The sequence below is a fragment of the Schistocerca piceifrons genome, chromosome X (genome assembly GCF_021461385.2).
Source record: "Schistocerca piceifrons isolate TAMUIC-IGC-003096 chromosome X, iqSchPice1.1, whole genome shotgun sequence".
NCBI classification, from domain to species: Eukaryota; Metazoa; Arthropoda; class Insecta; order Orthoptera; family Acrididae; genus Schistocerca; species Schistocerca piceifrons.
Window position 1 is genome coordinate 667,690,363 of NC_060149.1, and position 72,089 is coordinate 667,762,451.

The following is a 72,089-nucleotide window of genomic DNA, read 5'->3' on the forward strand; positions in this document are numbered from 1 at the left end:
AGGTGGTGCTGATTCCGTCATGAACTTTTGACTATTGGATCTGACAGTATACACAAGAACCTTGGAAGCAACAATATCTTTGATGTTCCAAAATAAGTAAGTTTTGTGTATAGTCATGAGACAAAAAGTGGTGGTAAGTTTCTATGGGATCAAACTGCTAAGGTCATCAGTCCCTAGGCTTACACACTACTTAATCTAAATTAAACTAACTTATGCTAAGGACAACACACACACACCCATGCCCAATGGAGGACTCAAACCTCTAACGGGGGGAGCTGCGCAAACCGTGGCAAGTCACCTCAGACTGCATGGCTATCCCGTGTAGCAAGACAAAAAGTAATACAATATTTACAAACATTTTAGTTTATCATATTTTTCTGATGCAGCTGAAGTATGAAAGAGGGGTGGGAGGGTTACTTTACCTATAGGTCCAATTAATGCAGTTGCTGCACCCTGCCCCCCCCCCCACCCCCACCCCCCCCCCCCACCCCTCCCTCCCCAAATGAAGCAACTATTTGGCTGTGTTTTGTATATGTGCACTTCTTTAGCTCATTTATCAGTGAATGAAACGTATGTTTCCTTCACTAACCACCAACTTATGATATTTTTCAATTCAGTTTTCAAAGTGCTGTGTAGTGTTGTTAACAACAATAAAAAAACATCTGCTGTGTATGCTTAAGTGTCATTTTAATCGCAAGAAGGTATAATTATTTCTTTAGTGTGTACTTATATTAAATTCAACTTTAAATTAGGAGACCAAGACAATCCACATGCAACTCTCACATTTGACATAAATTCCAGCTCATGCAATTTGGAGAACCAACAGAACTGGGAAATTAGCTTATTTTGTTTGGTGCCTCCTTTTCTGCGTCAGATAACAAACATAAAGAAATGGACTGTCAAAGAAATGTGGACTATGCAAAAACTGGGGTCCTTCTGCATCTCTTCATACTTGATGTCTCATCATACTTGATAGCATCTTCCAGTAGGATGACAGTCTGTGTCACAGGGCCAGAATCATGTTACAGTGGTTCGAGCAGCTCAGTAGTGAACTGACATTGATGTCTTGGTCACAAAATTCACTAAACTGAATCTGATGTAACATATATGGGCTACCATTTGGTGACAGCTGCATGCCCACAAACTGTCAACCCATAATTTACAGGAAATGCATGAAAATTACATAGAAATATGGTGCCACATACCTTCAGAAAAACCTAGGACTTGTCAGTGTCATGCCATGGAGAATTTCAATTGTATTGCTTTCCAAAAGTGGACTAACATACTATTAAACAGCTGGTCATAATGTTTGAGCATGTCACAGTATGTAATACAATATACTAACACGTGGAAAAGAAATGCTTTTAAAATGGAATACAACCTGATCACCATAATTGGTTCTAACCATTTGGTAGATTCTTTATGCGTTTAACACAAATAAAAATCTATTCAACAGTTCCTATCCATCAACTGAATAATGTCTTTTGGCCACGTTAGTGTTTTATAAAAAATGATATATGAACAATGGTCTTGAAAATATTCACTCCTTCTCTTCTGTATAAGGAAGGAGTGTTCATTGACCTGAAAATCTATGAATTAGTAATTTGCAACAATTTCAGTTACTGATTCAGTGCAATACGAAAGTAATGTAAAGCTGTTACTCAAAATAACTGAGATGTTATAATACCAACAACTACACTATAATGTGACCCTGAATGCACATTTTAGTCACTCCTGTTTGGAATATTTCCTGAAAGTTTCAACATAGTTAGTGATGAACAGGGAAAGAGATTCCACCAGGAAATTGTAGGTATGGAAAGAAGGTATCAGGGTGTAGGGAAGCAGCCTACTCACGCCTCATAAAATTCACATCAGTCTTTCCATTGTGTGCCAGCCAGTCCGCTGTAACTAGCTCTGACGTCATAAATGTTGTGCAATACTTTAAAAATCAAGTAAATACCCTGAAATGTTTCTAGCATGTCAGGAGTAATACTAAATCAATTTGTGTTGAATATCAATTCAATAACTTTAACCATTTTCGAAATTTGGACGTTTTTCTGTAAAAATCATTGGCGCAACAGAAAAGAGCTAGAAACTTACAAATTTATATTTAGATTCCTTTTGCATAATAATTTAGTAGAAACAGTATTCTGGATCTCACAAATTAAAATTTTAGTTGAAATTCATGATTTTCTGGTTTTTATCTTAAACATTAAGGAAGCAAGATAGATTAAGTAGGTGAATAAATAAAGCTAGGATGTTTAAATTTAAGCAGAAGGGAGATCTGCTATAATCATAAAGATGTGAGAAGTTTCAACTGAATAACTATAAAACTATAGTGATAGCGTATCTCCAAAGGGCACGTTCAGAGCTCGTCTACTGCGTGTAGTGTAATTAAATTAATTATCTCGCCCAAAATATTTGACTTAGCCACGTCAGACTTTTATTATGATTACTTACCTGTGTGCTGATTGCACATTTAAATTGAGAGCTTCATCAGCCATCAGCAAAGGAAGCAATGATTTATTCGATAACTTAAAGTGGTGCATTACTAGCCCAGCGGCTAGTCGGGAGAGCAGATTTGATCAGGCGTTCCCTTAGCCGTCCGCACCGTGGCTTTATAAGTAAGAATGCTGCACGAGGAAGTAAGGCCCCAGTTCTCTCCAGATGCTGATTAGTGCACCACCTGTGCTGGGAGTTGTGTCACGTTGGTATCGTTGATATAAACAGCCTTGGATGCCGTAATAAGTTACTCGGGATACGCGTAACCATGAAATCGTTTTCGAGTGAAGTGTTAATTCTGGGAGGACTTCAATGATCTATCTTCAGTTTGCGTATGTCGTATTTTCACATGCCGCTGCAGGACAGACATTTTACCATTATTTAGCGTGGCGTTTGATGAACATTATCATCAAATTAGGGCGAGCATTCACTTAAACATTTAATTTGAACAGTTATAGTTGCATCAGCGCATTAGACTCTGAACTGCTCTGGTAGTTGGATTGTGTGGATTCTTTTTGGTCTGTGACTTTGATAATATAGTGAACATTTTAGAGAGAATCATTTTACAGATAATGGTTTTTGATTATGAATCCCAGACAATCTCCTAATTCCTCAGAGCTATAAGCTGTAGCTATAAATGTATTTCTCAGATGAAGTGGGCACTAGGAATTCTAATTACAGGCTTCACGTTTTGATAATCACTTTCTGGTTGCCAATATTGTAGTTAGAGAGCCAGTGTTGAGAACAACAGCATTAAATAAAGAAATACAAAACATACATTAACAATTATTCCACCCGCCGCCCCACAAGGGTAAATGGAATACATCAATGCCATCTGGCATTTGGTACACAGTGTGGAAGATTCTTACTAAAGAAAGGATTTTAATATGCAGCACCTTTCCAAAAATATAGCTATTTTCACACAGATAGGTCAATATATGCATTTGGGGACATAAAATGAAACAAAATATGCTGCACCTTTTTGTGAGATTACCACATTTTGCACCTTTTCCTTTTTATTCCTCAATCAGACACCTTCCCTTCAACCCCCTCTTTTTTATGTGATTTCTAATATACTGAAAAAATTTTTTTCTCTTCTTGAATGGGTATTAAATATTTGTTTAATCAAAAACCAGCAATGGTCAATAAATATAAAAATATGATTTATGGAATGCACCAGTTGTTCTTCATACTCCCAACAACAATAGCCAACCTCAGCAACAATAATCAACCTGCAGCTGTAAAATCAAATTAAATTTAAACAATATTGCTGCAACAGTCTACCTAAATTCAGTTAGTGTTAGCATGAATTCAATAGTTCCTATCTGTCAACTGCATACTGCCTTGTTGGCCACGTTAGTGTTTTATCAAAATGGATTTTTCACAATGACCAGTAAATTAGAAACAAAATAGGTGAAATAGATGTATTCCTGAGCCCAAACTCATGCCATCATTGTAGCATAGAATAGAAAGTGGTATAAACTAGAAAATAATTATTAATATTCACTCACATCAGCATAGGAAAATTCAAGTCATGCGAGAGACAGAGGCGGAAGCAGGAAGCAAACCAGTTTGTCACAAGTATGTAAGGTTGATGAAAGTGCCTGCCAAGTAAAGATATGCTCCAGCACAGTCTATGAACTAGCCAAAAATGTACTCAAGATGGTGAACTTCAATTGAGGAACTTCATGCTGCTACCACTTACCATCTACTGATGGAAAAACTGACTGTATTCTGCCAACACCACTTCACAGAGTGCTGCCAATACTGGACTGCAACACAGAACCCAGCAACAGGACCTCTTGCAGTCCACGTTCCTGTTTAACATTCAGGTGCCTTCAGGTGCTGACATCTACCAAGGATAGGGAGGTTATCAACTGACCACACAACTATGGACACCAGATACATCCTGGATGAGTCATCAATGACCATCAAAGAATTCAGAGTGGGACTGAGTACACTCCAGCAGCCAGAGTGAGTACCATTTCTTTGGTTATCATTTGGAAGAGTCTAGGCATATTAATGGGCATGCTATGTTCAAAGAATCTTTTGTGAAACCAATGGAACCTGTCAATTTACCAGAATTTAGACGAAATTTTAAAGAGACACAAGTGTAGTGAGTGTCACTGGGTTATGGTCAGGCAGAAGAAGTCGTTGAGGTTAGTTTCATACATTGTAAGTCATATTTTTCTTGTTTGGAACATGTTGCTCTGCTGTATGCATGTATTTTCAGAATAAATATAAATTAGTGGTAAATTACACAAAAATGCTAGGTACAACATGAGCTACTATTAGTGATAGCATAACTGCTCTGACAGAGCAAATGTCACAATTGTCAAAGGAAAATTCTCTACAAAAGTTATACCATGATGAATTGAAGGTTCAATTAAAAGCTTTGTGGGCTGAGCAAGAGTCACAGTCAGGTTTGAGTGAATTTAATTCTCTAGTAGCAATGCCCTACTTTTCAGTAGATTCTTCAGTATCTAATGTAGTTACACTCTTCTCCAGCAAAACAACAGAGGACATAACAGCACTCATTAATGACATATTCGGTGTGGCCGGGATGAGTAATTAATCACATGAATCTACTCAGTGGATGGCCAATTTACATCTTACATGTGAATCCCTGACATAGGTTACGTATCACAAAATGCTGGGTAAGGCAAATACTTTTGAATAGCAAGTGGAAGGTTTATGTCAAAGTTGTCTTAAGCAGGATAGTGCTAGATTTTATAGAGAAAAGTTGAGTGAGCTGGCATAGAAGGTAAATGAGACTGTGGGGACTCTTTCACACAGTCGCTGTAAAGTAAATGTGTAAACATATGAGGTGAAATAGAATCCAGAAGCAGACCAGGTCATACTCAGGGAGTCAGAAAACAAAGCACCCAGTGTGTTTTTATTAGGAATTTCTGCAGAACTTTTGCAAAGAGTTTGAACAGAAAATCCAGAGGATTCAGTTACATCACTCTGTGTTGCTACACATTTGCAGGAAATAGATATTGCTACACAAGTGCACAATGATACATCAATTTTTGCTTCTGAAAAGAATTGTTATTGTTGTGGGCATTTGAAGATGCAATGCAATTGGCCTCAGTGTTACAGATGAGGGCATTTTGGCCACAAGGCAAATGATAGTGGAAATAGGAAGTAGGGTAACAGAAGCAAGCAATGGAAAATGTTAAACATAAACGGGGATGTTTTGCCATCAGAAAACATTCCCAATAATGGTACTGCAGACACTAATGCAGAGACAGATTGTTGTTTGATGGGCTTTGTAAACTGTAAACAATGTAAATTTTTAGTCGATACTGATGTGTGTGTATCTGTGATTAAACTAGACCTCATGGGTTAGAGAACACAAGGGACACCAGGCTATAAATTACACTGAGTAGGAAATTATGATATAGTATCATTGGGGACAACACAGCTCGTTTTCAGGGTTGTAACTGTAGGGTTTTGTGAGCATATAGAAGTGTTGCCAATTGTGGGACAAGGGTATTCTGTGATCCTTGGACTTGGCTTCCTAGATAGGCAACATGAAAAAATTAATCTTTCACAGCACACAGTTGTACTAGGTAGGAACTTGTTTCTGATGAGCCAAATGGCTATAAATATGTAGATGATGCATGGTACACCAATTCATAAGGTGTCACCAACTGAGCTGTGTAAACATACACTATAGATAATTACACATGCTAAAGTACCTGCAGGTACAAGGAAGATGGTTTGGGTATCTGTAGATGCCGATGTGCCAAAACAGAGATTACATGTGGTTGACTCACTGTAGAAGAATGAAGTATTAGATGAAAGAAATTGTTTTATATGAAGAAGTGTTGCACACACATGCAACGTTAGTGTGTAACTGATGATTCCAGTAAGCTTTGATAACTTTGGGACAGATTAGGTGATCTCCTAAAAGAATTAATTATAGCAAGTTTAGAGATGCTGAATAATGAGGATATGTATGGATCACAAGGTGATTGAAGCATCAAACAAACTGTCAATGTGTCTGTACTACATGCCAAAATTCATCATTTCAAGGACAGTGAATTGGAAGCCATGGTAACTTTGTTGTTATGATGTTCAGATTTATTCAACTCAGATGGTCCATTACCAGCTACTCTCATCACACAACACTGCATACCAATAGATGATAATCCACCAGTCTATAGGAAACCATAGAGAATTATGAAACACCTCCAGACATTAGTACACAAATTAATAGATTATCAATTACTTGAGGGTATTATTGAGCATAGTGATAGCCAGTAGTCAGCAAATATCGTTATTGTACCAAAACAGTTAGGTGAAGGTACTCAATAATATTGATTTTGTAATGGCTAGTGTTACCTGAACACTTGAACCACAACAGATGCAAATCCAACCCTGAACATCATGGATACATTAAAAAACCTAGGAAGCTGTAAATATTTTTTGATGATTGATCTTAGCAATGGTTACCACCAACAATGTTTCCATAAGATAAAAACAAAACTGTTTTCATAGCACCAATATCAAACACTGCAGTTTGGATTGAAAAAATGCTCTGACTATATTTTAGTGCCTATTAGATGAGGTGCTTCATGGGTTAAAACAATAATCTGTATGGTATACGTTGATGATGTAATTGTGTATATGAGAACTATAGAAGATAATGACAAATGTCTGGATGAAGTATTTAGTAAACTGATGGCAGCACACCTTATACTTATGAGGGGTACCAAAAAAAGTAATTATTTTTTAAAAGCTAACTAGTTTCATATTGTTTACAAAACAACCTTATCCCCTTCAAAATACTCTCCACTAAAACTAATATATTTGTCCCACTGATGCTTCCACTGCCCAAAACAGTTTTTTGTAGTCATCTTTAGAAATGACTCACAGCTCCTCCTTCATTTTCTTCTTGAACTCTTCAATGTTCTCAAATAGGTGTCCTTTCATGTGTTAAAATAAGAAAAAAATGCACAAAGCCATGTCAGGCGAGTAAGGTGCATGGAGCAGTGGAAACACGCCACTTTTAGCCAACAACTGTCTAAAGGAGATGTCTGTGTGTGCATGTGTGTTGTCATGGTGGAAGAACCAGCCTCTTGTCTACCACAAATCGGTTCTGCAGGATAACCCACTAATCTCCGACAATTGATCAATTGTCTGTTGATGGTCGGTCAGCACAAGTTCTCGAATTTTTTCAATATTTTCACCAATTTGGGCAGCTGATGGATGTCCAGAATGAGGTTTGTCACCAATTGACATGTCACCATTCCTAAATCAAGCATACCACTTGTACACTTGCGTTTTTCCCATAGCATCATCTTGGTAAGCTGTTTTCAATATCAAAACAGTTTTGGCACCATTTTACCAAATACAAAACAAAATTCCACAGCTACACATTGTTCACATAAACTTGCCACATAAAAAAATGAAACAAGGCCAAAACAGTGCTAACAAAAAAAAATCGCAGAAGATGAATAGAACAAGCCAGTCAACAATAGAGGTGGTACTGAACTGGCAATGAGTTGTCCTATACACACCTAACCGCAAAAATGTGTATTACATGAGCTCCACCCAATTCCATGTTGCTCAGACACAAATAAACTATCTTGGGCATATTATCAGTCAAGCTGGAGTGAGGACAAGTCCTCAACTTACTTCTGCCATACATAATTTTCCAACACCACAAATTACTAAATGTTACAGTGTGAAGTCAAGCATCAGCATGCCAGTCGGGAATGAGAGAGCAGAGAGGGCTGTGACAAGATGTCAACCTATTGCACACTGACCAATCCCTTTCCAGGACAACAATGTGACAGCAATAGCCTCTATGCTAAGAGGATATAAGCACATCACCTGACTGGTTGTGGCCTAGTTCTACAGCAGCGTGGAGCCTAGCAAGTAGGACAGAAGCGTCACTCGTTACTTTTGCTTGTACATTCTATGTAGCTCATTCTTGGAATTGTTATACCGAAGAACATTGATTATTTTGCTTGTCACTCTTTGCTTGCAACACATTTATGTAATTCTCAAAGTTAAGTCTTGTCATTTACTTTTCATAATAAAACTCATTAATATGATTTGCTTGATCTGAGAAAGCAGGTTTCCTAGACACCCCGTATTCGATGACTAGGCAGGATTCAGACAAAACATTACAATTATTTATCAGATTATTCAATTATTATAATAAGTTCATTAAGTGATTCGCTGAAATTACCCAGCTGTTAGATAATTTGCTACAAAAAGGTGTTTGTTTACAGTAGACAGCACAGTGTCAAGAAGCAATCAAAAAGATATTAATATCAGGGTCTATATCAACATTCCCTGACTTTGAGCAAGAATTCATACTTAAATGTGATGCCTCCAATAATGCTTTGGGTGGAATTTTAAGTCAGAATGTTGATGAGAAACAAGATCCCATGGCATATGTCTCTAGACAATTAAATAAGACTGAAAATAATTATTTGACATCTGAAAAAGAAATTTTAGCAGTTATTTACTGAATGCCTTATCTTTGCTGCTATTAGTATGGTTATAAATTCAAAGCAGTTATGGACCACACATCTTTAAAATGGTTATTAGTGCTGAAAGATCCATGAAGCCAATTACTGAGATACGCATTAAAAGTAAGCAAGTTCAACTATGAAGTAAATCATAAGCCAGGAGTCAAACACATGAATGCAAATACCCTAAGCAGGTAGACAGCAGTTTTACAAGTGATACATGGAAGCCAAGGAAATTGGATAAATGGACAATCAGCTGACAGTGAGTTTCAACCTCAGTTTGAAATGCAAGAAGGCTTGCTTTGCATATCTACAATGTGCAGACCTTGCACTGTAGTTCTTGCATTGCTGAGAACTAAAGTATTACATCAAGCACATGACCACATCTTATCAGGTCATGGAGGAAAAAGAAGATCTGACAGACATGTATCTGAAAGATTTTGGTGGAAAATGCACCAAAAATAATGTAGAAAAATATGGAAGAAACAGCATCCTGTGTGCACAAAGAGCAGATCTGAGACATCAGAAACATCAGTAACAAAGAGTACCAGAATTGAAACACCATTTTCCATGCTAGGATTGGATGTTTTAGGACCTTTTAATAGAACACAAGTAATAAATATGTTATTACAATGTCAGATCATTATTCATGATATTTAGTTATTGTAGCCATCCCAAATCAGTAGGCAAGTATGTTTACACAGGCCATGGTAATCAACTGGATACTGAAATTTGACATACCAGAATCATTATCACAGACCAGGGTGCTAACGTTGTATCCAAACTAATGAAACAGTTATGTGGCTTACTGAAAATGAAGAAGTTACTTACCATCCCGTTCCATCCTCAAATGAATGGATGTACTTTATCTGAAATGTTAAGCAATTACATAAATTCATGGCACTGAGACTGGGAAATATATTTAAGGTTTGTTGTCAGGGCATGTAATTCAAAAGTTCATACTGGAACTGGTTTCTCACTGTACGAGGTAGTATATGGGTGAAAAATGCCATCACATTTTGATGCAGTTCAACTCAAAATGGGTCCACAGGGCAAACCAGAGAAAATTATGCAAAAAATTGAGACAGATTTGGCAAAGGATAAAACATGCCAACACAAAAGCCTTAAAGACACAAGAATGTATTGGGGAATGGACAAGTAAACTGCCACAATACAGAACCCATATACCCCAAAGAGCCAAATGAAAAAGTTTTCAACAAAATATCATGGACCTCACCAAGTTATTGAAATGATTTCACCAGTCAATACAAAATTACAGTTGCAAACTGGAACTTCTGTAGTCCATGTATATTGAATCAAACTGTTTAGGGGTGAAATTGATGCATTGCCACAGATTCCTTCAACTGTCACAGCAAAAAAGAAATTCCATGGAAAAATGGCCATCAGAGAAATGTAACTTATGCATTTAAGTCACAGAATTAGCGTAAATTTTGTGTAAATGAACATATGGTTTTTTACTTTTATTTCTTTTTTTACACATCTAGTTACATACGACCAAACTGAGGAAAAAATCTCCATGGCCATGGAATTTGTCAGGACATGAAATTATAACAGAACAGTAATAATAGATAAAATAAAATTTTTATGAATTCTCAAAAGATGAAAAGAAATTCAATCAACAATATTACACAGGAATCATTTTAATTTTTCAAGGAACTTCTCGACAGAGTAGAAGGAGTGACCCATGAGGAAACTCTTCAGTTTTGTTGTGAAAGCACGTGGATTACTGCTAAGATTTTTGAATTATTGTGTTAGATTATTGAAAATGGGTGGAGCAGAATACTGCACAGGTTTCTGCACAATGGTCAAGGAGATGCGACCCAAATTTCTGCCACATAATAACTGAGTGAAAGCTACTAGTTCTTGGGAATAAGGTGATATTGTTAACAAGAAGTGACAGTAAAGAATATAAATCAGGCTAATGTCAGAATACCCAGACAAGAGGTTCATGAACTTACACCAAACCACCCATTTCTGAGCCAAAAATACTCTAAAAGAATGGGAAGAGTTACCCCAGTAATATATGTCATAAGTTAATGAAAATAAGCAAAGTACACTACTTTTCATGTCAAAATATCACTTACTTCATGGAGGAGTATTTCAGATATCAGTCTCAGAAAGCCAGTTTTCAAGAGAGTTATATGATTCTCAGTAAAAATAAATATAACAACGAAAATAACCAATTTTTGACAATATAATGTAATTGGATAGATAAAAAATCTAATCACGATGTCGTGGCAGGAGAACACACACATAAAAGAGGTTTCATTTATGCAAGCTTCTGGAGTTGGTGGCCCCTTCTTCCAGCAAAAGGGTTGAAGGGGAAGGAAGAGGGGTGAAGGAAAAGGACTGGAGAGGTTTAGGAAAAGCGATAAAGTTTGAAAAAGTCACGCAGAACACATGGTCAGGGGAGACTTATTGGACAGGATGAGAAGGGAAGGCTTTTCTTTTCATCCTGTCCAGTAAGTCTCCCCTGACCCAGGGTTCTGGGTGACATCCCTGAACTCTATCTCTTTTCTTAAACCTCTTCAGTCCTTTTCCTTCACCCCTCTTCTTTCTCCTACAACACTTCTGCTGGCTCTGAAAGCTTAAACAGGTGATACCTTTATCTATGTGTGTGTTCTCCTGCCACTGCTTGGTGAGTAGATTTATTATCCATCCAGAAGAAGCTAAGTTTTTGTTTAAATCACCAACTATGCTCAGAAAGTGATTGTTAAATACTGTACATATTTATGACTTATCAGCATCAGAAATGTTTATACTATGTACTGCCTTTATATCTTCAACCTTGTGCTACTGACAAGGCACATCCTTCACGGCTGACTGTATGGTTTTAATTTTATACTGTAAGTTAGCTATTTTATTTGCATTCCACATACTGTTTCCCTTCCTAATAACATTTTTAAGTACCTTAGAGTACCGTTTGTAATGGGCTACTAAAGCTCAGTTGTGACCACTTTTAACATTCAGATATAACTCCCACTCTGTTATACATGATATCCTTATCCCACTAGTCAACTACTCAAGTTGCCTTTTACTACTAGTACCCTGTTCTGAATGTTAAATGAAAGCAACTTCCAAAGAGCATGAGAAAATGTCTTAAGAGAAGCATTATTTTCGTTGTCTATGTTATCAAAACTATAAACATCCTGCCATTCTTGTCCCTTAACATGGAAGCTAGGAATAGGGCATCCTGGGATCCACATCTTTTTCAACACTCTAGTGCCTGTGGGTGCTAACAACTTCCAGGGGTAGAGAAGAGATCAGCCAACCACACAACTACGGACACCAGGTACATTGCAGATGGGTCATGAAGAGTCATTGTAGAATTCAGAGTGGGACCAAGTACATCACCAGTAGTCAGCTTGAGAGCCATTTTGTGCTGGGGAGTGCTCACACCTGCTCACCAGCAGTCTGCTGTGGTGGCTGTGTCATTGACATCTTCTCCTGGTTGTGGAAATCCTAGCTGAATCCAACATGCAGCTGAAATAGCAGCTGACACTGGTGTGAAAGAGTGATCACTTTTAAACATTCTGAATAAGTAACTGAACTCTTATAACATTTTACTAGCATTATTGATGCTTCACAGGCTCCCAAGAGCTATCCTGACTTCATGCAGAGGCGTGTCTTCTCAGCCCTCTGTACCATGGTTTTTGTTTAAATGAACACTGGCTCACACCTGCAGAAATTGTTCTGTCTATCACAGAAGGATATGAATCAGCAAAAGTAGACATGGAGGAGTTGCTATTTTTATAAACAAAATCTTTTACACTGAATATGTAACACAAAAAGTTGATCAGTTTTGTAAGGAAAATTGTTGCAGAAATATTTCCTAAACCAGAGTTAATGGTTATCTCCATTTATCACACCCAAACCTCTGATATGAATCAGTTTATTGGCCAAATGGAACTTCTAAATAAATATCTACTGGAAAAATATAGTTATCGCAATGTAAGATACATCAGTAATGTTAATATTGACATCACACATAAAACATCAATTGTCACACATTTTCAAAAGCTTTTAAGATCAGACAGCTTGTATTGTGTGAATGGCAAGCCAACTCGATTTGATGCAGATCTGTATAACATAATCCCCAATTTGATAAAAGATGAATATCAATATTAAGTGACAGATTGAATAATATCTAACAACCACAGCCTACAGATAATGGTCAGTTGTGAAAACTATCCTGTTCGGCAACTGAAACACATTAAGAGACATTCAGAAAACATTACATGACTAAGACAACAATTATCATAACTCAAGTTTGATAGAGTAGGTCTATATAATTGAGACAACAATGATAATGCTTTTAGCTTATTTACTAAGATATTAATGAGCTTCAAAGCTGTTGCCCACAAGTAACTAAAAAGATGAAAATAGATGGTGCACCAAACAGAAAAAGCAGAACAGCTGGTTCACACATGACCTGCATAACCAGAGAAACATTATTGTTGACCTACATAAAATGACTAAAACTGGTAACTTAGAATCAAAACAGAGGTTCAGAAAAGCCAGGAAGAAATACAGGACCAAAATAAAGACAGCAATGCAAAGAGTCAGCGATGCTTTCATTGATAATTCCAGTGACAAATGTAAAGCTGCCTGGAAGGTAATGAACACAACAGCAGTGAAACATAAAAACAGATGTGAAACTCCCATATTGCCACAAATACTAAATGAATTCTTTGTAAATAGCACTTAGTGTGATGCTCCTACTACCTCGACACCAGAGGATGCAACTTCAGGAAGTACTTTCCATAATATACCTGACTCACATAACTTATCTTTTGAATGGAAACAGTTACCTGCCAAACTGCATACAAAGTTCACAAAACTATGTGGCTCTCATAATGAAAATCTCCATGCAATCTCAAAAACAACAAAATTATTAAACAATGGGAACTCGAGGTTGGAATATCAACAACATAAGGAAAAGACAGACTGATACTTATCATCAAAATGACACATTAGGCTGCAGATAGGCACAATTAAATGACACTTATGCACTAGTTTTTGGCAACAGCTTTCACCAGAAAAAGAAAGAGAAACACATACCAATCATTCACACAAGTAAGTACACATCATACACACACATGATTAACAAGTCCAGTAGCTCAGAACAGCTCTTTTATAGATGAGATTAGATTAGATTATTTTTTCATTCCATAGATCCATGCTGAGGAGATCCTTGTGAATGTGGAACATGTCTTTTTTTCCCTTTTCTTTTCTTTTTTTTTTTTAGGTGAAATAACAATACTAATAGTATGAGGACATACAATACATCATTTGTTTCTACTAAAAAATTCGTCAATGGAGTAGAAGGAGTTGGCCACTAGTAAGTCTTTCAGGCTCCTTTTAAACTGATCTTTATTTGTAACTAAATTCTTTATGTTTGCTGGAAAATTATTATAGATGAGTGTTCCTGAGTAGTGGACCCCTTTTTGAACTAAAGTAAGTGCTTTTAAGTCCTTGTGCAGATAACTTTTGTTCCTGATATTGTGTGTATGAACTGAGCTGTTTGTTGGAAAAAGAGATATATTATTTAGGACAAATTTCATTAACGATTAAATATAATGAGAGGCAGTAGTTAGTATGATCAGTTCTTTGAAGAGGTTTCTACAGGACATCCGTGAATTTACTCAACAAATAATATGTATTACATGCTTTTGGACTATGAAAACTTTTGTTTGACTTGAAGAGTTACCCCAAAATATTATACCATATGACATTATAGAATGAAAGTAGGCAAAGTATGCAAGCTTTTTCATTTTTATGTCACCTATGTCTGCTAACACTCGAATTGCAAATACAGATTTGTTAAGACGTTTCTGCAGTTCTGTGGTGTGCTCCTTCCAACTGAATTTATTATCAAGTTGTAATCCCAGGAATTTAATACTGTCAACCTCTTCTATCTGCACTTCTTCATACTTTATGCATATGCTGGGCAGAAACCTCTTACAGGTTCTGAATTGCATATAGTGAGTCTTTTAAAAGTTTAATGTCAGTGAGTTGGCTTTAAACCATTTATTAATATCCATGAAAAAATCATTAGGAGATCTTTCTAGAACTACACTCGACATACTATTTATTGCAATACTTGTGTCATCTGCAAACAAAACAAACTCTGCTTCTGGCAGTGTAACTGATGAGAGATCATTAATGTAAACAAGAAAAAGCAATGGCCCCAAGATGGATCCTTGTGGGACACCACATGTAATTTCTTCCCATTCTAATGATGACTGATGACTTAATTCACTAGTCCTTTGCACTGACACCCTTTGTTTCCTGTTAGCGAGGTATGACTTCAACCATTTTGCAGCACTGCCCATGACAGCACAGAATCCTAATTTATTTAAAATGATGTTGTAGTTGACACAATCAAATGCCTTTGATAAATCACAGAAAATGCCTGCTGCTTGTAATTTGTTATTTAATGAATTAAGTACATTTTCACTGTAGGTGTAAATAGCCATCTTGAAATCAGAATCCTTCAGATATCCACACTGTGTTCTTGGTAATATGTTATTTGTGACCAGATGGTTGAGATGCTGCCTGTACATTACTTTTACTAAAATTCTTGAGAATGCTGGCAAAAGTGAAATTGGAAACAAGAAGCTGCATGTCATGATCTGATAGTCCATTTATTACAGGTTTTATGATATGATCTTGTTCCTTTGATTTGTCTATAAAAATGTTATCAATGGCTGTCCTTGAGGATTTAGTGATCCTAGTTGGAAAGTTTACAGTGGGAGTTAGGTTGAAAGATAACGTTATTAACTGCTGTAAATGTTTACTGGAAGATTCCATTAGAAAATCTGTATTAAAGTCACCAGCAATCAAAATTTCTTTGTTTCTTCCTTCTATTTCTGATGACGACTGTGACCTCTAGTTAATGTGTAAGTTTCCTTTAATTGCACCTGTTTGCAACTTAACATGTCATCCTTTCAACAACACTACTGTTGCCCTTCTTCCCTTTCTGATCAATAATGCTTTTAAGACTGGAAACTTTTCTGAGGTTCTGAAGGTTACTATTGTTCTCCCAGTTTGTAAGAAAGGTGATAAAAACAGACATGAAAGTTACTGTCCAATAACACTCATACCTATAATATTCAGGGCAACAGAATGCTGTTTTAAAATACAATTTTGCAGCTTTTTGAGGAATAAAATCTAATTTCCGCTTCACTCTTTGGGTTTAGGCCAGGTTTGTCTACAGTAAATGGAGTATAAACTCTTATTACTGATATTCTTGATGGTTTTCAGAAAAATTCATTCAGTTGGGCCTTACTACTAGATATGAGTAAAGCATTTGACAATATATCACATGTAATACTCATAAATAAGCTAGAGTGCTATGGTAATAAAAATAACAAACTTGTGCTAATTAGATCATACTTGACTAACAGAACTCAGATGGTTGTGATACATAACTGTCAGTCCAATTCCCTACCAATTGTTACAGATGCACCACAAAACTCAGGCATTACATCTAAACATCATACACCATCTGTTTTAAGCAGGGTGCTGTGCAATTCAAGCAGAACCATTTTCATCAGAATGACTGCTGACTGGTGTGTAAAGTTGCATTCAGGCTCCAAACAATTGCTTAAGTGTGGTTCTTGATGTTTAGTTTAATAGTTTATCCATTAAATTTTGGGAGTTCAGCCACATAAACTTATATTTTCTGTGGTCTAAAACAATGGAACAAGTACTACAGCCTACTGTAACTTAAGAAAGCCCACTCAGTCGTGTAAAGGCTAACTAGTTAGCAGCAAGTGTTGCTGTTCTTCATTATCTGCCTGCAAAAACATGAAACAATTGTACCAGACACTGTCGTGCCATCTGGAGAATGAAATTCATAGAACATTATGAATTAAACACCTGATTTTCCCCAAAAGAAATGAATTTTTAAATATTTCAGTCTTCCATATGAGAGACTCCGGCATCCACCTGTAACGCTGTGTGTATGTAGGCTAGTTATTCAGACACTTAGAACTGGTACGAGGTGAACTGATCTCCACAGCTGACTCCTAGTCAGCCCACGGTTTGGAGCATAAATTGGCCGGCTCAGCCTAAGTGCTGCAGCTGGGCCAGCTGCTGTGACCACTCCAGGCACACCCAGGTGCAAATGCATCAGTGAAGGGTCAGATATGGGTACATTCCGGTACAGGGTATTTGGATGATGGTCGATCACTTAAGAGGGCCAGCAATGCACCAGCAATGGAGATGTGTCAAATAAGTTGCAAGATGGCTTCGTGTAGCTCTTAGGAATTGAGCAGGAAATCAAAATTACACAATAAAACACATCTGAATACATTTGCAAATTTGAGAAAAATGAGCTGCATCCAAAGACACAACAATATATTCAATATCTTTAAAACTACAGAAGATAATATTTTACAGTAAGTAAATATTTTCACAACTTTTAAATGCTTCAATCAATTTCAGCAAACATTATATCAGATGATAGTATTGCACTATAGCTATGATCCCTGAAAGCTACTTACATGCTTGTATTTCATTTCTTGATTGATTATGATTTTTTTTTTCAGTATGCTAATGTTTGCCACGAGATCATATTCTCCATAATAACATGGCAAATGAATGCAGTACAAATACCTCATATCTTGTCATACTTGTGTATTTCTTTGAATATGTTACTATTTTTGCTAGATGTTTATTTAACTATTGATTACAACTGTTAATACAAAATCATTTATTTAGTGGTCAATTGCATGTGGTAGCTGACACCACTGTTGAAAAGATAACAAAAAGGCACTACTATCAAGCAGACGTAAATAATTGTTTCAGGTGCCGTCATTTAATATGATCACTCTTGCACAAGAATACTAGCTTACTTATTTGTGAAAAGATCTTTCTTTGTAATTATTGTAAATGAACGGAGTGTGTGTGAATGCTTATAGCATTTCTCTATGTAAATGTTGTTGAAATATACAACATTAGTGTGGGAAGTGGTCAATTTGAATTATGTATGTAGAACTTACAAACACGGCATTTTTGGTAAGGATTGCTTTCAAGGAGAAGCAGGCAGTAGCAGACCACAACTGAAGTCAAGTGGATAGAGATTTATTTTGTGTGGTAACTCAAGGAAGTGATTCTAGATACTTTTTTGGTTGTTCTTTTAGAAGACAGACCTGCTGGTGATATAGTGCATTTTTTTGTCAAATGGTTGATTGATTCTGGACAGTGAATGACTGCCACAGTACACTAACTTTTTCTGATTACAGTTTGGAACTGAGAATACATAGGGTATGAGTTTCTACACATTATCTCAAATGTGTTAATTTGTAAATCATCATGTCTTGGATGACTAGTTAGCTTGGGGATCCTGCTACCATTCTCTCAACGCAACTTTACTGCATTTGATAAAGTTATTTTTTGCCTGTATTTTAATTGGCTATTGTAGGACCACTTTCCATTTATTTGAGATGTACTTTGGTGGACAAACATTATTTAATGGAATTCTCTATTGTCTACAACAATTGCAGATGTTAGAACAGAAACATTTTTGTTAAATTAGTCATTTATCTTTTATTTAATATTTCTGTATATTTTATTAATTCACAGTTCTAGACTATCTGACTGCAGGATCACAGCTACAGATTATTATTTGCATTGAGTTAGCTGCTGGACATGAAAGCACATGTGTGTGGCTCAACACCATGACTACACTGAGCTATTCCTTACCATGCATTACCTAAGTACATAATGTGCAAGCAGCAACAGGTAAAGTCACAACTGGTTTGCTCATGTGGGATGCTGTTTAGGCAGCAACTACTCAGCAGTAAATTGTTAGGTAACATTGCAGATATTAAACTGATGTATTTTCCCAGTAGGTTATTCATTTTTAAAGTTTCATAGTCACATGTGTGTTTGTGTTTCCTTTGTTTTTGCTGTTAACTCATATATACTTCTTTACAGTTTTCACATGCAGGTACCAGATACCAAATTATTTTGTGAACTTTTCATGCTTGTTACCTGAGGAGTTCATAAGTTCCTGTGGATGTACTTTAAATTTCATCACACTTCTGCTGGAAATTTGTTGCTGCTTAAAGTACAAACTGATGTTTAAATATTTTCTAGTATGTCTTTATTGCAAAGTACTTGGTTTGATCTTCACAGGCCATAAACAAAATCAACAGTTTCATATGGTATGATAAAGCTAACAAGTAAAGATACGCCATATTCTCTCTGAACCACAGACTCAGTGAAAGGGAAAAGCTTGCATGCAGAAGGGGGGAAATGCTTCTATTATAAAGGAAGGACAAGAAGGATGTTGTAATCAATGATATAGGAATTTAACAGAGTGGGAAAGTTACCGTATCAAGAAACCTGCATCACTTACTGATTGCAGTCACACAGTGTAAGGTGTGGTTCTGGCAGACAGCAATGTAAGTGTATCTAGTACTGCCAAACAAGATAAAATAGCATTTTTATAGTGCTTGAACTGGTGTTATAAAATTAATTTGTAATTTACAAGCATTTAGGCAGCAGCAAGACCACGCCAAAGTTCCTGATTTCTGTTGCAGTGTACTCTGTAATGAAATACAAGAATAAATAACACTTCATAGAGCTTCAAGTCATGCCACAACCATTTCAGTTATCTGAGTAGCATTTAGAAAAAACAACTCTACTCATGGGGAAGAAATTCAGTTGGAGCAAGAAATGCCATGTGCACTCATGTAGCCAGAGGAACTGATAAAATAAATAAATAATTTTTAAAAAAAGTTGCATAAAGACACATTGAGCCATCTAAATTTCCAGTTGTTATTTTATTTGAGCAATCAGTTTCAGCACTACACCATCTTCACCTCCACTGACCAACATCTAGGAAGAATCCCATCTCTGGTACAGTCAAAATAGCAACAACCATTCAGTGACTGGCATCTGTATTTTTTTGACACAGCGATCCCTTCAATCATCACTCGTCAACAAGTGATGATCGAAAGGATCACTGTATCAAAAAACTATGGACACCAGTCATTGAATTTTGATTGTGCTGCAACTGGTTACTCAAATAAAATAACAGGAAATTTAGATGGTTGAAGATGTATTTTTTAATCGACATTTTTTACTGAACAGAAGTTGTCCTAAAAGCCATCTGTATAAAGATGGACTTACAGAAACCTGATAAAGATAGGTATGACAAGAAACATAATGTCATTGAGCAAAATGCATTCACATAAATTTTATTTTTGTAACAACACTTTTCCAGAAATATATAACTATGCCAATAGTCCAGATCAATTAAGCAAGCAATCACAGTATCCCCTATTCACCATTAGTGGTAGGAGATTTCTGTTAATATCCAAAAGCCAAACATCTACTGTTAATCAGTCATAGTGTTGGTGTCCACAGATTACAAGACTTATTGTGGAGTAAACAAGGTCTACTGCAAAAGGTTTTGACTGTAGAGATAAATTAAATGACAACACACAGACATATGATTTTTTAATGTAATCACTGCCCCTGTTCTTAATATTCTTGCCTCACAGTATTACTATGTTCAATACCATTCTGCCATCTTTCATTCTCTTGCTGAGTTAAGGATTCCATAAACTTTTGTAAGTGTGTTATGAAGTTTATCCCCTTTCCTGTCAAGGTTTATGTAAACCTTTGGAAAAAATAAAAGTTACCTGTTTTCACAATGAGGATTGCACTTCTGACAGCTCTTTAACATGAATTTCTTATACACAATCAGTTACCCAACCCAGCTGAAAGGTTATTTTGATACCCATAGAAGGCAGCCATACAGAAAGAGATCTGGTTGGGCAAGGTTACTGAGGATACTTCCCACCAGTTAGGAGATAGCTCAGTCTGTGTGATATGCAATATCTGACACTGTCACATTTTTGAGAGAGAGGGGAAGTGGTGCGGGTTGGTAGGGGGAAGGAAGATTAGGATTTGATGTCCTATTATGTGACTTTGTCATTATAGATGGAGTCAAACCTCAGACAGCAGGACAGAATAGCAAAACTGGCTGTGTCCATTTCAAAATAATTGTGTACACATATGATTAACCAGCTTGGAGAAACCACAGAAAACTTGAATATGGGTGGTCAGTTTGGCATCTGAACCCCACTCAAGATTCTGAGTTCTGTGCCATCTCACTTGATAACAAATGTTAGTTCTGAAGGGTGGGTACATTTACAGGGATTATATGCTTGCATGAAGTTAGTCAAAACAAAAGTGTAGTACTTGTACAGAAAATATCTTGCCTCTACATGTTTCTCAATGTTCAAACATTTTACTAGTGGCTCTCACCTAATTAAAGTAAGTATTATTAATAGGCTGCTTACAGAACAAGCCTATTCCAAATGAAGTGGTCTGACATTGCTCAGTAGGTTGCACCTCCCCAGACTGTGGCTTTAATACATTCAGTGCACTCGGTTCACCTGAAACATGACGAAAAGCAAGATATTCACACCAAAAGTTAAAAAAGGAAAATATCTTGTAACATAAAAATAATATCTTATTCAAAAACATAATTTTTATTATCTCCAGCAGCCTGTGACACAAACAATGTAAATGTTAGTCAAAAATTTTGCTAGTGATATTTACACACTGGAATGTAACATTAAATGGCATGTTAGACAAAAACCCAGCCTACACTGCTACCAATGGTTTCCCCAAATAAGTGTGTCAAGGTAAAAAATGTACTAATTTCACCGGTAGATTGGCAGTTGACTGACAATGATCTAGAAAAAGACAAACAAAAGGAAAAATAACATTTTCTTCCATACAGAGGACTCGCAACTGCTACTTCTAAAACAACTAATACCCAAGACGGAAATCACAAATAAGATCAAAATGAATAAAGATGAAGTTATGGAGTGGTAAAACATTGAAAGAAACTAGGGAGAATTTTTACAGAGACCTCATTTTCAGATATACACTTATCTCCAACAGAGTACCATTATTGTTAGTTATAGAAAACAGAACTATTTTCTGCAATTACCTTTCCAAAACTACGTTTTAATTTCATATTTAATGATTTTGTAATTTCAAATGTAAAAAAAATATATACCCTTGTTAACTATCTGTTGCAGCTGTTTGTGGCAATTAACAAGCCAATGAATGCATAATTTACCAACAATTATCTGTTTACTTTGATAACATTGAATTAATAAGCGGATCACAGTACGGATTTAGGAAAAACCTGTCAACCATTGATGCCATAGACAATGTTGGTAAATACATCCATCAAGTATTTGAAGATAAATGATTTGCTCAAGTGACTTTTTGTGACCTAAGCAAAGCCTTTGACTGTGTAGAACATACACTACTACTCGAGAAAATGGACTTTTATGGTGTTAAAGGTAACAGCCTTAAGCTATTAAGATCATATTTACAAAACTGTAAGCAAGCCATCTGTGTTGGGAAAAAATGTCCAGTATAGAACAAGTTAAGGTAGGTGTTCCGCAGGGATCTGTGCTGGGCCCTTTCCTTTTCCTAATTGATAAATGACCTGCCATCATTTATTAAATCCACAGCAGTACTCTATGCTGATGATACAACGTTTCTGAACAGCAGTAATTATCTTTATAGCCTTAAAACATGTGTTACAGAGACAATTGAGCAAGCTTCACTCTGGTTTAAAGAAAATGGGTTCTTGCTTAATGAAAGCAAAACCCAGCAGATGGTATTTAGTTTAATAGACAAGTTTCCGATGATCCTAGTTGTGTTAAATTTTTGGGGGTGTATTTGGATTGTAAACTTTCCTGGAATCCACATATTAAGTATATTAGTGGTAAAATGTCTACAGTAATCTATTTGTTAAGGTGATTAATGCACTGTGTACCTAAAAATTATGTTAGAGTATCTTACTACTCATTTTTCCAAAGCATCATATCCTATGGTATTATTTTATGGGGAAACTTCACTTGTGTGCATGGTATACTATTGCTAGAAAAGAAAGCTATTAGGATAATTACAGGCTCACTATACAAGGCTCACTGTAAACATTTGTTTACTCAACAAAAAATCATGACAGTAATAAACCTATATATTTATTATGATTTAATCTACAAAAAAGAACTTACCTAAAGTACAATGCAGGGCAAATATACATTGTTACAACACTAGGAAGAACAGCTGTATCTATACACCCTACCACACACTGTCAAAATCAGTTAACTGTTATGAACTTATGGGCCACAAATTATTTAACAAACTTCCACAAGCTATACAAAATTTACCACAGCAACAACACAAACAAACAGTTTATGACTGGTTAGTTGTAAACCCATTCTACAATATAAAGGATTTCATGACCTGTGATATTAAGCTGTAACATTAATAACGATTCTGTTCTTTTATACCATGTACTGTATTGTATTATGTGTATGACTTTGTCTATTGCTGTAATGGCTTAAAGACAATAAAATTATTATTATTATTATTATTATCGATTTGGAAAATATGGACCTTTAGTAGATATGTAGATTCTTACATCACACAGGGTGATTTCACTAAATAGGGACAAACTACAAGAAACAATCTCTCACAGGATAAAGGATTAAAAGCAGGTCATATGCAATAAGACCAGAAATGCATACCAAGTAAGGTACCTCCACTTTGAAAGTGCAGATTAAAGATATTTAACAGTGACCTCGATATCAGCACCAAGCAGTTTCCCACAATCTTGGGGTATGCCAGATAATGGTCTGAAATATTCTCCACAACTGCCACTATCCATATCGCAAAATGTACAAGTCTTTTACCTATGGAATTATCTCTGCGGTAATGGTTTTGTTGCAGGTTCATTGTATAATGCACTACAGTGTTGAGATTACTGTCATCGATCCTATTCACAGGTGAGGATATCTTCATAAGAGAGGCATGATCAGTCTTCACAATAACCACCTGTAGGCTATGGAGAATCTCCATGGTTTGGTGGCAGTGTACCAATAGCTCCAGTTCAGCATCAGTATGCGGACAGGGATTATTGGCAGCTACCTCGTGGGATCAGTCATCCTTCCTGTGAGTGACCCTGTCACCCTTACTGGTAACTGCACCTTTGGTGGTATGAAGGGCAATGTGGCTACTGCATGTTAGTGCTCTATATCACTACTCTTGACCATGAAGCTAAAATACACTCCTGGAAATGGAAAAAAGAACACATTGACACCGGTGTGTCAGACCCACCACACTTGCTCCGGACACTGCGAGAGGGCTGTACAAGCAATGATCACACGCACGGCACAGCGGACACACCAGGAACCGCGGTGTTGGCCGTCGAATGGCGCTAGCTGCGCAGCATTTGTGCACCGCCGCCGTCAGTGTCAGCCAGTTTGCCGTGGCATACGGAGCTCCATCGCAGTCTTTAACACTGGTAGCATACCGCGACAGCGTGGACGTGAACCGTATGTGCAGTTGACGGACTTTGAGCGAGGGCGTATAGTGGGCATGCGGGAGGCTGGGTGGACGTACCGCCGAATTGCTCAACACGTGGGGCGTGAGGTCTCCACAGTACATTGATGTTGTCGCCAGTGGTCGGCGGAAGGTGCACGTGCCCGTCGACCTGGGACCAGACCGCAGCGACGCACGGATGCACGCCAAGACCGTAGGATCCTACGCAGTGCCGTAGGGGACCGCACCGCCACTTCCCAGCAAATTAGGGACACTGTTGCTCCTGGGGTATCGGCGAGGACCATTCGCAACCGTCTCCATGAAGCTGGGCTATGGTCCCGCACACCGTTAGGCTGTCTTCCGCTCACGCCCCAACATCGTGCAGCCCGCCTCCAGTGGTGTCGCGACAGGCGTGAATGGAGGGACGAATGGAGACGTGTCGTCTTCAGCGATGAGAGTCGCTTCTGCCTTGGTGCCAATGATGGTCGTATGCGTGTTTGGCGCCGTGCAGGTGAGCGCCACAATCAGGACTGCATACGACTGAGGCACACAGGGCCAACACCCGGCATCATGGTGTGGGGAGTGATCTCCTACACTGGCCATACACCACTGGTGATCGTCGAGGGGACACTGAATAGTGCACGGTACATCCAAACCGTCATCGAACCCATCGTTCTACCATTCCTAGACCGGCAAGGGAACTTGCTGTTCCAACAGGACAATGCACGTCCGCATGTATCCCGTGCCACCCAACGTGCTCTAGAAGGTGTAAGTCAACTACCCTGGCCAGCAAGATCTCCGGATCTGCCCCCCATTGAGCATGTTTGGGACTGGATGAAGCGTCGTCTCACGCGGTCTGCACGTCCAGCACGAACGCTGGTCCAACTGAGGCGCCAGGTGGAAATGGCATGGCAAGCCATTCCACAGGACTACATCCAGCATCTCTACGATTGTCTCCATGGGAGAATAGCAGCCTGCATTGCTGTGAAAGGTGGATATACACTGTACTAGTGCCGACATTGTGCATGCTCTGTTGCCTGTGTCTATGTGCCTGTGGTTCTGTCAGTGTGATCATGTGATGTATCTGACCCCAGGAATGTGTCAATAAAGTTTCCCCTTCCTGGGACAATGAATTCACGGTGTTCTTATTTCAATTTCCAGGAGTGTACAATTAAAAACAGAACATGCCCACTTGCCTAGTGTGTTCCCATGTGCGCTTTCATTCACTGAAACATACACTGTCAAAATATTGTTTACCCCACTTGTAACCCATTTACATAAAACTTTTACTGCTCCTTAACCTTATCCTGCAGTTTGTCTCCATTTAGCAAAATCACCTTATGTATAAGAATTTTGATTCAGCACTATGATGGCGTGTCTGATAGTCTGTATATTACAAATGATGCAGTGCTGTGATCAATCACTTTCTGTAAATTGTAATGGTTGATTTATTACTTATTTATCTAATCTGATGAGATTAGGGCCTTCAGGCTTGTAAGGGTACAGATGCTGATCCAGCATTCGATTGATCAAATCTGCCCCCTCACACTTCTTAGCTACAGCACTGTGCCCCTCTTTGCTATGGCGACAGGCACTGCTATGAGGATGCCCTAAAGTTCAGGAAGGTGTGAGTTGGTCCCTACAGATTGGTTGGTGGGAGGCAGTGAGTCGATTGCACTTTAGTGATACTCAAAGCCATCACATGAGCAGGAGGCGAATATGTATGAGAGGGTGATCATGGGATTTGTGTTAAAAATACCAATTTCATCTGTTATGAAATGTTTAACATTGAAAGGGTGACCATACATAAAAAGAAAGACAATTGCTAACTCATTTTATATCGTGAGGGGTGAGTATATGCAAGTGTAGTGCGAGTGTGGTTAGAAAGTGTCTTAAAGAGATTTTCAGACAAAGAACAAATAAAATTGAGTCTTTCATACAGAGTATCTAATATATAATCCAAATCACTTTCATGACCTTTGAATGGGATTTTTTTGTGTTAGTGTGAATGGAGTACGTAGGGAATGTGTCACAGGCTACATGGTTGAGACTTTAATTACCAATGCATGTACCAGACTGAAACATATCCAGCAAACTGATATAAAAAAGGGGCAGCTTATATGTGGTGATGTGTGGCAACATTGACTGCAAGACCCTCATTTGTGATCATAAGAAGAACAAAAGAAGGAACTCTTTTCTAACATTTCAGATATGACTGAGCAGCTACTGCAAGAAAGAAAAAAAGAATAAGAGGTCAGATTTCCTGATGAATAATTGATTAAGCAGATGCTGCATCATAATGATCAGCAGCCAGCAGTCAGCAGCAGCAGAAATGCAAAACACGTCAGAAGTTGCAGCAGTCCATCAACCAAAAAATAGTGCAGCAGAAGCTGATTAACAGTGCAGTGGGAAGCAGTCAGGAATAGCTGCTGCATAGGCTATGTAAAACTGTGCATGTCAAAATGGTGAAATTTTAGAACTGTGAATTTTGGTAAATTTGGGATAATGTTCAGAAAAATAGTAGTAAATTTCAAATAGTGTAAAGTGGAGCCAATATTGTGTGTAGAGCAAATCCAACAAGAGAGTGTTTCAGATGAGGATGATTATCAGCCAAATGTAGAGGAACAGGAAAACTGGTTGTCAGGAGGTGAAATGGAACAAGAATGGAGGAAACTCCAATAGCTAACTCAACAAAATTATTCTTTGAAGACATGATGGAGTGGGAAAGCAGCTGGTGCACAAGCTGTAACCACACCTGAAATAGAAAGATGGGAAGCCGTGGGGGAAAGCAAGGATAGTGGGTATGACATTTTCGAAGAAACACCAAAGCCAAGCAAAGGCACTGGTTTCAATTTTGAAATACTGATGAATTCAAAGAGTTAGATGAAAAATCAGATACGTGATCAAAAGAAAAGGAATTGTCATTAAACAAAAAGTAACTACACAAATAGACAAAAATAAAAGGTCAAATCAGGAATTAAAGCATGAATATTAAGTGAACTTGAATCAGACTCTAAACAACTTAAACAAGACCAGGGAAAATGATTTGCAAGTTTTGAGGCAAAGTTTAAAACATGGTGGAAAAGAGGGATAATGAATTAAAGAAAGGGAAGGAAGAACAGGAGAAAGTAAACATGGAAATAAAATCACAATTGTGGAAACAGGAAACAGTGGTTGAAGAAACAAGAGGACCACAGATGTATGACAGCATAACTCTAGAAATAAACATGTCAGTGGTTTTGGCAAATATGAATGCACAAGAATGAGAGGGAACTCATAAACAAGTAGAACAGGTCAAGAAGAAGGTGAAAATCACAGGGGAAGGTGGTATCAGAAGTACAGAAATAACAACAAAATACTGAGCAACATATTGAGCAGGTTGTAACTGAGAGAATTAGTAGCAAAACAAAATTATTAAGTGGCTAAACTGCAGTAGTGACTAAAAGTGACCCTCAAGTTGAGTTCATAAACAGTTGTAAGTTCAGTAAATTCCACCCCAGAGGCAAGCTGCACCCCATTGTGTTTATAAGGAATTTTTGCCAAAATTATGGTTTTAATGGACTAAAACTGATTGTGTCAATCAAATTGAGGGTGAAGCATACAACTGGGGTATGCATTTAGATAAAGAACATTTATTCTATACAGAATCTGAGAAGATTTCCTAAGTAAGTATTGATCCAAGAGGAAACAGGATGACATATTAGGCTCTGTATGCAGTCATCCATATAACAGGAGAATGGACAGAACTTACATTCAGTTGGTAGAAAAGGAATTAGAGAGGAATCAGTATCCTGATGCACCATATGAGACAAATGTGGTGCTATGGGTGATATGAAGGCTGCCACACAATATATGTAGTCATTCAATAAGAACCATTTGCACAGTTATAGTGGAAGGGCAGGCCACCAAAAGTGAACAGAGACCTTTTCAGTAGTGTAGTACTGCAGGCTGGGACAGACTACAAACAGGAGTGGTGGAACGAACAGAGAAACAGTATAGGCCGAGGATGTGACTGTTACATATTCACATCTCACAATGAGTGAAGGACAGGTAGATGTGGGGAAGAAAGGCGTGGCTTGTGGGACAATAGTTACAACACATGGAGTCAGAGAGACGGAGCAGAATGTGCTGAGAAGGGAGGAATGGGAAACATGTCAACATTGCAGGAATGGCCCGACCTGAAACAAACATGGTGCAGCTTCTAAATGCAGATGGAGAACAAAAAATTATATAATAAACATTGAACAACTAAGTGAAAAACAAGAAGATCTACTAGAAGAAGTTGGAAGATTTTTTTAGAAAAAGATAAGGTGGTCAGTTAAAGTATGTGGGCATGCAATTAAGTCTTTTGTCAGTTTGGAAAGCCAGCTGTGTGCTATAGCTAACAATATATATAGTGATCTATTGAAATCATATAACAACATATTGTGACTATTGATAAGAGGATATAAAATAAAAGGAGCTATTGGTGAATATGGGAAAACGGTAAAGTGTGAAGTGATGTTGGAGGTTGTGAATGGAGGAGACGTGTGTAAGATTGATGGAATAATCATGCCTGATTTGCAAGAGGAGAGGTCATATTGATCAATGGAACACAAAGTAGAAATGTATTATGAAGAAAATTAGATGAAATATTATGATGGAGAAAATAGATGAAGGTAAGCATCAATGACAAAATGACAGTAGATAGAGAATGAGGTTTTTCCTGTACATAACAAGTAGCAGCCTGTGAAGATGCAATGGAAGATGACAATTTAGCAAACCATAGCCGGAATAGACAAAATGATAGTAGATGGAGAATGAGGTTTTTCCTGTACATACCAAGTAGCAGCCTGTGAAGATGCAATGGAAGATGACAATTTAGCAAACCATAGCCAGAATAGTATAATTCCTGTGAGTACAGAAGCATCAAGGTAGCTCACATGGGGAGAAGTCAGCAGCAAAATACATGGAATTAGGAATATTGATAGAAGAGCAGCTGAAAGGCTATCCACATCAATCAAAAGATACAGAAAAGTTTTTGGAAACAGACCAGGAATAATAAAAGGTCCATCATATCATATAAAAATAAAGGCTCATAAGCCATATTTTAAGCCACCTTATCCAATGCCACATGCAAGAAATAAGCAGTAGAGAGGGAATTGCAGAAGATGCTAACAAATGAAGAAATAGAGAGTGCTCAAAGTCAATACAACAGCTGTGGCTACAAAGGATGGGAGTGTAAGGCTTGCGCTGGATGCACAACAAGCCAACAACATATTTGAACTGGAAAGTGTGTGACCAGTGAACATTGATAAACTGTTGTAGAAATTTAAAGGAGCAAAGATATTTACAAGTCTGGATTTGGCATGCAGATATCATCAAATACTGCTAGACCTGGAGCCAAGGCTATTTACAGCACTTTGTATGGGATAAGATGTTATCAATATAGAGTTTCAAAAAACAGGATTCAGAAAAAATTGGTCAAATCTGTGATCACTACCCTCAGTACCTTAGAAACTTGGTTTCAGCTAAAAGGGTTGAATCTAAACATACCTAAGATTCACATGATGCAATTCAAAACCAGACAGTTAAATGTGAGCAGATGAAGATTTTTGACAACAACCAAGATATAGAAGAAGTTGATTCTGGCAAATTCTTAGCTCTAAATGTGGATAAAAATTTGAGCTGGCAGCCATACATTGAGTACTTAGCAAATAAATTAAGGAGCTTTCCATTTTCAGTACAAATATTATCAATTGCGACTGACATGGACACAAGAAAAGTAGCATATAAAAGCTACTTTGAATCCCATATTAGGTATGGTATTGTTTTTTGGGGTAACTTGACAAACATAGTGTGTGTACTAAAAATGCAGAAAAAAATCTATTGAAATATGTGCACTGTAAATCATAAAGAACCATGTCATCCATTATTTATATATATGAGATTATTATTTTTTTGTACACCAGACATGCATTATTTGAGGGAAACCATTTTGTTCATTCACATGATACAAGAGACAAAGAAATTTTTATGCTCCCCACCCACCACCTCAAACTATGCCCAGGGATGTCAATACATGGGAATGAAAATTTATAATAAATTAAAAGGGAACAAGTTAATGCAGATGAATTTAGGTTCACTTAAAAGAAAGCTATATGGGGCACTGACACTGAAATGTTATTACTCAGTAGATGAATTAATGCAGGACAAACTGGAAATCTGAGCTGGATACAATGTGTTATTTACTCCAAGTAATATCATTATAATGTCATTGTTTACTTTAGTGCTATTATTTATTACTGTAAAAATCATTGTACCTGTATAAATTTTTAACAAGTCTCCTGTTAGCAAACCAAATGGATTGCAAATGTATGCCATGAGACAATAAATCACAATTCCAGTTCCTCTCAGACTGAATATATCTGTGTGTGCTTTTATTAGAATGCTAGACCAAGTGCTAGGAGAAGATTTGCTGAAGAAAATTACAATCTATGTAGACAATATGTCAGCAACCAGTGAAACGTGGGAGAACACTTACGGACTCTGGATGAGGTATTAGAAAGATGTGAATGTACAGGCACATGGCTTATTTTCAGAGGTCAGAATATGGAAGACCAGAAATACCTTTCCTGGGGCACATTATTGGGTGAGAAGGAATTAAACGCAACCCGGAGAAGCTGACAGCAATAAGAAATTTCCTGATACCAAGAAATAGCTGAAAATTTTCATCACTCTCTGTGGATTCTACCATTGATTCATAAATTAACAAACATTAAATAGTGAAGCACTACATAGACTGGTGAAGAAAAGCAATGCACTATCACGGACAGAAGAGCGTGCCACAGATTTTGAAAAAATGAAACAAAAACTTTACAATGATCTAATAGTAGCTCATCTAGGTTTCTCAAAGGTGTTTTACTTAGGATATGCATGTCGGATTATGTACTAGGTGTCCACTTATATCAAAAAGACAAGGAAAAAGGGAAATAAGTAACCATAAACATTGGTTCTGGTGGTTAACTGTTGAATGCACAAGAGCAAAAGTACTCGATCATGGAGAAGGAAGCATTGGCAGTAGTGTATAGTATCACCAAATTTAGATATTACTTGGCCAGAAAATAATCTATTGTAGTAACAGACCACAAGGCTTTGTCTTTCATGTTACCATGCTGACAGTGGTATAAAAGATTAATGAGGTGGACACTTGCTCTGCTAGGGCTTGTTTTTGATATCCAATATGTGCCAGGAACTTCATGGACAATGCTAGATGCACTATACTGATTGCTAATAGGATTAGAAGAACATTCTGCACCTCCACTGCCAACAGAAACCAGCATTTGTCTCATAAAAGGGGTTATACATAATGGGGCAATACACAGAGTAATAAAGAAGACCACAATAGAGCAAAATATGGATAAAAAGGAAGCACAATAGTGCTGAGGAAGGCAAGATCAAGGCATATTGTCTCTTGCACAATGGCATATTATGCCTTAGGAATAATGTAGATGAAGAGGAATGGAAGGTGTGCATTCCAGAACAAAATATAAATGACATATGGTATACACATCTCAGTTGTGGACATTTTGGTATTTGAAAATGTATGAAAAAGTTATGGCAAGACTGCTGATTTTTCAACATGATAAGATGAATAAGGAAACTGTTAAAGTATTGCGAAATAATTTGTAAAAAAAGGACTGCTCCAGCACAGCAGAAAGCATCTATGCAAGCAGTACTGCCAAAGGAAACCAAGGAAGCAATTATGGTGGATCTCTTGGGCCCCCCCAGAAATATATCAGTTAATGACATTTGTATTAGCGACAATCAAGGTATTCTCTTGATACATATCTTTGTACTCTTTGAGGAAAGCAACAAGAAGCAAGATGGCAGAAAACTTAGTCAAAGACTACTTTCATAACATGCGCCTGCCAAAGTCCATAATCAGTGACAATGGGAGTAAGTCTGATAGTAAGGCATGGACTGATGTGTTGAAGTGACTTGGTGTAGAACCAAAATACATATCCAGATATGGGCCTGTTTCTAACTCAGCAGAGAGGGTGATGATAGAAGTTAATAGATTATACAGAATATATCATGCAGTCTAATGAGAGAAATGAAAAACACACCTGACTAGGACATGATGTGGGAAGAAAAAATCAACAAGACTGAACAAATGCTTATTAGGAGAGCTAAAGCATGAGAAGGACAATATTACAAGACTGTGCATGCTACAGTGTTTGGAGACCTTGTGTTAGTATGTAGGTAAAGGATGATAAAGAGGTAAAAATTTTTAGCCACATATATAAAGGACCCTATAAGGTTGCGACTTTGAAGAATCCACTTACTTTGGATCTTGAAGAGTGCAGGAGTGATAGGCTCCATGGTAATGAACACACGGAAAATGTACAGAAATAGTTTACCAAGGAACACTCTCTTTTTGAAGAGGAAGAGAGGAAGAGCAGTGAAAACCATTAGAGTTAGAAATAAAGTGCTTAAAGTATAATAGCTGTGGCTGTTAACTATAATCGGCACTGTAACATAGTCGTAGTGAAATAATTCTTCCAGAAAGACAAACTCTATAGAAATATTAATTATGATTAAAGACAATAGCAGAAGTGCTAATGTATGTTGTTATAATAGTGTGTTGTGAATGTAAACTTATGTACTCAAGTGTTTGGAATGTTGCATTTTAAAGCACAGCGATGACAGCGTTAAGCGACAGGCGGGTGTAGCACTTGTGACACTTGCTAGTGTGTGCAGGAGGTGTGAGCAACAATAATGTGTTAGCCATAGGAGCTGATGGCATGTATGGCATATTTTGTTTCAAGTTGGTAGCCGGCAGTGGCTGTGAGCTGTATCTTATGCCATAACCGCACAGCACAGCCAGACGACAAGGTGAGGATGAGGCAGATTACACAGTGGACCAGACTTGAGGCACTGACTGAAGGAGCTGGCTGGAGGGAGGGAGGACTACAGCAGTTGACAGGGCACTGGCAGTGAGCAAGGTCACCAAATCTCCTCAGCTGAAAATAGCAGCTGTGCAGTCAGCTACAAACTGCTGAGTCATTGCATACTGTAATGCCAACCCAGGGTGATTGAGGTGTGTGTGTGTGTGTGTGTGTGTGTGTGTGTGTGTGTGTGTGTGTGTGCACATGCATGGGTCCCTTTCATAACATTTGTTACCCCCCCTCCCCCCTTCTCCATGTGTTTACTGTACATTGCGAAGACGTGTACACTTGTGCCATGTTGTTCTATTTCATATATGTGTGGTGCTTTCTTCACAGGTAACTGAAAAATTTTCTATTTTTGTTTAACTATGTCGTCATTTATGTTGATCAGATTCCAGAGAAAAAAAGACAATTTTAAACATTCAGAATTATTATAATGTTTTTATTATGTTTTGTTCTAGCAATACTGAAAATTTCAAAAAGTTTTCAAACTGCCATATTGTATCTTTGATGTTTATGGTTTTTTGAGAATTTATTATGTTCAGTGTGACTGATTGCTATGCTACAGTCATGAATTCATCTACATATGCAGTATTTTGCAATAAATATGAATGGTTTATACATTTGTTGATCTCATATGTGACTTGTTTTTGAATTTCAAGATCTGTTTCAGGTCGTTCTTTCTCAGCTTGAAAGTACATACATACATACATTAATCCTCGTTCCATAGATCATGAATATGACATTTCATAATGATGTGGAATGTGTCACTTTAACATACATTTTCTTTACACAAATTAATTAATTAATTTTTTTACAGTTACTACTTCATATTTAAGAATTCATCTATTGAGCAGAAGGAGCTGTCATTCAGAAATTATTTTAATTTGGTTTTAAATATTTGATGGCTATCTGTCAGACTTTTAATACTATTTGGCAAATGACCAAAGATTTTTGTGGCAGCTTAATTCACTCCTTTCAGTGCCAAAGTGAGATTTAATCCAGAATAGTGAATACCATCCTTTTTTCTAGTGTTGTAGCTGTGCACTTAAGAGTTATTTTTGAATTGGGATTGGTTATTAATGACAAATTTCATAACTGAATATATATATTGTGAAGGTATCCCAAGCTCCTTAAATAAATGTCTGCAAGGTGATCTTGGGTGGGCTCCAGCTATTATTCTGATTACGTGCTTTTGTGCAATGAGTACTTTCTCTCTTAATGACAAATTGCCCAGAAAGCAGTGAATGAAAATAGGCATAGTAGGCTAATTTACTGATATGTTTATCAGCAAAATTTGCAATAACCCTAACAGCATAAGTAGCTGAACCTAAAGGTTTCAGCAGATCATCAATGTGTTTCCTCCAATTCAATTTTTCATCAATGCAAACACCCAGAAATTTTGAGTATTCTGCATTAGTAACAGACTTCTGTTCATAGTCTATATTTATTAATGGTGTTATGCCATTTACTGTACAGAATTGTATAAACTGTGTTTTTTCAAAATTTAGTGAGAGTCCATTTGCAGAGAACCACTTATTACTTTTCTGAAAGATATTATTTGCAATTTCCTCAGCTGATTCTTGCTTCTTAGGTGTTATTACTATACTTGTATCATCAGCAAAAAGAAGTAGCTTTGCATCTTCATTAATATAGAGTGGTAAGTCGTTAATATATATTAAGAACAATAAGGGACCAAAGACTGAGCCGTATGGGACACCATTCTCGATACCACCCCAGTTAGAGGACTCTGCTGGTGTTTGCAGACTATGTGTACTGTTAATTTCAACCTTCTGCATTCTTCCAGTTAAGTATAAGTTAAACCATTTGTGCACTGTTCCACTCATACCACAAGAAGCTTATCAAGAAGAATTTCTTCATTCACACAATCAAAACCCTTTGAGAGATCACAAAATATCCCAATGGATGATGTTTGGTTATTCAATGCATTTAATATTTGATCATTGAAAGCATATATAGCATTTTCTGTTGAAAAACCTTTCTTAAAACCAAACTGACATTGTGTTAGTAATTCATTTTTACAAATACGTGATGCTACTCTTGAATACATTACTTTTTCAAGAATTTTGGATAAAGCTGTCAGAAGTAAGATTGGGTGGTAGCTGTCAGCATCAGATCCATCCCTTTTTTTGTGCAATGGTTTAACAATAGCGTATTTCAGTCTATCTGGAAAAATGCCCTGTTTCAGTGAGTTACTACACATGTGGCTGAGAATCCTACCTATTTGTTGGGAACAAGCTTGTAGTACTCAGTTGGAAAAGCCATCAATTCCATGTGAGCTCACAGGACTCGCATTCAGGAGGACGACGTTTCAACCCCGCGTCTGGTCATTGTGATTTAGGTTTTCCGTGATTTCCATAAACCCCTCCAGGCAAATGCCAGGATGGCTTCTTTGAAAGGGCACGGCCGACTTCCTTCCCTGCCCTTCCCTAATCCGATGAGACCGATGACCTCGCTGTCTGCTCTCCTCCCCAAAACAACCCAACCATTTGAGCTTTTACTTTAGAATGAATTTATTATTTTCCTAATTTCAGTAGGAGAGGTGGGTTGAATTTAAATTTTATCAAATTGCATAGGTACTACCTCTTCCATATACTACCTTGAATTTTCTAATGAACAGCTGGATCCTATTTTCTCTACAACACTTAAAAAATTATTATTAAAGTGTTTTCTACTTCTGACTTTTTGTGAACAAACTTTTCATTGCGTTTGATAGAAGTACAGTCTTCCTGTGCCCTCAGTTGCCCTGTTTCCCTTTTCACAATATTTGAAATTGTTTTAATTTTATTATCAGATGTGCTAATCTCAGACATAATGCACAAACTTCTGGACTTTTTAATAACTTTTCTTAATACAGTGCAGTAGTTTTTATAATGTTTCACTGTTTTGGGACCATTACTCCTTCTAGATATAAGATACATTTCCCTTTTCTGTTTAAAAGATATTTTTATCTCGTTAGTAAGCCATGGCTTTTTACATGTTTTCTTAGAATTATATTTCACTGTTTTCTTAGGAAAACTGTTTTCAAATATACTCACAAAGGTATCATGAAATAGGTTAAATTTTAAATTAGCATCATGTTCCCTGTACACCTTATCCCAGTCTAACTGTTGCAAGCTTTCCCTAAAATTTTGAATTGTTATATCATTAATGGCACACACTATTTTGGAGGACTGTTTTGCATTACTGTATGGAGCTACGTCATATACTGTAACTAGCTGTGCATCATGATCAGACAGACCATTCTTAACAGGAAAAGTTTTTATTTGATTAAATTTATCTTGATCTATGAAAACGTTATCTATCAGTGTGCTGGAGTAGTATTCCACAAATATGGAATTGAACTCGTGACATATTGTATTGAAAAGAATGTAATGATTTTCTTAGACAAATTTTATCAAGTATTTTTAACTTTCTAAAGATTTTTTAAATTAGTAGGGATGGACGCACATGGAGGGTGTATGAGATAAATCTGCTGTTACTGAACACTGATACTATCTAAAGGTGGTGACACCATTGCCATTTTTGATTAAATTCATTTAGTGGAGAGTTTCTTTTCCAATAAAGAAGGAGATATCTTCTTTAAAAAATCATGCAATTATGTATGAGAGCGCAACTGCAGGAACTGTGTTAAAAATATTAATTTGTTAATTATGAAACATTTAATATTGAAAAGATGACCATACAGAGATAGAATGGCAATGGCTAACTCATTTTGTACCGTGAATGATGAGTATATGTAAGTGTAGTGCGAGTACAGTTAGAAACCATATTAAAGTGATATGCTATCAAGGAACAAATAAAACTGAGTGATATATGCGAGTGTATTATCTAATTTATAGCCTAAATTGCTTTCATAACTTTTGTATGGGACTGTTTTGTGTTAGTGTGAATGAAACAGATATGGCATAGGTTACATGGTTGAAAATGTCATTACCAATGCACATACCTTTGGAGTAAGTTTTGCCCTCAAGAAACAGACTACTCTACATGTCCAATATCATAAAAATATCAAACAGCCAGACTGCAAGATTTCCAGCAAATTGTTATGAAAAGGGAGCAGCTTACAAATTCCCTCTTACATTAGACCAGGGCTTCACACATACAGCTATTTTATTTCAGGAGCAACAATAATGTTTATATAACCACATAGGTTGTTACAATATACCAGTTGCTTGCATAATAAATAATTACTTTTAACACAAGCACTGTAACATACATCAGCTTTATTGAGAGTTTATGTGCAGTATTCTTTTGTGTCTTAGTGCTTCTATACCATTAACTCACCTTACCACCCCACTGCATGTAAAATAGAAGCATCACAATATATGATTCTTGATGAAGAATCAGTACTGTATAACAGATGACCATTATTTTCCTAGACAGTGAAAACTCCATGCCAAGCATCTTGCAAATTGGCAAACCACAGGTCATGTTACACAATCGATGTTTCCTCTTACATATTCACTTTGTCAATTACAACCCACTTCCTGCACCAATATATAGAGCTACGTTAACATATATGTGGTGAATGTCTGATTATGAACTGGATATTTCCATGGCATCATCATATAATAAGCAAATGTTTAACTTTTTTCAATAAAAATCTCATTTATGACTTGTGTGAATCTGTTGTTCATAACTGTGTTACATGGTACCCCCCATCCAACAGCACCCCTTATCACCAGTGAGTTTTGTTTCTGTGGTGTTTAAATTTCCTAACATACAAACATTGATTTTATGCAGATGCAAAGTTTTAGAGATAAATTACCTTGATGAGTGGCAGAGTAAACACATCTTCATATTTTACAGTCATTTTTATTCAGTTTTTGCCATTTGAGATGGGTACTACCCTTGTGATAAAAACATTATATAAAGTTTACAATGGCTTAAAATGCATCATCATCATCATCATTTAAGTCTGATTATGCCTTTCAGCGTTCAGTCTGGAGCATAGTCCCCCTTATAAAATTCCTCCATGAACCCCTATTCAATGCTAACATTGGTGCCTCTTCCGATGTTAAGCCTATTACTTCCTAATCATTCTTAACCGAATCCAGGTACCTTCTCCTTGGTCTACCCCGACTCCTCCTACTCTCTACTGCTGAACCCATGAGTCTCTTGGGTAACCTTGCTTCTTCCATGCATGTAACATGACCCCACCATCTAAGCCTGTTCGCCCTGAGTGCTACATCTATAGAGTTCATTCCCAGTTTTTCTTTGATTTCCTCATTGTGCACACCCTCCTGCCATTGTTCCCATCTACTAGTACCTGCAATCATCCTAGCTACTTTCATATCTGTAACCTCAACCTTATTGATAAGGTAACCTGAATCCACCCAGCTTTCGCTCCCATACAACAAAGTTGGTCGAAAGATTGAACAGTGCACAGATAACTTAGTCTTGGTACTGACTTCCTTCTTGCAGAAGAGAGTAGATAGTAGCTGAGCGCTCACTGCATTAGCTTTGCTACACCTCGCTTCCAGTTCTTTCACTATGTTGCCATCCTGTGAGAATATGCATCCTAAGTACTTGAAACCGTCCACCTGTTCTAACTTTGTTCCTCCTATCTGGCACTCAATCCGTTTATATCTCTTTCCCACTGACATTACTTTTGTTTTTGAGATGCTAATCTTCATACCATAGTCCTTACATTTCTCATCTAGCTCTGAAATATTACTTTGCAAACTTTCAATCGAATCTGCCATCACAACTAAGTCATCTGCATATGCGAGACTGCTTATTTTGTGCTCACCTATCTTAATCTCACCCAGCCAGTCTATTTTTTTCAACATATGATCCATAAATAATATGAAAAACAGTGGAGACAGGTTGCAGCCTTGTCTTACCCCTGAAACTACTCCGAACCATGGACGCAATTTACCATCAACTCTAACTGCTGCCTCACTATCTATGTAAAGACCTTTAATTGCTTACAAAAGTTTGCCTCCTATTCCATAATCACGTAGAACAGACAATAACTTCCTCCTAGGAACCTGGTCATATGCCTTTTCTAGGTCTATAAAACATAGATACAATTCCCTGTTCCACTCGTAACACTTCTCCATTATTTGCCGTAAGCTAAAGATCTGGTCCTGACAACCTCTAAGAGGCCTAAACCCACACTGATTTTCATCCAATTTGTCCTCAACTAATACTCGCACTTTCGTTTCAACAGTACCTGAGAAGATTTGACCCACAACGCTGATCAAAGAGATACCTCTGTAGTTGTTACAAACTTTTCTGTTTCCATGTTTAAAGATTGGTGTGATTACTGCTTTTGTCCAGTCTGATGGAACCTGTCCCGACTCCCACGCCATTTCAGTTATCCTGTGTAGCCATTTAAGACCTGACATTCCACTGTATTTGATGAGTTCTGACTTAATTTCATCCACCCCAGCCGCTTTATTGCACTGCAATCTATTGACCATTTTCTCCACTTCCTCAAATGTGATCCTATTTCCATCATCATTCCTCTCCCATTGTACATTGAAATCTGAAACATTACTGATCGTATTGTCACCTACATTGAGCAACTCTTCAAAATATTCCCTCCATCTGCCCAAGGCATCAACAGGATTCACCAGCAGTTTTCCTGACCTGTCCAAAATACTTGTCATTTCCTTCTTACCTCCCTTTTGAAGACTGCTAATTACACTCCAGAATGGTTTTCCAGCAGCTTGACCCAAGGTCTCCAACCTGTTTCCAAAGTCTTCCCAAGATTTCTTCTTGGATGCTGTAATTATCTGTTTGGCTTTGTTTCTTTCTTCAACATAACTTTCTCTGTCTACCTGAGTTCTAGCATGTAGCCATTTTTGATATGCCTTCTTTTTCCTTTTACAGGCTGCCTTGACTGTGTCATTCCACCAAGCTGTTTGCTTCATCCTACCTTTACACACTATTGTTCCAAGACACTCTTTGGTCACTTCTAGTACTGTGTCCCTGTACCTTGTCCATTCCTTTTCCAGTGACTGCAATTGACTACATTCAACTAACTGGTACCTTTCTGAGATCACTGTTATGTACTTGTGTCTGATTTCCTTATCCTGAAGTTTCTCCACTCTTATCCTCATACACATGGACCTGACCTCCTGCACTTTCGGCCTCACAATACCAATTTCACTGCAGATTAAATAGTGATCAGTGTCATCAAAGAATCCCCTGAATACACGTGTGTCCCTCACAGCCTTCCTGAATTCCTGATCTGTTATTATATAGTCAATGACAGATCTGGTTCCCCTGCCTTCCCAAGTATACCGGTGAATGTTCTTATATTTGAAAAAGGAGTTTGTGATTACTAAGCCCATACTGGCACAGAAATCCATGAGTTGTTTCCCGTTCCTGTTGGCCTCCATATCCTCTCCAAATTTACCCATAACCTTTTCATACCCTTCTGTTCGATTTCCAATCCTGGCATTAAAATCACCCATGAGCAGAACACTGTCCTTGTCCTTTACTCTAACAACTACATCACTGAGTGCATCATAAAAACTATCCATCATATCTTGATCTGTCCCTTCACAATCCGAATATACTGACACAATCCTAATTTTCTTGCTAGACACTGTCAAATCTATCCACATCAGTCGTTTGTTTACATACCTTATTGCAACTATGCTGGGTTCCATTTCTTTCCTGATGAAAAGCCCTACACCCCATTGTGCTATTCCTGCTTTGACTCCTGACAGGTAGACCTTGTATTCTCCCACTTCCTCTTCTTTCTCACCCCTTACGCGAATGTCACTAACAGCTAAAACGTCCAACCCCATCTTACTTGGAGCGTCTGCCAGCTCTACCTTCTTCCCAGAGTAGCCCCCATTGATATTAATAGCTCCCCATCTCGTTACCATTCGTTTGCCGAGTCGTATCTTAGGGGTCCCTGGTTTGTCAATTAGAGGTGGGACTCCGTCACCTCCAAAGGTCCGAGGCATTTTGCTCTGATTGTTGCCAGCATCATATTTATAGTACCAGGGAAGCAGGTTGCTAGCCTTACTTGCCCCGGGTCCCATTGAGTTTTACCCCTAACGGTTGAGGGACTAACCAGTGGATTTGGTACTCTTTGCCATCTGAGCACAAAGGTGGCCATGACTCAGAAAATGTCCGAGATGCCCAGCCTTATTCCAAAGTAACTGGTATCCCGACTGTCAGGACCACTTACTTGGCCACTCATACGTTGCCCATGGTTCATGAACTAGGACATGATACCAGGAACCCACACCATGCAAAAACCTTGAAATAGTTTAGACTACCAGGAACAAGCTCAAGAAGAAAATATCTCATAGTTGCATCACAACAATGCACTACACCATGTAGATACATAAATAATCAAATAAATTGATTATGGCTACTCCAGGTAAATATTTCATCAGATTTAAAGGAAATATAGTAACACAGACAGGAAAAAATTTAAAAATTCGAATCTGCAGCAGGCACATGCATGGGAAATGAAACTCCGAGGTAACATCAGTACCATTACCCCACATGTCCAACCACTTGGAACACTAAAGTGCACAAACACCAAACAAAACACTGATTACTATGTGTGTGTGTAAACTGTAAAGAACAACTGATGTATACCTTATGCAGCTTTCATATTAAAATTCTACTTGTCATTTGTTATGTAATGTATGTTCTTGTTACCTCCTCACCTGCATTAGTGTGAGCCCAACTCTAACGCCAAGAAAGAAGTGATAAATGACAGACAAAAATCCCACACTGACCGGGTATCAAACCCAAAACTTTTGACCATCTTCAGACCCCCATACCATGACAATGGGTGGTAGCAGTGAATGGAGCAGATGTTATAGCTCCGCAAACACCTTCTACTCAGTTGACATTTGTGGAGATACAAAAATGAGCAGTTGACTTTTATGTAGCTATAAAAGTAGTAGTTATGTTCAAAGAGTTATAAAAAGAGCAGCTGATGTTTGTAGGGTTACAACACCAACTCCATTCACTGCCACTGCCTACCATTATGGGTACGAGGGTCGGAAGATGGTCAATAACTGACTGAAACTGGTTACCACAAAATAAATGTTTTTTGAATTTGAGACTGTTTGTGTCATTTCTAAAGTACTTTTGCCAAACCACAGTTCTCCACAAGAAATGCTCTCAAAAATTACCAAAACCATTGGATGAATAGTCTGGCATTTAACCACTGAAGCACACAAAAAACAAATATTATTATATCTAGCCCCAAGTTTATAATATGCAAAGGGGAAGAAAAATGGTTCAGTCAATTTTATCATGCCTATTCCAATCATCAGTTACTCACATAGGAAGCATAATAGGGGCAGTAACCCCCCTCCATCCCGCAAACACTCAAGAGTAAAAAGTGATTTTTTTCATATCTTCTTTTCTGCTACTATCTGCAGTATTCCGTATATTTGCACATGCTATTTATCTCTGCAGAATTTATGACATGTCATTTTAAAAAACAGAATCACATAAAGTGAATACAATTCTGGAAAAAACTGGTGACCATTGAAAGGTGTTTGTACTAATATTTACTTATAGACTATGCAATGCAACATCCCACATAACTGAAATGTTCAGATACATACAGTAAAACGTTTTTGCTTTTGCTTTCTGTTCCCAAACAGATCCATAGATTACCCACAAATTGTAGATGTAAAGATAAAGATCTATGTTGAATTCACTTCAAAGTAATCCTTGTCATGGGCCATTCTCCAAAATGCGTAGTGGAAACAGAAGTATTTGTAAATTTCAGTTGGTGTTTTTGCCAATATTCATTTGATCTACATAAAAACTCTGAAAAATTCAATTTTAAGGCACCTCTTGGCTTAAAACTATATACCTGGCTGCTGTTTAATGGTGGAACTCTCCACATAAGATGAGCACTTGGCATCTTTCTCTTGTATTATTGTATAGGTCTTTTGGAACTATGTAAATCTGCTTTAAAACTGTTATGAAAAAATCTGAGTTGTAAAGATAATGTATAAACTGCAACCAACATCTGAACCAGACTAGCTGAGTAATAAATCAGTATTGAGCAGCTAAGTCTCACCCTTGGTTATGAGACAAGACTCCTTGCAAATGTGGATATAACATTGATTATGTCCTATGACGTAGTTTAGAATTAAACCCAGTATCTTTAGTGGATACCTTTATCTTGTGTTTCAGTTCACTTATTGAAAATACTAATTAATGTAATTTTGTAATATATTATGAACAGATGAAATATTTCAATGATATTTCTTAATCTCAGTTCCACTCTTGAACAACAGAATAGAAAAATTTGCATTTTGCGATAAATGCAAAACAGATGCAAATTCTGCCTCAAAATGTGAAAACGCTGTTTCATAGTGAACTGTATCCAGATGAGCTATTTATCACAGATAGTTTGAAATAGCTTTATTTTCAGCAAACAATATCAACAATGTAAGCAGTTACTGGCATTGTACACAGGCCCGGATCTGTGGGTGGGTAAACCGGGGCATCTTCCCTGGGTGGCAATTTTAGGGGGCACCAAATTCATATTCTTGAAGGAAAATACCCTATTTCACAAAGTGCCTAGCATTCAGCATGCATTAGCCTATCGATTATTTAAACGATTTTGAAACATTTTTGAAAACATTCTAAGTTGATTTATGAATGAATCATAGTTGGTTGTTGCATGCATGCACAGTGTATGTGATGTCTCTGTCAGGGGAATCCCCACCGCATCTAGAACTAAAAGACTTTCATGCAGTTAAAAGGGGTCAGTGCTGCACGAGCTGAATTGAATAAACCCAAAAGGGTGAATGTCAATCACTGTTTGTTTATGTGGTTGACTGGGTTTGTGAATGATCAGGGTTGTTGTATCCAAGGAAATGAAATTTTGGCAGAAAATTTTTCCCAGAATGCTACACTCCAAAGGGCCAGTTGAACAGTCCCCAGTTAGCACCTGCTGATGTTTGATTCTTGGAATAGCGCGGAAAACGCGTTGTACAAACATGTAATAACACCTAACCATACAATAAACATGGGATAAGTAAACCGGAAAATAAGTTTGACAATGGCAGTGATAGTTACAGTATTAGTGATGACAAGATTGTTTGTTAGAACGAGGAAGAAGAAGAAACAGCAACATTACATTATTATATAGAAGAATATGACGATTCCAAATTTATACAGAAAATTCATGCTACTACTTTTCGATCTCATGCTGAGAAACTGGAGCGTATGAATGATATGTGAAACTATTTCCTAAGATAAAATTATTTACTTGTAGTAGGTCTAATTGGCATTTGATATTGGTACTTCATGAATTATATTCTGTCATGTTATTTATGAAAATCAGGTAGATAAAAATGACCATTTGTGCCAAAACATTCTTGCTTATTTGGCGTGTGACAATTGTTGTGATGTTAAAAAGACCTATATTTCGTTTTATCTTGCAGACAGCGATAAAATAGATGTAGTCAGATCAAGAACTTCCACCAGTTTTGGGTACTATTCGTATTAACTGCATTTTCAGTATCAGACAATGACGTTTTAATTTTTCGTGTAGCAAAACATTTGACGAACTTTGATGAGGACACCATGTAAAGCTATAGCAAAATCAGAGAGAAAAAATTCTGGGACCTAAGGACTGGAAATGTGTGCTGTCTTGCCTGTCTCTTGTCTGTATGGGTTTAAGTTTCCTATATTTAAAAACTATTAGGTTATAGGCAATAAAGAGTGGAAGTTTTCTGAAAAGTTCATATTCTCTTGGTCCCAAATAATCCTACCCAGTATTAATTGTGAGTTTTCTTAATGGGGATGGGATGTCAAACTGACTGTCTTGGCACAGTAGAGGCAAAGCATAACATTTTAATTCCCATTATCCTGAATATAGGTCTGATGGCTTCCATTACAAAATACTCATATACCCATTTGAATTCCACAGAGCAAAGTACAGTGACGTGCAATAGAAGAATGGAGGGGGCAGGGGTGGGTGGGGACACCACTATATTTTGCCCATGCTCAGAAATGTTGTAGATCTGGGGCTGATTGTACATCATCTGGCGAAGCCCAATTTGGAAAGACAATATGCATAAGAACATACTTGCAAAATAAAGTGTAAGAACGCAATGTTACATCAATGCGCTCAATGATCTGCTGCCATGCCAATTGTGGATGGTTGTGTGGTCTGTTAAAGATACACATCATGTAATGCAATGTAATACTCAGCCATGGGACCTAGCATTTTATAAGAAAGAAACACGTACGTTTGTTTGTTAGCTAAATTTCAAAAGATAGTATAATGAGGATAGTTTTAACCTGGCAAATTGGTAGCAGATGTTTTGAACTGTAATTGCATCAAATACCACTAGAGGTCGAGTGTCAACCACATCGTTAACAATACTCTGCTCACTTCAAAAATGGTTCAAATGGCTCTGAGCACTATGGGACTCAACTTCTGAGCTCATCAGTCCCCTAGAACTTAGAACTACTTAAACCTAACTAACCTAAGGACATTACACACATCCGTGCCTGAGGCAGGATTCAAACCTGCGACCGTAGTGGTTGCCCGGTTCCAGACTGTAGTGCCTAGAACCGGTCAGCCACTCTGCCCGGCTATGCTCACTTCAACAATCAATTTCAAGGTAGCCTTCCCCAAATGCTTCGTGTTGTGCATTGCTAGCTGTTCTTTATTTTTTATTTTGAAATAAGTGAAGCGACTAATCCTGTCCCATCACAGATTTTGATTACGACCCTTACAATACCAAAAGAGATCGGCGATCCCTGTGACAATGTGTCAGTTCTGCTGTAGGCTGTGCTGCCCAGCAAAATGGAGGTGGGGTTTGTTTCCTCGCACTGCTCCATCCCCTCTGGCAGTCAAACTTCTAGTCTGTTTATGATCGTGGCCATCTGCGACTATAGCCTATAGTGCCCGCCCTTTGTGTTATAGCGTTTAGAAAACAAAATCTGTAATGTTTTTTGACCGTGCCGAAATTTTGCCCTAACATTAAAATCAAGTTGCCTTACATTCAGTTCTATGTCAATGCTATGTGCCTTCTCATTTCTATCTGCAGCATTGTCAAGCATGGGTTGTAGGATTATGAATGCCCACAAAGGGTCGAGATTAGTGGTCTATAGATTTTTTTAATCTTCAAATTTGGCTGAAAAAACAAATAATGTCCAGAAACACCTCATATCGGAGATGCATTCACTTAACCGGTGGGAAAACACTGCTGCTTTTCAACAGAACAATCAGTTTTGAAAGCTTAAATACGGCCAAGCAAAGAAAACTAAGGCCATTTTGGAAGAAAAAGGTGTTGAAGTTTTTGTAAAAGCGAATATTCCAGTCAAAAAGTTCCTCATCAGTACTTTTTTAACGGTCAATTTCAAAGAACTAATAATTTGTTCATCTTCACTCATGAAGCATTGGGTGCTGATGACCACACAGTTGAGCGCCCAACAAAACCAATCATCATCATCATCATCACGTAGCATGACAGCCTCTTAAATTTATGCTATGCGGAGTACCCATGCGGTTTAAGGCGTCATGTCACGCATTGCACGGCCCCTCACATGGGAGGTTCAAGTCCTCCCTTGGGCATAGGTGTGTGTGTTGTTCTTAGCATAAGTTAGTTTAAGTTATGTGTAAGTCTAGGGACCGATGACCTCAGCAGTTTGGTCCCTTAGGAATCCACACAAAACAGAAAAAAATTGTGCGTCTAATAATTTACAGACAGAGAAAATAGATGCAAATATCAACAAAAATATACGTGAATTTTGCACAAAATACACGTGAATTTTGCCAAAAGTGGATGCTATATTTTTTGGTTCCTATATTATGTTTCTTACATATCTTTTTTAAGCTACTCTTCCTGAATATAAGCTCTGTCTTGGAGAAAACTTATGATTTGTCAACGACACTGATGAAACACTTACATGTAGCAAATAACATAGCAATCCCTTTTCACCTGATGACACTGGCAATATACAGTTTATGAGACAATGAAAGCCAAAGAGCCACCTTGATTTACATGTCAACCACTGTCAATGAGTCACAGAGGTTGGCTGGGGCAGGATCTGAGGTAAATACATATCTCTTGTTAGTGTGTACTAGGTGTTATAACTAGGATTGACACAGGGTGATTCAGGGGGGAGGGTGGCTGGGTGGAGAGGAGGAGGATGCATGTGAACAGCCACGTAGGCGTTGAGGGTTCCTCAAATCATTCTGACAGAATTCAGGAATGATGGGGTGGTGCAGTGTGCTGCTGAATTGAGATATCACTGGGAGGGGTATTACATATGGAAAATAGATTTCTGTATCACTTACTGAAAATAGGTGATGATGGCCACCCTAATTAGGTTTTCTGTTATTTCCCTAAATTGCTTCAGGCTTGTTTCTTTGAAAAAGCATGACCGACTTCCTTCCCCATCCCTCCCACTGTGACCAATGACCTCATTGTTTGGTCCCCTCCACTGAATTAACCAACCAACCAACCTAAACAGTATCCTATTGTCAAGAAATATACATCACCTCAAGTAGTTTTCGTTGTATTAATACAGTGGTTCCCATACTCTCTGAAACCATTAGTCCAGAGTCCAATCAGCTATTAGCTATCACCTCCCCCCCCCCCCCCCCCACATACACACACACCATCATCATTTGCAACAACCTAACTTTAGAACGAAAAAGAATTTTCTCTGAACACTTCCATTTTTAACATAAATAAGAACATAAAAAAACATAAAAATAAATGATATTTAATTTTTGGGTCTTTTATTAAACCACGACCATGAACTAATGTGTCAGTTTGACAATTGGTACTACTTCTTTTCAACAATCTTTTGATGAAGCAATTTTCAGTGAACTGTGAGTGTTACCTAAAGGGGTTGGACAAAAATATGGAAAACGCTAAAAGCACATTACCATACTTAATACAAAGTACAAAAGCAGATGGCATTCAAAACAGATGCCAGTCATCTCACAACGAATAAATAAAAGTACTGCATGGTTTTCAAGGGAATCTTTTACTATTCTTCCTACTAAATATTGGCAAGTTCATGTAACTATGGAGGTGGATAGTGATCATGTGCACTTCTCTCCACAACAGATTACAGATAGTCAAAAATATTGAGATCTGGTGACTTGGTGACAAGGAGAGATGTGACAGATCATCCTCATGCTCACAAAACCATTCCTGGATGATGGGAGCTGTCTGAACAGGTGCCCTGTCATATGCTGGACAAGAAACTTTGTACCATCGGATGTATGTGATCAGCCAAAATGGTCATGTAATCCTTGGCAGTAATGCGACTCTGCAGAGTGACCATAACAAGATATGGCTTCTCAAATCGTTACTGAACACCTGCCATGTTTCACTCTCGGCAGCAAGCTGTCTGCATTATAAGCTTAGGACAGCATACGCCAAGAGTAAACTTCCCCAGAAGTCAGAAACATTGTGAAACAACACTCACCCTACCAAATGACTTTCTTCCATTGCTCCATAGTCCGAGGTTTGCAGCTTTGGCACCTGTTACATGCATTTCCATCACTGATGAGTCATTTTGGAATTCTAGCGCGCCCTGCAGTTCCCAGGTTATGGAGATTTCTTTGTGTTGTTTTGGTGCTGGTACAAGTTTGCAAGTGCAACATTCAGTTCTGCAGTGATTTTGTCTGTCACCTTCGCCCAACACACACTTTTGTTCACATTGTGACTTAGTGGATGATGTTTTTCTGCTTTGCCTGTATGCAAGGTTATACTTGGATATGGTGTCTCTTGAAACACCAAACGCTTCAGCTATTTTGCTTCTGGAAGCACCAGCCATATAAGCACCAACAATTTGCCCACGTTTAAATTCACTTAGCTCTGACATAATGCACTCACAACTATAGGGCAGTTGTGTGCCCCACAAACTAAACATCATCATCACAACTATAGTCAAGATGACTTAAGAAGATTTCAAAACTCATAGTATTGTTGTCAACTTTCAACTGCCAGTTTTTGGAACACAACCTACAACCAGCTTAGAGATGGAAGTGATGACACTTTCTGCAAGACCTGACCATCATTTTGCAGGACAATGCTCAAGCATGTACAGTGCAAGCTGTTATTGATATGTTTCACTGATGGAGCTGCTAAGTGCTATACCACCTACTGCACTTCCCTGACTTAAGCCGTTGTCAGTTCAACTCAATTTCTAAACTGAAGGAAACACTTCACAGCATTTGCTTCAGAACTGCTACAAATTCTTTGGGCAATAGACCATGCCACTCGAACTGTTAACACAACTGGCACTGCTAAGAGTATCCTACAACTTCCACATCACCGGCAACAGGTTATACACAATGCTGGTGACTACTTTGAAGGTCAGTAAAACTTTGAAACATGTGTCTATTCTGTATGAGATGTAAACAAGTAGTTGCCACTATTAAAGTTACAACCCTCATATATAATTCTGAACTAATGTATTTCAAGGTGAAGGCAACTAGTAACTAAGTGAAACAGTCATCAGTTCAAAGGTTGGTTGGAACACCACAGTGTTTTACTTGATTTGATACAATTAAAGTTTGTGCCCCTGTCTTAATTTTACCTATAGGCCAAAATGCACAGACACAAGTTGGACCTACAATATAGCATACAAATTTGAACCAAGGTGCAACTTATCATTTCACATACATACTTTTTTTTCATGGTAAATAATAACAGCCAAACAGTTGCAGGATAAAGATTTATTGAAATCCTTGACTATGGTTTCGGTATGTCTAAATATACCTTCATCAGAAGCAAAAATGCAGCTGAACAGGAAGACACCTTCATTAGCAAAAAACTTAGCAGCATAACTGAAATAAAAGAAAAAACAAACACTTATAGCTTTAAGTAACCATGAAAATTACCGAAGTATTACAAGCACAAAAACTTTTAGTCACTTACTAAAATCACATCCTACAATGGAGATGCATAAAACAATCGTCTCGAAGGCAGCACCAGTAGTTACAATTAAAATATCACCTCCATCTGTACAGAATAATTATGAAGAGATGGTTGATGTGAATGCAGCATACTATCAGTACTTAGGCTGTGAAGTAGCATGAAGAGGGTGTGGAAGCACTAGAGCAGACAGTTTCACTGAGATATGGCACTTGTGGTATGCACAAGTCACTCACGCACATTAAAACCTGGGATACATACTCATGCGCATCAAAATTTTAAAGGTTGTGCTAATACAAACCCTCTGTCTTAATAAATAAAACATATCAGAACCATTTAAAACACCTACATACAACAGAAAATATGAACATCAATTTGCCTGTGTTCTAGTGTCAAGCAGGTGAAGCTTGCATCAAGACTCAGCGGAGGAGCTCCTCTAAGGATGTCCAGTGCAGTCCTGGATGAAACATCAGGAACAGAAGAGTTTCTTGGCCCACGACCTCACATCCTAAAATGTTTACCATCAGCTATGTCATCCAGTCGTGAAGGCCTTCATTACACCACTGTGCTTTTGAGGAAAATACTGTTATTCAATAGAACTGTCACTCTGATGACAAATATTTCTGTCATACTGAAATTTCATACAATTAAATTGAAAAAGTTCATAATTAAAAACTGTTTTTGAAGCAGGGATGGAAGCCTGAAATATCAGATGCAAATTTGGCCATTTTTGCCTCAGGGTCTATAAAATGTATAATGATGTAGCTGGCAATCATTACTTACATGCAAATAATTTCTGTCAACAGAGGTAAAACTGCAGTCTAAATAGCTAACATGGAAATTCAGTTCATATGATGTACTTTTAAAAAGGATAATTTCATAATCCATGACACCATCAACTCCACTCCAAAATTCAGGATAAGAGGAAAGTTTCAAAAGATTTATCTGCAGTGAACTTTTTGTTAAAGTCCCCCGCCCCCTGCCCCCACCACCCCAAACACACACACATTTGAATGTCCTGATGGAACATAACTAAAAGAGCAAAAAATAAAAATTTAATGAAAACATTTGCACTTACAATTTCTCTGCAGTGTGAAGAAATCAGCCATCTGTAAATTATGTCGTTTTGAAAGAACTTCTGTATCAGGATTGACATATTCATAATCATAATCATCATCATCATTGTCAACATCATCATCAGCAGCATACAGACCCCCACCATTGTCATCATACAGATCACCATCACCACCACCATCATCATCATCATCATCATCATCATCATTATCATTATCACTAGTACCATTTTTATCATAATCATATTCACTTCTATCACTTGAATACACAAAAATTTTTCTTGCAAAAGCAACATTCTTCTGAATAGTGTAATTCTGCTGTACTCTCATATAGTCTGCAATTCCACATAAGTGTGCAACCTGTTTTGGGTATTCTGTGTACTGTGATGTACTACACATTGCCTCTGTTGTGTTCTGTTCATTAGATGGTTTTGTGGAATCCTGATGATTTTCTGATTCTGTTTCTCTGAGTGTTTGGTCAACCTTACGTTTTTTTACATCTGATTCCTCTGGTGTGTGATTTGGCAAAGAATCTGTATCTGATGAACGCTTTGCTTGCTCCTTTTTAATGGTGAGATCAGTAGATTTGTCTGTTTTGCATTCATAATCAGAACCTTGCAAAACTGCAGTATATGACAATCCATTTAACGAATGATTTGGAGGAGCATTTTGAAAATGCTTCTTATTACTCTGTAGTCTGCAATGAGTATGGGCACCTACTTTGGCTTTTTTACAACTTGTGCTGCCCTCTATGTGCATTTTTAAAACAGGTAACCGGGTTTTCTTTTTCAAAGGTTCGGCTCCACAAGCATTATATTCTATGTCATCTAATGCTCTTTTCAGTGAACTCATGCACATTTCCTTCTGTAACTCTGCAGCATCTGGAAAGGCAAGGAATGACTTTCATTACACCTCTACTAAACATTATCTTTATCAATAGAAAAAAGGAAAAACCAGTTCTCCACTTCTCATGATTATGGGCTAAAAAGCAGAAAACCAGTACATGATTAAATTTAAATAGTTGCATAGTATCAGAAAAGTGTTCCCTTTTTGATATTACTGTTATGTTCTGTCAAGCACTAACATAAAAATTAGTTAATATTATCTGTACAACAACAACAACAAATACTAATAAAACTATTTGATATGTTCCACATACAGAGGAGTGAAATATACCCCCCTCCCCCCCCCCCCCCCCCCCCCATAGTAGAGGGCATGCTGCAAAGTAATGCCTCAGGTTTTTATATCAAAATTCTAGAAGCTTTTTAAAAGAACAAACCTTATTAACATTCTACATCTTTATTCTTCATGTCTACATGTTTGTAGCCCTCTACCACTAGAAGGTTCCAAACTGTAGTGCGAAACATGGTGGTGTGTAACATCACTATGCTGGCGAATGAGAAACAGTATGCTGTAATCAGGTTTTGAATTCAGTAATTCTGCAGTCAAATAGTATATACATTGGATAGAATTGCGAATTAACAAACTAAACAGAAATATTAAACAAAAGATAAATGAATAATTTAATAAAAAGGGTTCTATTCTAACATCAGTAACTGATGTAGACATCATCAGAGAATTCTGTTGAATAATGTTTATTAAGAAAGTAAATCACAAATATAGGGAAAGCAGTCCTAAAATAACCAATTACAATACAGACAGAAAATAATCCTACCATATGTAGAAAAATTATATTGAAAGTGTTATGAGAATGGTAGCAAAATTCCCAAGCCAAATTGTCATCCAAGATAGCCAAAAAATGAAATCCATTTAATGATCACAATACACGAAATATTTGCCAGCTCAAAATAATTCAGAGTTCAATATGAAAATTTGTACAATAACACACAAGAGATGACAAGTAAAAACTCTGTCTATTCTCAATCCCATAATGCAAGCTGATAAGTTAAAGGGTTCTGCACTGGAGCACATCCAGACCTCAAGAAAGTTAGCGTCCCTTCAAAAATTTTAAAAGTATTGTAGCAGCTGTACACCTCTAAGAATCTATCACTCACATGACCAAATATCACACTACCCCCACAGACAGCTCTGCCTTCTTTAAGAACTTAATATAAAGTGTCCACAATCGCTCTTTTCAGTGCACCATTCTAAAAGTGTCTGTTTCCACTTTACTCCAGTTGTGTTCTGCCACTGCCTAATTCTCATTGGCTGAAGGACATCCCCACCAAAATACATAGTTTGAAAGTTCTACAGATGTTATTCTGACTCAACATGACCACTTTCTGCATTAAACTTATGCATTACAGCAATATTTAAATAAAACAAATGCTATAAGCAGTTGGTCACAATTAGACCATTCACAATAAATATAAATACAAGGGTGCTTTGAAAAGTTCTCTGAACAAAAAGTAATTACATCACTGAAACTTCTTTTTTATTTTTCAATGCAGTTCCCTTGTAGACTAATGGACTTGGTCCAATGATGTTCCAGTGCCTTGACCCCATCTCAAAAATGAGTTTCCTTCAGTCCTGAAAAATAGTTGTCAATTCTGGCTATCAATTATTTGTTTGAAGTCAATCTTCATCCAACCAAAAACATTTTCTGTTTTGGGAAGAGATGGAAGTCTGATGGAGTCATATCAGGTGAATAAGGCAGGTGTGGCTACAATTCATACCTCAGTTCGTGTAATTTTGCCATGGTAATGGCACATGTGCAGGGGAACATTGTCTTGATGGAAGATGACATTCTTCCTTGCTAAACATGGCCTTTTTTTTGGATATCTTTTGTTGCAATCTGTCCAGAAGGTTAGCATAGTATTCTCCAGTAATTGTTTGTCCAGAGGGGAGATAATCTACAAACAGAATCCCCTTCACATCCCAGAACACTGACGCCATGACCTTTCCCATTGAATGAATTGTCTTTGCTTTCTTTGGTGGCAGAGAATCAGCAGGTTTCCACTGCTTTGACTGTTGTTTTGCCTTTGGGGCATAGCAGTGCACCCAAGTTTCATCTGTGGTCACAAACTGGTGCAAAAAAATCTTGTTCGTTTCTCCTAAAATGGCCCAAACATTGTTCTGATGTGTCCATTCTCATGCATTTTTGCTCAAGCATCAAGAGTTTTGACACCCATTTTGCAGATACTTTTTTTTATTTATAATTCTTCAGTTAAAATGTGATATACCCTTTTAGATGATATCTGGCAAGTGCGAGCAATTACATGCACTTTCAATCAGTGATCCTCCATGACCATTTTGTGCACTTTTGCAATAATTTCTGGAGTAGTGGCACATCTTGGCCGACCACTGTGAGGATCATCATCTAAGATCTCCCAATGAAACTTAAATTCATTTGTCCACTCGGCAACAGTTGAATGTGAAGGAGCAGAGTCATCCAGTGTATTCTGGAAATCAGCATGAATGTCCTTTGCTTTTATGCCTCTCTTTATAAAGTACTTAATCACTGCTTGAATATCGATTTTTTCCATCTTCACAAATCACCACGTGGGACCAACAACAGAGCCACATCACTGCCACAGCTGTCTTCCAAGAGCAGTGATGTAGCACATGCAATTGACCACTTCTTAAATAACCATTGTTTTGTATTATTGACTTAATTACTGCATTCAGTTGCTATGTTATTGTGGATGATACAATGTTTTGACAAACATTTGCACAATGAAAAGGATATAAAATGTAATTCACTAATAAATAAAATATATACAGATACATTGTGTGCAGGGACAATAGCTATAGTGCAATGCTACCATCTGATATACACTGAAGTGCCAAAGAAACTGGTATAGGCATGTGTATTCAAATACAGAGATATGTAAAGAGGCAGAATACCGTGCTACAGTTGACAATGCGTAAATAAGACAACAAGTGTCTGACACCATTGTTAGATCGGTTACTGCTGTACAATGGCAGGTTATCAAGATTTAAGTTAGCTTCAACATGGTGTTACAGTCCCCTCATGAGCGATTTGACACAGCATCTCCGAGGTATTGATGAAGTGGGGATTTTCCTGTACAACCATTTCACGTATGTACCATGAATATCAGGAATCTGGTAAAACATCAAATCTCCAACATTGCTGTGACTGGAAAACGATCCTGCAAGAATGGGACCAATGATGACTGAAGAGAATTGTTCAAAGTCACAGAAGTGTAACCCTTCCACAGATTGCTGCAGATTTCAGTGTTGGGCTATCAAAAAGTGTCAGTGTGTGAACCATTCAACAAAACATCATTGCTATAGGCTTTTGGAACCGAGGCCCACTTGCGTATCCTTGATGACAATATGACACAAAGCTTTACGCATCAGCTGGACTGTCAACACTGGCACTGGACTGTTGATAACTGGAAACATGTAGCCTGGATGGACGAGTCTCATTTCAAATTGTATCAAGCGGATGGACGTGTACGGGTATGGAGACAACCTCATGGATCCACAGACCCTGCATGTCAGCAGGGCACTGTTCAAGCTGGTGGAGGCTCTGAAATGGTGTGGGGCGTGTACAGCTGGACTTATACGGTACCCTTGATATGTCTAGATATGACTCTGATAGGTGACACATACATAAGCATCCTGTCTGATCACTTGCATCCTTTTGTGTCCATTGTGCATTCTGACGGACTTGGGTAATTCCAGCAGGACAATGGGACACCCCATATGTCCAGAATTGCTATAGAGTGGCTCCAGAAACACTCTTCTGAGTTTAAACACTTCTGATGGCCACCAAACTCTCGAGACATGAACATTATTGAGCATATCTGGGATGCCTTGCAACGTGATATTCAGAAGAAATCTCCACTCTCTCATACTCTTATGGATTTATGGACAGCCCTTCAGGATTCATGGTGTCATTTCCCTCCAGCACTACTTCAGACATTAATTGAGTCGATGCCATGTCATGCTGCAGTGCTTCTGCATGTTCGCGGGGCCTCTACATGATATTACACAACTGTACCAGTTCCTTTGGCTCTTCAGAGTATTTTTTGGGTGAAACTGCATGAAGCATTCAAAGTTGTTTAGTTCTAAGGTTCATTATGACAGTATTTAGTAACTGTCAATTCTGTATTTTTTATGATATTGAAAATGTCATTGTATCACTGAACGTGCCTCACTTTCTGAAATTATCCATGCATTCATATTTGCTTTATTATGTAATTGTGATTTATAATAGTATTTCTAAGAGTTGTAAGTGGCCATATTTTAGGTGGTCTGACACTCCACCTTTTGTGGTGCATCATCTGTTTTTCAGCTAAATAAGCAACAACCATTGAAATTCTCTGCATTGGCAATTTTCTCATTTCCAGCAATGCTGATTGCCTGTACCAGGCCATACCAGTTGCTTTGCTGGACTGGCTGTGGTGCGCCCTCGGCCCTCTGGCTAGCATTCCGCAGCACAAACAAATTCACATCAACTCATACCAATTCTAGGCAGCTGATTAAGTCACTACACACATGTAAAGTTACAGGTATTGGCAAACTGGTCTCTTGTTGGGAGACTACGTTGAGAAATAGATATGTCAACCTGAAGAATAAAGATGTAGAATGTTCATTTCAAGAACACGTTACAATAGTTGTTTAAATGGTTTTACTGTGACATTCTTTATGTTTCTTCAGCTTAAAAGGAAAATGTGATTTCTTTTTTACTGGTGTGTTTTACCATACATCCAGTGATGATGGTCTATGACCAAAACTGGTAGATGATATGTAGGTTAAATAAAATAGCTGATGTTTAAAATGCACTTTCTAAAGTACTTAATTATCATTGGTTCTCAGTTGATGAAAACATTAAGTAACATAATATTGTGTTGAGAAATGAATATTAATACAGGTGATGAGAGTGACATTAGTAGTAACTTCCTAAAGTTCCTGAACACTTTTAGCATGGTAGTCATCTGTTGGCTTATAATGGGAACTATCCCTGCAATTGCCTGGAATAATTTGGGGAAACCATGGCTAACCTAAATCAGGATGTCTGGATGAAGATTGGTGTCTCCACACTCCCAAATACAAGGGCACTCTGTTTAAAATGATGCTACTGTAGTGTACAACACTGTTTTATAAATAAGTTATTTAATAATGATAAAAGGCTACTGCCACATTCTTCATCATTCCTCACTCCCAGTCACTGTACACACTACACTTATTGTTTCATAACACTAAACAGCCTGTCATTTTGTGCACTGAAATTCTCCATTTTCTAGCCTGAAAAACTGAGTCAGTATCCCTCTATAATAGGTGAGATGTTGTGTTCAGAAAGAGGATAAGAAGTTAGTATTACACACTGCATAGCTTTGGGAGCAAGTTTATCCAGAAAAGGAAAAAAAGGGGAAAATATATAGTGAGAAAGTGTTGTGGTATGTTAGGTGTTGTTTCATTATTGTTGTTATTATTTGTAACTTTTCAAACAAACATGCAAATTAAAAAGTGGAATAAAGTAACAGAAAATTCTAATGGAATTAGCAAATTTTGTAAGTGGCTATTTCTCTGGTATTGCAGAGAAGTTGTATCAAAATCTTTCTAAAACATATGAGGGATCCACAATGAATTAAACTGGAAGCACAGTGACATTTTCCAGAACAGAAAGACAATACAGTAATTTTAAAAAAGTCAGCAGATGTAGACAAGATTCCTGTCTCCATTCTGAAGGTATGCATAGACAGCATACACACCCCATTAGCGAAGATAATAAATAAGCCCTTTCAGCTCAGGTATTTTTCGAGAGTAACTACAACACACACCAGTTGTGTCCTTACTAAAGAAAGGTAGGTGAGTGCAGAAAGACTGACAACTACTGGCCAGTTTCACTACTGCTGCATTCTCAAAAATAATTGAATCAGTCATCAAATACTGTCTAATGAGTTACATGAATAGACATCACCTTTCTAATCAAGCACAGTACAATATCACCTGTTATGGAGTTAACAGGAGTGGTACTTTAAGCACTTGACAAACAGAACTGTAACAGGCATATTCTTAGACTGGTCCAAGTCTTCACACATTATTGACCATAAAATACTATTGCAGAAATTAGAAGGATTAGGTATAAGAGTAACAACAAATGAGTGGTTCCAGTCTTACCTGGAAAATAGGGTGTACAATATAGAGCTTGTTCACACATTTGATGATGATAAATGTTTAGTAAGACAATTGTCAGACAAGAAATACATAAACACATGTTCTCCAAGGTAGTGTATTTGGTCCAGTTCTGTTGTTATATATATCTATGACTTCCCAGGCAGTATAAGACATGGAGAGAAAGCTCTTTTTGCTGATGACAGTAACACAATAATCACTGCTGAAACCCCATAACTCTGAATAGAAAGGCAAATGAAATGCCCTAGGATGCTTACAAGTGGCAACTATATAGAAAATTCACATTGAATATTAAGAAAAAAAATGTATGCTCTTCAGCACAAAGAGGGAAAACAACTGTGGGAACTAAAAATGGTTCAAATGGCTCTGAGCACTATGGGACTTAACATCTATGGTCATCAGTCCCCTAGAACTTAGAACTACTTAAACCTAACCAACCTAAAGACATCACACACATCCATGCCCGAGGCAGGATTCGAACCTGCGACCGTAGCGGTCACGTGGTTCCAGACTGAAGCGCCTAGAACCGCACGGCCACACTGGCCGGCAACTGTGGGAACTAGCATAGATGATAAACCTATGGATTGTATAGAAAACAAAAGGTTTTCAGGGATGAAATATGACAGTCAGTTTAATTATCATCAGCATACTATTCTCTTAGGGCTCCAGCAGTGGTGGTCTGTAAGAGCTAATGTCACGTAATGACATACAGATAAAGTGCAATTACAGTTTGGGCAACTCTTGTGTTGTGTTTTGATGTTGGCAAATCATTGAGGTTATTCATAGCCAATCAGGTGACAGTATACAATACCCAGTGAGAATCTTGGAATCTAATGATTTCTTTTGGCAGAATACATGAATTGATTACACTTCCTTTTTCATATAGAGTGTGCCAGAATAACTTTTACTGATCTGGTTATTATGAATTTTAAGATTGCTTACTTAATTTTTGTATTTCTTTGGTGACTAAACAAAGGTAGATGTTCTGACAGACTGACATGTAGCAAAGACTGATTCCTAAATTAGGATGGGTTGGAGCAATTTGGCTGTGAGCTGGTGGAGCCAGTGAATCCCAACATGAAAATAAATACAAAAGCACCAAATGCTGCAAGTTCTCTTGGGAAACACTGAAATGATGTTGGTGCCTGTTTAATTTACTTCTGTCAGCCAATCACAGCAGAGGACATGTAATCCTGTTAGCCAATCATACTAGACCTCAGGATATGTTACAGATCAGTATGTCACTACAACCTGGTATTTTGCTTTCACATTCCTTGGTTTTGCCAGCTCTTATCCAAACTGTTACCTTCCAAGGTAACCTAGATCTTGGGCTAAGCTACAGTCATTACAACCAAATCAAGCGAGGTGGCGCAGTGGTTAGCACACTAGACATGAATTTGGGAGGATGACGGTTCCATGCCATGTCCGGCCATCCTGATTTAGGTTTTCCGTGATTTCCCTAAATTGCTCCAGGCAAATGCTGGGATGGTTCCTTAAAAAATGGCACGACCGAATTCCTTCCCCATCCTTCCCTAATCAGATGAGACTGATGACTTTGCTGTCTTATCTCCTCCCTCAAAACAATGCAACTACAACCAAGTTCTTGCAAAAACAGCTAAATATTTGTGACAAGCAATAATATAAATGTAGACTATGACTGACTGATTAGATCATGCTCCTGTGCTGTGGCTGGTTGTCAAATGCAAATCTAGCAGCTGTCACCTTGAATTCAGTGATGACACTTGCGAGGTAACAGGTGAGTTGTGGCGCCCTGAAAATATTCTAAGTTCGGAGTTGACATGGCCGCACGGGCCGCTCGGCAGGCTGGCCGCGTGGTGACGAACATTAACTGGTATCCAGGCCAACCACGTGGCTTGGAATTCCCTGGTGATGTTATGTCAATGAAAGAGACTTATGAGCCAAGAGTGTCAAAGATGGCAGACTATGTGAAACCATCATGGCAGACATTTCACAGCTCATGTAGAAATTAATAATAGCCAGAAGAATCATGATACCTTAAAAAGAAACATGTATATTACCATTATTTGCATGATGATTCTGATGGTGTAATCAGATTTTAATATCTTTATTAGTTTAAAGTTTAGTATCTCACAATAAATTATACAGGTAAGACCCAGCAACGACTTTCCAAAATCTAAACAGTTCATCCGATTTTGTAGATCAACATGTCTTTAGAAAGCTATTAGTGTAAACCTAAATTGGTATAAATTACAGGCCTGTAACTTGAATAGTACATGAGTTATTGGAGATCAAAGTGTCCAATTACTACCGATTGCGTCAGCCCATAAGTACTCCACAGTTACACACACACAAAAAAAAAAACAACGTTAGCGGCATGCTTATAAATACATTTATTCATCTATGCCTTTGCTTTTGAATACATTGTGGGAGCAGACAGTGATCAATGTTAATTCTAATCTGTGTAATAGTAACTATTAGCTATAACATGAACAGTGATTTACCACCAGAAGGAGGCTCCTGCTCATATAGCATTTTGGGCTGAAGATGACCACAGGCACGGTTGAAACCAGTTACCAGAATAAATAAATTTGTGATCAAGACTGATTTTAATAGTAACTATCTATGTCTTTGTTTATATCCAATATATACTATTCATGAAAAAATTGGTCAATTATTTACTGTCTTCTAGAAAGCACAGAGACATTAGGCCAGTGCGGCAAAATTTGGTGTTAATGGGCTATGGCAGCAGATGACTGACATGAGTGCCTTTGCTAAGAGCATGACCTCACCTACAGCACATCACCTGGGCTCTCGTCCATACTGTTTGGACCCTAGACAACTGAAAAATCATGGCCTAGCCAAGTCAGTCCCAATTTCCGTTGGGAAGAGCTGATGGTAGGGTTCGAGTGTGGTGCAGATCACACAAAGCCTTGCACCCAAGTTGTCAACAAGGCACTGTGCAAGCTGTTGGTGGCTCCATAATGGTGTGGGCTGTATTTTCATGGAATGAAATTTGTTCTCTGGTCCAACTTAACTGATAATTCACGGGAAATGGTTACATTCAGCAACTCGGAGACCATTTTCAGCCATTCATGCACTTCATGTTGCCAAATAACAATGTAATCCTTAACATCAGTTTGTTGCAGGATTCTCGAACATATTCTCAGTTTGAATATAATGAATTTCCTTGAGACAGAGAAGTTGCTGTCCATGCATCAGCACAGCTTTAGAAAGCATCGCTCCTGCAAAACACAACTCACTCTTTTTTCACATGATATCTTGCGAACCATGGATGAAGGGTATCAGACAGATGCCATATTCTGTGACTTCCGGAAAACGTATGACTCGGTGCACCACTGCAGACTCCTAACTAAGGTACAAGCATATGGGATTGGTTCCCAAATATGTGAGTGCCTCAAAGACTTCTTTAGTAATAGAACCCAGTATATTGTCCTCGATGGTGAGTGTTCATCGGAGGTGAGGGTATCATCTGGAGTGCCCCAGGGAAGTGTGGTAGGTCCGCTGTTGTTTTCTATCTACATAAATGATCTTTTGGATAGGGTGGATAGCAATGTGTGGCTGTTTGCTGATGATGCTGTGGTGTACAGGAAGGTGTCGTTGAGTGACTGTAGAAGGATACAAGATGACCTGGACAGGATTTGTGATTGGTGTGAAGAATGGCAGCTAACTCTAAATATAGATAAATGTAAATTAATGCAGATGGATAGGAAAAAGAATCCCATAATGTTTGAATACTCCATTAGTAGTGTAGCGCTTGACACAGTCACATCGATTAAATATTTGGGCATAACATTGCAGAGCGATATGAAGTGGGACAAGCATGTAATGGTAGTTGTGGGGAAGGCGGATAGTCGTCTTCGGTTTATTGGTAGAATATTGGGAAGATGTGGTTCATCTGTAAAGGAGACCGCTTATAAAACACTAATACGACCTACTCTTGAGTACTGATTGAGCGTTTGGGATCCCTATCAGGTTGGATTGAGGGAGGGCATACAAGCAATTCAGAGGCGGGCTGCTAGATTTGTTACTGGTAGGTTTGATCATCATGTGAGTGTTACGGAAATGCTTCAGGAATTTGGGTGGGAGTCTCTAGAGGAAAGGAGGCATTCTTTTCGTGAATTGCTACTGAGGAAATTTAGAGAATCAGCATTTGAGGCTGACTGCTGTACAATTTTACTGCCGCCAACTTATATTTCACGGAAAGACCACAAAGATAAGATAAGAGAGATTAGTGGTTGTACAGAGGCATATAGGCAGTTATTTTTTCCCTCATTCTGCTTGGGAGTGGAACAGGGAGAGAAGATGCTAGTTGCGGTACGAGGTACCCTCCGCCATGTACCATATGGTGGATTGCAGAGTATGTATGTAGATGTAGATGTAGACATAATTTTAATGGATGACAATGTGCCATGTCAGTGTCCCACAATTGTTCATGTTTGAAGAGCATTCTGGGCAATTTGAGCAAACGATTGGACCACCCAGATTACCTGACATGACTCCCATTGAACATTTATGGGACATAATCAAGAGGTCAGTTCATGCACAAAATCCTCCACTGGCAACACTTTCACGATTATGGCCAGCTATAGTAGCAGCGTGGCTCAATCTTTCTGTAAGGGACTTCCAATGACTTGTCGAGTCCATGCCACATTGCGATGCTACGCTACACTGGAAAAAGGAAGTCTGACATGATATTAGGAGGTATCCCATGCTTTTGTCACCTCATTGTACATTGGCAGTGATAAGAATAATCCTGAAACTTATAGGCCAATTGCTACTACATCTACCTTGTTTATTGTGAGAAATGTCTTGAATGATAGTATATTATATTTTACAGAAAAGGATAACATTGGTCTGCTCTACAAGATACAGCATGACCTTACAAAATATATGTCTACAATCACCACAATAGCTAACTTCATAGCTAATGAAATTGATGCATTAGATAAACTAAGAAGAGTCTGTCAAGTTTTGCATAACCTTTCAATGGTATTCTGTTGTGTATACCTCAATATACTAACACACAAACCAAACTGTTATGGGTGAAGTAGCTGACAGCATAAAACCACTTATGTAACTGAGAAAGCAAGTGAAAATAAAATTTAAAATGAATGAAATGACTGTAAATGTAGCCTCTAGTTTTCAGGTAGTAAAGTGTGGTGTATCTTAGCGATCAGTTTCGTGACCCCTTTTGTCCTTTTTATACATCAACAATATGCCTCCAATGGCTGTAGAGGAATGTTTGATATGAGTCATTGGCTTTGATCAGTGACATAGGAAACATGCAACATATGCGATAAAGAATACGGTGACTCTAATGTGAGGTTATTGGTGATTTTTCAAATGGTCTAAGCTACATATCAGTCTGTCACCACAATCAAGTTTTCTTTAGTATCACATGTATTGGGTTCACTAACTCACAACCAAACTGTCACCTTCTGACCTAACCTATACCTCTGGATAAGCTACAGATCAATGTGTCACCACGACCAGTTTTTTCCCACATTTATTGGCTTCACCAACTAAAGACAAAATTGAATATATAAACCAAACAGTGATGTGACAGCAGCCATCAACATTACATCACTGGCCAAAGCTGAGAATTTATTGAACATTACTCTTGATTCTCTTCAGCTATATAGGCATTCCACCTTAAAGTGGACCTAATCAAGATATCTACATGGTGCAAAAGTGGCAATTGACTCTAAATAATGAGAAGTGTGGTGTCACCCACATGAGTACTGAAAGGAATCCACTAAATTTTGGTTACATGATTAATCATTCAAACCTAAATGTCGTATTCATCTAAATGCTTAGGGATTACAATTATGAATAACTTAAATTGGAATGGTCACAAAGATAATGTTAGGCAAAGAGCAAACCAAAGATTGTGATTTATTGGCAGAACACTTAGAAAATGCAACAAGTCTACTAAAGTGACTGCTTACACTACACTTGTCCACCCTCTACTGGAGTACTGCTGTGCAAGATACACATCAGACAGGATTGATGGAGGACATTGAAAAAGTAGGGGAGGGAGTGCCATGGATATGATACACAAATTAGGGTTTGCTGTATCCTGTTATTAGAGCACCTGACAACCTCACTGATGCGTGCCCATAAGGTCAGACTAGCGCACGTGAGTGTGAATACACCAAGTGTAGTGTCGCCGCATATGTGTGCATAAATCAACTGCCAATTGTATCAGTGCAGGCCACCCAGTAGAGGCCACCTGTAAGAAGGGTGCACATGGCATGGTCTCTGCCATGCCATCTACCAGTGACTCACACCAACATATGCATGAAGCAGCACTAACTCACTCTCACAATGTTCTTTTAGTTTGTACTGTTCACATCAGTTTTTCTCTGTATAGCTTGTGTTGCACTGTCTGTATGATTCTTTTGTCTTGCAACATGTGGAGTCACGTGTGCTTTATCCCATTAGTGTTCAGAGGTTTATGATGAAAGTCATATTTGTGTTCCTTGGATCAGTTTTGAGTATTAATTGGTTACTATGCAATGGGTGATGAAGATGGGATGGTTTCTGCATGTGCAGCCTTTAAGTGTGATTTCATCAGGTTTAGTCATTATGGATATCATGCAACCAGCCCAGATTGAACAGTGTACTTTGGCTGTGACCACTTTGTCAGCTTCCATTAACAGACAGGGTACCATTCCATTGGTTGACTCACCCACTTTTCCACTGCATGATGATTCAGCTGAGGATTGGGAAGCTTACAGAAAAAGACTCAGACAGCATTTTCTGGCTTTCAGTGCAACAGACTCGAATTTGTGCAAAGCCTTATTTCTCTCATGGATTCCACCAAACATGTATCAATTACTGTGTCAGGCTGGCCCTTTACAAGAACCAGCAGCTCTTACTTTTGATCAAATGCGCGGTTTATTGTCCAACTACCATCACAAATGAACACAGGTCATAACAGTGCACTTTGATTTCTACTAATGCCACAAGAAACCAAACCAGTCATAAGGGGCCTGAGCAGCCAAACTTCACGGCCTTAGCCATAAGTGTCAGGTCATTACTGCTGCCCGTAATGACTCCTATGTAGACCTTATGGTGGGTCACACAATTATCTGGTTAGCTTTGGACACTGAAGTGTGCCAGAAGGTTTTACCTTGTGAAACCCCCCCATTGGCAGAAGTTTCTCAGGCAGCAAGTGACCAAATTGAAGCACTGGCACAATGCAGCAGTAGTGTCACAATATGTGCCCACTAGGACAACAGATAGTTTGCATGAGGAAGTGGCAGTGGCAGTGGTAAACATGTAGGCCCAGTGTTAAGCAGACCAAGGCCAGCCCAAGCAGCCATGACTGCCACAGTGCCAGCATCAGCGTCCTTTCTCCATTTTGTCCTTTCTGTTTTGTCCAGCTACTTGTAAGGTTTGCCAGGAGAAAGGCCACACCACCTCCGTGTATTGTTCGCTGAAGGCTGTTCAGGATATGGACACGATTGTGAACTTTGTGACTCCAATGCTTGCAACTTCTCCCAAGTTATGCATCCAGTTAAGTGTTTTTTGCCAAGTGCTCTGGCTACTGATTGACACAGGTGATGCAGAGACATTACTGAATTGTAAAACCTATGTGAGTTTATGCTCACCACTGTTGACACTAGTCACATGGAAGTTGGTCAGTAATAACAAACAGAACATTGCACCGTTGGGACAATTTACAGCATCTGTCGCTTAGAAGTCAGTGGTTTGTTCCATTACATTCCTGGTGGCTGCTGGTGCAAGTCTTGAGAACTTGTTTTGGGTGGACATATTTCAGGCATCTGGATATTCTATCACCAATGCAGTTCAACTTGCGTCCAATCAGATATCGTATTCAAAATTGGAAACACTGCGTGAGCAGTTTTTGGACTTCTTTTTGGAAGGTATAGGGCGTGCTATGAACTTTTCTGCTCGTATTTCTTTTAAATCCACAGCTCGGCCTTGTATTTGTCATGCATGTCCTATTCCTGTCACGCTGAAAGGTCAAGTGAAAGCAGAATTGGACAAACTTCAATCTCTATGGGTGTTGTAACTTGGTACTGCTAGTGAATGGTTGTCTTTGCTGGTTATAGTTCAGAAGCCATCAGGGAAACTTTACCTCTGTGACAACTCAAGTACTATTGTCAATGCACATTTGATCATGGATACATGTACTCCCCACACCAGGAGGAATTGTTGGCAAAAATATTGGGTGGCCAGTACTTTTCTAAAATTGATTTGTCTGAGGTGTAGCAGCGGATGAAGAGTTTCAGCGAGTTTCAGTTTTGGATAGTCCTTTTGGTCTCAATCAATATTTCCACCTTCCTTTTGGTGTGGCTAGTGCCCCTTCCATTTTTCAACAATTTTTAGAGCAATTGACTATGCCTGTCCTGGGTTGTATTAATCATCTGGATGATACTGTTGGCATGGGTTCCTCCATGGTTGATCACTTGACAAATTTGTGCACTTTGTTTTCTGTCTTACAGTCAGCAGGTTTACAGTGTAACATCATCAAATCTCAGCTTTTTCAACCTTTTATTGCTTATTTTGGTTCAAGATCTTGCAAGATGGGGTTTGCCCTCTGCAATACCACATCTCCACTGTTACATATATGACTCACCCCTCACCCACAAAGGAGCTTCAGACCTTCCTAGGGATTACAGGCTACTACCATAAATTCCTGCTGGGGGTGATCACATTGGCCCACCTGTTTCATGTCTTTTACATGAGTCTGTACCTTTTTGCCAGAGCCCAGACTGCAAACATGCTTTTCAAATCCAGACTAATTTCAGCTCCTTGTTTAGCTATATTCTCTCCAGACCAGCATATAATTTTGGTAACTGACAACCTCACAGTACAGCCTCAGTGCAATCCTATCACACTGATATGTCAAAAGTTCTGAACACCTGTTGCTTTCATCTCTAAATCTCTCACTCTGGCCCAGCAGTGTTACACCCAGGTGGAAAAAGAGGCTCTTGCCAAAGTCAATGCTCTCCACAAATTTCATGTATTATTTATTTAATTTTTTTTTTTATGGCTGCGAGTTTCCCCTTATTACTAACAGTAAACCCTTGTCTTCCTTGCTTAATTCCCACACTTCCTTGCCTGACAAGGCAGCACACCACCTACAATGCGGGCACTGTTCTTGCCTCGCTACAATTACAAAATCCATTTTTGACCTACATCTAAATGTGCCAATGCAGACACCTTGTCCCACATTCCTGTGGATCCTGATCCGAACTTTGATTGTGAAGAATTGCTTTACTTCCATCTTGATACTAAAACACAGGCTGTGGTTGAGGGTTTCCCAATTATGAGCTGGCACATAGCAACTGTCGTTGTGCTGATCCAGTTCCCTGGCAGGTGGTTAAGTCTGTTCAACAGACTGCTGGGTCAGACTTTGGACTCACTGAGCATCTATTTTTCCTTACGGTACCACCTTTGTTTTTGATGGTATTTTGCTGTTGTCCACGGAAGACCTCTCTTCCAGAGTAGTCATTCTCACTGTGTTATGGCATGAGGTTCTATGACTTCTTCACCAGGGCCATTGGAGAGTTTTGTGCACTAAACTGTTAGCTAAGAGACATGCTTTTTGGCCAGGGATTAATGGTGAAATTGTCCATTCTGTCACAGGTTATGAGCAGTGTGGCCAACAATACGTAACTCCCAGGGCGTCTCTGTCCCACTTGTCTGCTCTACGCCAGCCATGGGAATGCGTTTGTCTGACTTTGCGGGTCCTTTCATTAATTCCTATTGGTTGTTGGTTGCGGATGCATTTTCCTGGTTTTCTTATATTCTCTCATGTGTCCACGTTGGCTGGGGTCACAATTATTTTGCTTTTCAGGTTTTTTTTTCTGTTGCCTTGTAAGTTAGTTTCCAATAATGCGCCCCAGTTGACCACCTTCTGTGGAGGCACCCCCATCCCATTAGTTGCCTCCTTCATATGCGGCAACTTGGGGTTCCAGCTACCTGGCACCAAGTGTCAGCCTGTCTCTGGTGTTGGGTTCATTGCCACAGCCTGTTGTTCTGGTCAGGCCGCCTCCACCAGCCCCCTAACCATAATCACCTCAGCCATCATCACCAGTGGGTCCAGCCCCATCTGCTCCGCACTGGGACTTGCCTGCTGATGATGACACATAGATGGCGATGGCAACCACCCCCCACCCCCCAACGCTGACATCGGGTGCAGCTAGGACCCACCACCCTCAGGTGAGTCCGTGTCTCTGCGAATTCCGGCCATATACTCTGGTGCCCCCCCATCACATCATATTGTTCCCGCCATGGCCCTGGCTGCCACTATTCCAGATCCAATGGATGTGTCTCTCGGGCCACAGGCATCTCCTCTATTGCCTGGGCACCCTCTTCACACAAGTGAGAGGTGTGCTGTATCCTGCTACTGGTGTGTGTGAGTGTGAGTGCACTGACTGTAGTGCTGCCATGTGTGTTCACTTAAATCAATCACGAACTGTATCAGCACAAGTCATCAACTAGAGGCCGCCTGTAGGAAGTGTGAACATAGAACGGTCTTCACTGCACCATCTACCAGTAACTCATGCCTGTATATACAGGAAGCAGTGCTCACTCAGTCTCACTACTTCCTTTTTGTTTGTACTGACCACATCAATTGTTCTGTGTATCAATTACGTTGCACCTTCTGTATGATTCTTTTGTCTTGTTATGTGTGGAGTCATGAGAGGCTTATTCCATTATTGTGCAGATGTTTATGAATTAAGCCATATTTGTGTTACTTGGATCAGTTTCATGTATTACTTGGTTACTATAGGGAGACAATCATTAAAACAAAGGAGCTTTTCATTGTGACAGGATCTTCTCATCAAATTTCAATCACCGTCTTACTTCTTAAATTGAGAAAAATTTTGTTGGTGCCACCTTACATAGGGAGACATGACCATAATAATAAAAGAAGAGAAATCAGAGTTCGCACAGACAGATTTAAGTGTTTGTTTTATTGTGCACTATTTGAGAGTGAAACAGTAAGTAAATAACTTGAAGGTGATTTGATGAACCCTCTGCCAGGCACTTAACTGTGAATTGCAGAGTAATCATGTAGATGTAGATGTAGATGTAGATTGAGAAGTGTCCTCATGCTACCAAGTTCTTTGTAAATCTCACCCGATTTTGTAATCAAGGAAATAACTTCACATACCCTCCCAAACTGTGAAGTTTCATGCCATTTCCTCCTCTTTTTTTGGGTTCATTACTCTTTTTGCCAGGCAGTGTAATTGAGAGAATAGGGCGTATGATGGGACCGACAGAAAATAACATAACTGATGTGAAAATATAAACTCTGGAAATGTAAAAACCAGTTTTATTAGAATTATACTGTTAGCTTGTTTATGTTTATAACATTAACAGCATAGTAAAAGTGCACTGTAGAAAGGAGTAGGAGGAAATGATAAGAAGATTACAATGTCCTCAAAATTTCTAAATCAGATGTATGAGGAAAATATTTTGCCATCACTTGCATGAAAAGCTGTTTATGCCTGAACTTTTGTTTAGGGTTTATGTGACAAATGCAGTGGTTGGTCCCTAGATTTTAGTGCAGCTGGCTTTTAGAAATCCAACCATACATTTGGACATCCTATAAACAGTGATTATCTAACTTACAATTAATTATTCATGCAGAAGCACATGGGGGCTCATGTGCTAGAAGTTTACTGTACAATCATTTTATGGAATCAACTTGATAGTTACAGCTGAAAGCTTTACCAACTTTTATGTGATGGACCCAAACTTCTTTGTTAACTTATTGATTCCATTCAAGACCAACATATGTGACTATATGGATAAAAATTGGGAATGCTGAAAATGTGGCTGTCAAGTTGATTTCACAAAATAATTGTTCAGTAAACTTCTTAACTGTAAGTTACGAAGTTAGTGTTTATAAGCCTCTGAACACATGGTTGGATTTCCAAAAGTCAGCTTCGCTAAAGTCTAAGATTCAGTCACTGCATTTGTTCCATTAACCTTCTTCTTTTTTTAAAAAAGCCCAGTCATAGAAATTAAAATAAATGCATGCAGGAATTTGCAGTGAAAAATAATGTTCACTACTCACAGAATTTTAAATTTTTAACAAAACTGAGTTTACACAATCACTCTAATACTTACCATGAGTTAATAATGGTTTCTCATTGAATTGATCAATGTCTGTATGAGAGTTTAAATGAAATGGGTTAGCAGCTCACATTCATATAAACCTCTGGGAAAATTTCGGAAAATAATCAAAGTCTGTTTACCGCAAATATAATCTCAAATTGCAAACTAACTAAATCATGAGCACACATCATTCACAAAAATAAGCACAGTAAAGTATTAGAGTTCAGGCTAGATGACCTACCATGAAACATTCAAAGGCCACATGTTGAAAATATCACAAGACTACGACTTGACTCTTAGTAGTATTTTGACTTACTCAAAATACAACCTACTGCTGCACATACATACTGTCTGTTCCAGATCTCAAGCCCCACTGACCCTGCATCTGGACCAATAGTGTCCCCCGCAAAAAGGCTGCTCCTATTTAAGCCCTCGCCTTGACATGAGTCAAGTGCACACATTTCCAACTTTCACAACATACCAGTGCTTAAAAACTACAAATTTAATGTTATGTACATGTATTATATGTCAAACTGCATGTAAATTTCCTTAGCTTTCTATTTCTGTTCCTGGTTTTTCTATACATTAAATAGTTTCTTCACAAATAATGATTTTGTCAAGGTAATCTCTGCTTCATGTTGTTCTGTTACTAATAAATATAATCACTTAAAACCAAGTACATTCAATTAACCCTGTCCAACTCTACTTCCCACTGTTACTTTTAATGTTTTATTTATTATCTATACAAAAAATTCACGTTTTTACACAAGAATGCACATTCCAGCTTGTAATTCAAAATAGGTAATATTTATTTAAAAAATCTACTATGACACTGTGAACCTATCCGTAGACACTTTGTTTGTGGAAATTGCTTAAGCCATTGTTGAGATATTAACTTTGAAATTTCATTTAATAAACAAAACATTAACCATGAATAACTTAAAAACTCTTTAGATTGAGGGTGAATTTTCCCCCTCACACTCATCTTATTTTTGTCTTTGTAACCATGTTACTGGTTTCCCTATAATAAGCTTTTTAGTCTTATTTTATATCTATTCTGGATATGCAATTCAGTCATGGCAGCTAAGATGCCTGAGTTTTCCCAACCAAGTGACCGGACCAAGGATGACCTGTCAGCAATTGCCCTGTGGACTTGATAAATCTTATACTTATAATGTCTGCCAGTTACTGAGACTCAAAGGGAGCTGTCATCTACTGTTGACACCATGAGACTCCAGCGGTTCTTGAGCTTTGCCTGGTTCAGGCTGAGCTGACCTCCTGGCTGTCAAAACACTTGCTGGACTTCTTGTATCTGCTCTTAATGTAACAACACAACGTGTGCACATGGCCATGTCTGTTTTTAAACTTTCTTGTCACAGTTACAGGGATGTAACCACTGATGCTCTAAGTGTGGCAATGGCTGATATTCTTCTTAATACATGACAGAGGTGTAGATGTACTCTATGGTGCAGTTAGAATTTCCAGTTGTTTAAACAGATGATTATAAGAAGCCTGGTTCCTACTTTTAGTTATTACTCTATTAGCCCTTTCCTGTAGTTTGAAGACTGTGTCTATGTTTTGTATATGGGACCCCACAGAAAATGATTCCATAACTAAAAATAGGGTTAT

The 72,089-nt window shown here is 38.1% G+C and overlaps 1 protein-coding gene across 1 annotated transcript; it reads right to left on the minus strand.

Annotated features, from left to right (window-relative positions):
* Positions 1 to 21,302: 21,302 nt before the first annotated feature.
* On the minus strand, positions 21,303 to 56,923 carry LOC124722595 (late secretory pathway protein AVL9-like). Its single transcript, XM_047247730.1, has 3 exons — positions 56,917 to 56,923; positions 51,290 to 52,165; positions 21,303 to 21,433 (listed from the first exon to the last, which is right to left on the minus strand). The coding sequence occupies exons 1-3, from the start codon at positions 56,921 to 56,923 to the stop codon at positions 21,303 to 21,305; spliced, it is 1,014 nt and encodes a 337-aa protein (XP_047103686.1).
* Positions 56,924 to 72,089: the final 15,166 nt, after the last annotated feature.

Excerpts from the sequence above, each read along its gene's own strand:
- LOC124722595 (XM_047247730.1), bottom strand. Across the intron at positions 21,434-51,289 it reads CTTCACACTGCAGAGAAATT|GTGAACCGAGTGCACTGAAT; the intron begins GTAAGTGCAAAT and ends GTCATGTTTCAG.